Source organism: Sphaerodactylus townsendi, linkage group LG15 (genome assembly GCF_021028975.2).
Source record: "Sphaerodactylus townsendi isolate TG3544 linkage group LG15, MPM_Stown_v2.3, whole genome shotgun sequence".
In the NCBI taxonomy this organism is placed as follows: domain Eukaryota; kingdom Metazoa; phylum Chordata; class Lepidosauria; order Squamata; family Sphaerodactylidae; genus Sphaerodactylus; species Sphaerodactylus townsendi.
In genome coordinates, this window is record NC_059439.1 from 1,010,640 (window position 1) to 1,079,933 (window position 69,294).

Below are 69,294 nucleotides of genomic sequence, written 5' to 3' on the forward strand. Positions count from 1 at the left end.
TTTGCTGCCTCAGTCGCCTCACCATTGTCCCTACCCCAGGCTCCACCGGGAGCCGGACGCCCGGACGCCGCCGCTCCGCTCTGCCTTCGACCCTCTCACCTGTCGGAGCGACGCTGGGTCGCCCTCTCCGAAGCGGAGTTCGTCTCCCTCGCAACTTCCTAGTGGGAGTCCCCGGTTCAGCTTCCTACAATGCTAAGACTATTGGCCGGCTGGCCTGTGCCCTTCTTGAAGTCCATCAACTCTACCTCCACCGCTCTGGATGCCCTGGCCTCCGAGCAGCAGGAACTTCGTCAGCGACCCTGAACAATCGTGCGCTATTGATTATTTGTTGTTGTTACATCACCAAGGTTGTGAGAATGTACATAATATGTGTTGTTTTAATCTTTCTGATAATTCCCAGTTGATCCACATGAAAGTCGTGAGCTGCAAGAAGTTGTATCTAGTCTGAAGTATGATGTTTTGCCCCATTGGTGGTCAGCCCTTTGGAGCTGGCTGCGGGAGGATGGTTGAGTGCTATTGTACAGCTCTGCATTGGTTTAATTGTGTGCCTTGTTATCGGATCTTGTTTGCGTTCAATGCGTGTCTAATATTGCCTGTAACGTGTGTAAGAAGCCCTCGCATTTCCCTTACCCGCAACCAAGTTCTAATGTTGCACAAGCAGCTTAGTCAACTTGACCAAGCGGCGGAGGAGACAAAGCGTCCCTTTAAATGCCCCTTAGCGTTTCGGCCCCGCTTTCTAAAATGTAAAAAAGGAGGAGATGTAGTAGTGCACTGCCGACCCAGCAGTGCCGTAGTAGAACGTTGGGACGCCAACGGACCTCGCGGCCTTGCGATGCGCTCGCACCCCCACTCCTCATCCCCATGAGTCACGGGTCATGAACTGTCTGGCTCAATCACCGGGCGCAGGGACAATGGTCTTGCCCCAGGTGAGGATTAGGCTCAGGCAGCGTCACGGCTCCTCTCCGCCGCGTAGCCAGATGAGATCATGCATCACATGATGATCTCCGACCTCCAGCTCTCCCGGAACTCCCCCCCGGTCCTCCCTCCTACACGCCCCCAATAGGATAACAATAAAAGGTGCCAGGAACCGGCAGACGGGAGACTCGCTAGGAACACGGACCTCCGGTCTCCCGCTGCTGGCGATCTCCACCAGATGTTATCTCCGCGTCTCGTCTCGTTTTTACGCTGACCGCGTGGGTCGACTACACACTCCCTCAATATGACTTGAAAATACTGGTGTGGGTGTGCGGATTTGATTGGTTTTATCCTCAAATTCATTGGTACTAAGGCATGTATTACAATCAACGGATCATACAGTTGGAAGAGACCACGGCAAGTCCAATGCCCTGCCTTGCAGGAATTCACACTCAAAGCACCCTTGGCAGACGGCCATTCAACCTCTGCTTAAAAACCTCCAAAGAAGGACACTATTATGAATTTTTAATGAAAATTTATGGTTTTATCATATGATGCCGATCTAGTCCAACTCCCTGATCAGCACAAGCCTTGTGGAAATGAACAGCAGATGGACAAGAGGCTTGCAAGCAACGGCACGTCTCCCGTTCATTTTCATGAGGACGTCTGTGGCAGGTATTCCCCACACTGCAAACAACTTCCCTGTGTGGGTGATTGATGCCACAAGCTCAGACTCATTCAGGGGACCTGGTAAAGGTGCCTCAGCTCCATCCATTTTCTTTCAGCTGATCCATCACTCCGGCCGCTGGTTTGGGTAACTTTGGTGCTTTCTTCATGTACAAATTTGGGAGAACCCATCAGGCCTGTTTCCATCACGCGTAGTTTCTCAAACAGATGCCTGCAACTTTCCTTCTCTTGCGTGCTCAGGAGTTCTATGTTCAATCCAAAGCGTTTGGTGCCTGAAAGACTCTCCAAGATCTGCAAAACAGAGTCCTGGTCATCGACGCTGGCATTTTCACTGAGCACCGTTAGAAATTCCCCCAGGAGACCAAAAGCGAGGTCTGCTTGGAAGATCTTGCCCAGCCTCTGAGGCCCAAGTTGAAGCAGAAACTGGTACCGTTCTTGGCTGCTTTTCACGTATCTGCGCCAATCTCTATAGAACTCTGACGACGTCTCTGGAAACTGCTGCGACTCCTGGAGGGGAAGAACAGCGTCAGAAGTTTCAAGAGATGTGGGTGCTATTCCACTCCCCAAGTCATTGAAGACATAAACTTCTTTTAGCAGACTAGGGATATTGTTTGTAGCAATTGCGTGCCCATAAAAACTGCTGCCGAGACCAAGATGAAAGCATCGTATGCTGAACTCTTTAGATTCTGGCACAAAATTATTTCTCCAAAATATATGCCACATTGTTTGAATGAAGAATCAATTATATGCCATTTTCACTGTTGTGTGTCCTATAAGAAATTCTTATAAACACTTGACGTACAAAAAAATTGTACTCCAAGGAATTCTATACCATGGAGTTGCCATTCAAATTCTGCACTCACAAATAATTGTAAAAATTCATCTGGTAGGCACTGATAATGTCAGTCAGAAGGCAGAGGAGAAAAATGTTTTTGAGGCTAAAAAAAGTAAATAGAATCTAAATTTTTGTAATGATTTTGAATTTAGTGATTTTAATTTTAGTTAGATATTATTATTATTATTATTATTATTATTATTATTATTATTATTATTATTATTATTATTATTATTATTATTATTATTAATTCGATTTGATAAATCGCCCTGCCCCCAGAGGGCTCAGGGCGGTGTACAACAAATAGCAATACAATAAAACAAATCGAATAGCCCCAATTAAAATATACAAAACCTTAAAACTATAAAACTATAGCAGCAGCAGTAGCCTTCAATAAATAATTAATTAATAATAGAAGACATCTGGCACCCAGCCCCAGTGATCAAACCCTAGGAAGGGAGGGGGTTGGCAGATGGTCCAATAGATAGCCAGTGCGCAGGACAGCACGAGGGGCGGGCTCAGGGGGCTCAGCGGCCGCCCCCCCCCAAAAAAAGCCTGGTGGAACAACACAGTTTTGCTGGCCCTGCGGAACTCTCCAAGGTTCCGCAGGGCCCTAACTGCTGGGGGAAGAGCGTTCCACCAGGCAGGGGCCAGGGCAGTAAACACCCTGGCCCGTGTGTAGGCCAGATTCTACTTGCCTCTTTTAAAGTCACAAAAACACTGCTGCTCTTTGTTTTTCATTTTCTCAGCCAACTGATTTGCTTGAAGGGCTAGAAACAGACTTTTAAAATAAGACAAGAGTCTCACAATTATACACTACCATCATTATTATAAAATTGTTTGGGAGATTTCATATCTTAAGGAAATGACAATCCCTTGGCTTGGGGGGGTGGGGGTAGAGGGAATTGGCTACATGCAAACTTTCCCACCAATTTATCCCACAATTCAGTACAAGAAAATTTAAAGACTGGCTTGGAGAAACAAAAGGAACCACGGCCACCAGTGCTCTCACCTGAGGCAGCTCCACTTTGCTCTCTTGCTTGTGGCTTCCTTTTCTTGCACACAAGTTCCACAATACCTTTGTTTTATTTCCAATCCTGTCCGTTTTCTCCAGAGGCTTTAAGTGCGAAGCTAAAACAATATCCCTGCAGGCAACAGAGAAAGGCTTAGAGTGGAATGTCCAGAGAGAAATTTAGCAGATACACATTTCCACTTGAATTCCCACTTCTAAATCAAAGGAGCCCTTATGTAGCTAATACAAGAAAATAACACTTATTTTCAGTATTAAGAAATGTGACACTCAGGGTTTTTTTAAGCCAACAGTTACATTTTTGATACAACTAATTTAATTCTCTGATAAATATCACAATTTGAATCTTTAATTGATGGGTTTATACATATGACGTTTTGATGATCTTTCCATCTGCTGCCACAAAAAGCAATGTCCACTCTTTTATTTGTATAAATAAATATATAATCAACACCAACTAAGGGTGCTGTATGGCCGTGTTCTAGCAGCATTCTCTCCTGATGTTTCGCCTGCATCTGTGGCTGGCATCTTCAGAGGATCTGAAATTTAAAGACTGGCCATACAGCCCGGAAACCACACAGCACCCAAGTGATTCCGGCCGTGAAAGCCTTCGACAATACATTCAACACCAACTAATATTGGTTCCCTTAATTCTTTCCCATATTGTACCTGCCACCAGGAATATAAATTCTTCCAAAAACCCCTTTATCTCCTTTTGATAGAGCATACAAGCTTATAAGGCAAAATGAATGGCTTACATGGCCCTAAGGAAAATAGGGTGGGATTCCAATGTTTCTTCAAGCAAAGTATGATTTTATTCATAACTGACAGGTAGCTTCAAGGTTTCAAGCCAAATATTTACTAACATAAAACTGAGACCACAAATACCTTGAGGACTTTACTCAACATACATTCACTCGGACACATTCGGATAGCTTCTCTCTCATAGTTCTCTCAGACTTTATTTGGTTTAGCAGTTTGTTGAGGCTCTGACTTTCTCTGTATGCTGACTAATTCTCTCCATACTGGGCCTTTTCACTCAAAAGCCCCAACACATTCTGCTATGCTTGCTCACATAGAGCTTTAACTCTCTCTGACTAGACTATGGCCCCTTCCGCATGGGCCACAAAGACCAGCGTGGGGCCACTAAAAGTGCCGTTATGGGGGAGGACTTTGCACAGCAGCTGCACCAGAAGCTGGAGCGAAGCTACAATGGCACACCTGCCCCCAAATGGTGTTTTTCTTGCTCAATGAGCAAGTCTTTTGAAAAACGGCAACGTCCACTGGGGGGTGCACCGGCATCAAGTACGCTCCTGCAGCCCATGCGGAACAGGCCTTTGACACTCCCAGTTTTTTCATTCTGAAATCATGACATCTTCTGCCCTCTCTGACTCCCTGATACCTTCTGCCAGTCCAGCACAGCCCTCCCACAGGCACACTCTAGAAGCAACAACGATCATGTTGCTTTCTCATTCCCCTCTCGCCCCCCTTTCTCTCTCCAACTCAGGTCGAAACTAAAGTCGCAAACACAAAAACCATTTCAATCCTGTTTTTAAAATTGTATTATCTTCTAAAAAACTGTTAGGGCTAGGGATCTCAGTAGCTGCCCCACCCCACCCCACCCACTGTACAGCTTTAAAAATGACAAGAAACTATAATAATTTTATGATTACATTTTGTGGTAGCAATAACGATAATGTATGGTCATGAAAATATAAATCCTTGAAGTCGGAAAAATATCTGGTTCCTACATTTTGGGGGTGGCTCTTAGAACCAAAGGAAAGTTGTCTGAATTATTAAAAGAAATTTGGGACCTCCTAAATTCTGTCATTGTTCTGTCTAAGGGGCAAATCAGCTGCCTGTAACTGAAATTTGTGGTGTCTATAGTCAACAGCATCCTTTTCCCCAAAAACCCTCCTATGGTAAGAACATAAGAACATAAGAACGAGCCTGCTGGATCAGACCAGAGTCCATCTAGTCCAGCATTCTGCTACTCGCAGTGGCCCACCAGGTGCCTTTGGGAGCTCACGTGCAGGAGGTGAAAGCAAGGGCCTTCTGCTGCTGCTGCTGCTCCTGAGCACCTGGTCTGCTAAGGCATTTGCAATCTGAGATCAAGGAGGATCAAGATTGGTAGCCATAGATTGACTTCTCCTCCATAAATCTGTCCAAGCCCTTTTTAAAGCTATCCAGGTTAGTGGCCATCACCACCTCCTGTGGCAGCATATTCCAAACACCAATCACACGTTGCGTGAAGAAGTGTTTCCTTTTATTAGTCCTAATTCTTCCCCCCAGCATTTTCAATGAATGCCCCCTGGTTCTAGTATGGTGAGAAAGAGAGAAAAATTTCTCTCTGTCAACATTTTCTACCCCATGCATAATTTTATAGACTTCAATCATATCCCCCCTCAGACGTCTCCTCTCCAAACTAAAGAGTCCCAAACGCTGCAGCCTCTCCTCATAAGGAAGGTGCTCCAATCCTTCAATCAATGGTGCACATGCAACTTCTGGGAACCAGGAACGTAATGCAGGAACGTGGCCAAATTCTCTCTGCCGAGTAGGTCAGACAGTTCACCAGCTTCCAAAGTGGCTGTGGATATGATGTGGGAAATTCAGAGCTGCTGAGCACACGGTCTGCATTCATCTCCTGTGTCACATCAACCAAGGCGCCAGGAGACGTCAGGCAAACCTGAATTCTTCGTAAGAAGCCACTTTCTGGCGCACTGCTCGGAACTTGGCCTCGTTTTCTCTCTGGTACTTCTCATCGGCAGCCATGGCTTCTTGCACCTCTTTTTCCAAAGCACGAAAATCTATCTCGCCCGGCATTCTGGAACCACGGGACAACGGCCGCAACGTCTCATCAGAAACCACGGTACTTCTTTCACAGCAGGCTGGTCTCCCAAGTAACCTTTTGAGAGCAAAAACATTATTTTGAGGTTAGATAACAGCGCAAAAAATTATTCAAACTATCAAATCAAGCCTATTGTTATACTTCCCCAAGTAATAAGAGGTTTCAGTGGCAGTTCGCAAAGTATAGTCTTCTTTGAAAGTGGGAGCACTAAAGACTTCAAGAATCTCTTCACATTCCAATTCCAACGGATCAAGTTGGTTGTTGAGAAGATAAAGTCCATTGGCATTGATATTGGATTTCTGTACAGGTTGGAGGAAAACCAAGCCTATGGCATGATTGCTGGAGACAGAATTACAGAAGCAAATTCTGGTGCTAAATCTTAGATAACTTCTATTAACATTAGGCAAAGGTTTCAGGAGGTCTGAAGGAAAAACCCAAATCGAAAGTCACATAATTGGTTTTATGAGCACCAATCAAACTATCACAACATGAGGTGCAGGTTTTCGAGTTCTTCACATCTCTTCACCAGCTGGATGTCAAATTAAAGGGGAAGGACTGTCTTTTTCTTCACATAATTTCTTTTTCTTCACATAATTTCTTCACATAATGCGACGGTCACCTCGAGGCTGGATTACTGTAACTCGCTCTACGCGGGCCTTCCCTTGCGACTGATCCGGAAACTGAAGCTGGTCCAGAATGCGGCGGCCCGGCTTCTGACAGGGGGTGGTTATTCAGATCATATCACCCCTGTGCTGCGCCGCCTGCACTGGCTCCCAGTGGAGTTCCGGATCGTTTTCAAGGTGTTGGTGTTGACCTTTAAGGCCTTACGCAGCATGGGGCCCACATACCTACGGGACCGCATCACCCCTTATGTCCCACATAGGCCGCTACGATCAATGGCGGCAGAACTGCTGGTGATCCCAGGCCCTGCGAGGATGCGGCTGGCCTCGACCCGGGCCAGGGCCTTTACGGCTCTGGGCCCTGCCTGGTGGAATGCTCTACCTCCAGCTGTCCGGGCCCTGCAGGACCTTGGTGAGTTCCGCAGGGCCTGTAAGACAGAGCTATTCCACCAGGCTTTTGGAGGGGCTGGCTGCGGTTCCACTGCCCCCCATTAAATCAAAACTGCCAGCCTGGACCATCTGGTTGGGTCCTAATTCCACCCTGGGCCCTGCCTATCTCCTCCCCTTCCTTCCTTCTTCCTTTCTTTCTTTGGTCTTAGATCGGGCACCTGTGTATATATGTGTTTACATAATCTGGTTGTTTTAATTTATTTATTAATTGCTGCTGAGTTTTAATGGCTTAATTTTATGTTGTATTATTTGCTGTTGGGAACAGCCATGTTGGGAGCCGCCTCGAGCCCTTCGGGGATGAGGCGGCCTACAAATTTAATGAATGAATGAGTGAATGAATGAGTGAATGAATGAATGAATGAATGAATGAATGAATGAATGAATGAATGAATGAATAGACAGAAAACTTCCACATGGCCTGGCGTCTTTTCTGACTGGTTCTCCTAGCAGCTGCTTCAAAGCATTTGCTTTTCTGTTAAGAATGAAATTGTTTTTGTGAAACCGCAAACAAAACTACTGAGAGTCGATCGGGCCCATTCCCTCTAATCCTAAGTCGGTCAAGCCAGCCCTCCTCTTCCCTGCGCTGCCTTCGACGGTCTCTGTCACCGTTGCCAATCTCCAGGTGGGACCTGGAGATCTCCGGGGAGGACAACTGGTATCTGGAGCAGAGATCAGCTCCTTGGAGAAAATGGCTGCTCTGGAGGGTGGAGTCGATGATACCACATCCCTCCTGAGGGCCCTCCCCAGGCCCCACCCCCAAATCTCCAGGAATTTCCCGACCTGGAGTTGGCAGCCGTAGCTTTGACCTCGCCCATTCGGGCTGCCAACTCTGGCTTGGGGGGATCCCTGGAGGTTTAGAGGCGGTGCCTGAGTGAGGGCGGCAGAGTTTGGGGCAGAGTCCACGCCAGATGTTATGGACTACAGTTCCCATCATACCCTGCCAGCATGATGCTGGCAGGGGGTGATGGGAACTGTAGTCCATAACATCTGGAGGGCCGCGAGTTTGACACCTGTGCTCCAAAGCTGCCCCACGGACGCGAGAGGAGCCCAGCAAGCTCACCGGAGAGGTTCTTCGCCGAGATTAGGCCTCCGGTTTCCATAGCAACGGTGCCCAGGCTGGGTTCCCATAACAACCAGGCGCCGCTGACGAAGGACCCCGGCTGGGTAGGGCACCTGCGCTAAACGCCTGATCAAACTCGACGCCTCATCTCCGTGTTTTTTTTCTTCTGACGTCTGCATTTCGTTTTAGTTTTGCCCGCCCGCTTTGATTAAAATCTGAGCGAGCTGCTGACGCGTTTGTAAAAACAAAAGAGAGGCAAAATTTTAAAAAATAAGGCAAGGGGAAAGAGGGCCTGGGGGGGACCTTTTGTGACACGGGCGCGGTGAGGTCACCAGCGTGCGACGGCGCGGAGAACGTTGGAGGATCGCGCGGTTCTCTCGTGGGGCCCTTTCCGACGTGGATAGAAGAAGAGAAGCAAAGGGGTATTTTTTTAGAGCTAATTTTTTCCCAGGCGGTACGTAAATTCTCCTCTCCTTTTGCCAGAGAGCGACCAGAGGGGCGCATCTTTCCCCATTTTGTGAGGTTGTCTGTGGTCAGCTGATGCGTTTACAGCTGAATGGGGATTTGAACCCAGACCTTCAGAGCATTGTGACCACGACACCCCATGAGGAACCGCCTTCATTTAGGGCACTTGAGCCCATTCAGAATAATGCCCTTCCAGCCCACTTCCAGTGCCCTTTGCAGCTGGACTTCACTGTGCGAAATAGCAAGATCCACTTGCAGGCAGTTGTTAAAGCGTGCTGAAAGTGGATTGAAGTTGCATTATTCTGCATGTGTGAAAGTACCCCAAGAGAATCAGTCCGGTTTAGCCATATTTGGATTTGGGAGACCCTGATTCAAATCCCCGCTCCACTATGGAAGCTTGCTGCTGGCCAGTCTCAACCTAGCCTGCCTCACAAGGCTGTTCTGAAGATAAAACGAAGAGGAGGAAAATGACATAAGTTGCTTTTGGTCCCCACTGGTGGGGGGAGTGGGATATAAATGAAGTAACAAAATTATTTCAGAAACTGGCTACCCTGATCCATCACAACCATTGTTTCTGCCTCTTTACTAGGCATGGTCCCTGCAGTCAGTTTTACATTGTAAGCTTTTTGAAGGTTGCAATTTTCTAATTGGGGGGGGGGGGGGGGTGAAAATTGTGTTCTTTTTAAATTTGGAAGATTTGGGGGGACTAAGGCAAGAAGGCTGGGGAAGAGAGTGATGACCGCTGGTAAAGCTATGGGGAAGTAAAACTGGTAAAAGGATAGGAGGAGAATACTGAAACAGAGGCCCTTTCTGCACGGGCCAATTACAGCCCCCAAGGGATGGCAAAAACGCCATCCCTAGTGAGCTGTTTGCATGGGGGGGCGTAGCTGCTTCGCAGCCGCGCCGCCCTTGCTCCTCCCCAGCAGCGCGAAGAGGTGCCTGCGAATGAAAAACTCAGAAAGAAGTTACAGTCGGGGTTGCTAAGGTAAATCGGTAGAGAAGGAGAATTTAACGTTTTGGGATGGGAGTGGCTAAATTTTGAAGGAGAGAGATTAGATGGGCATAGAAAAATGGTTTGGAAGCAGGAGTGTGCATTGGTTAGGAGCTGATAAGAACAACAGCTAGATGAATGGTAGACAGGCACAGTAGTACGTTAGTAGGGATCTGAGGTGATTGCCAGGGGAAGGGTTATATGCAGTGGTGGGATTCAAATAATTTAACAACTGGTTGTTTACAAGCCCCATTTTAACAACCGGTTCTGCCAAAGTGGTGCGAACCTGCTGAATCCCACCACTGCCTGTATGTGTGAAATTTACAGTAGAAGCAAACAAATAATTGTCAGTTTCTTGCAACAAATGTCTATTGCCTGTTTCATCAAAGAACTGGCAAAATGCAACAACAAAACATAGGAACTTAGCTTGATGACAACTGACTTGAGTAATACAACTGCTATATTTAATTCTGTGGCTTTCTTTTTTCCCAAAGGTCAGCCAAATGGATACAGATCTCTATGACGAGTTTGGGAATTACATAGGTCCAGAACTTGATTCTGATGATGACGATGATGAGATGGGCCGGGATTCGAAGGATCTTGATGAGGTACTAGAGACCATTTAAATAGTTTTACTCAAGTCTGCCAACCAGTTCATTTCTGGTTAGGTAACTAATCTTACCTTGATGATGATGATGTTATCCATTCAGTCGTTCTCGACCCTTGGCGACCCGATATGCAAGCTCTTTCCACATTTTTCTATGAAGTCTTGCTTCCTTCAGCTGGTTGATGCTCATGCCTGTATCAGCTTTTATGGTATCTAGCCATCGTGTTCTTTGGCGTCCAGGTCTTCTCCCGCCTTCCAATGATGAATCTGTGCACCCCACCAATTGGCATGCAGAACTCAGTCCTGCATGCTCATTGGTGGGACATCCATCCCTCGCCTGCCCTCCCCAACCCATCAGCAAACCCAGCCAGGGCACCAAGATGCAGCCCTTCCCTCCGGGCCCGCCACCACTCTCCCCACTTGCAACCCCCCACTGCTCTCCCACCATCCCCACAAGCTGACAGCTTCAAGAAGCAGCAGAACACGCAGCCACTGGCATCTGTGGGAGAACGCCACCGGCTCAGGCAACCCCACACCCCTTTCCCCAACCACCAAAAATGTTAGTGTTTATTTCTGGGGGCAGCCAGGCAGTGGTGGCAGACAGCAAGCAAGAGGGTCAGTGAACAAGCTTGGGGGGGTGGGGGGGAAGACTCCCTCCCCCATTTCCTAGAGCCCATTTTATTTCCACATGAAATGGCCTTTGCCACTAGTGAAATATATTTCTGTATGGCATTGTTTTGTGTACACAGTGTGTAACAGACTTCCCTCTGTGAATCACCTCTGAAGATGCCAGCCACAGATGCAGGCGAAACGTTAGGAACAAGATCCACCAGACCACGGCCACACAGCCCGGAAAACCCACCACAACCAGTTGAATCCGGCCGTGAAAGCCTTCGACAATGCATTCTCCCCTTCAGTTGTGTCAGTAGGGCATTACTAACTGAAAACTTCTATTTTCAGCTTGATGATGACGACGACGACGATGAGATGGGGGACCATGATGAAGACCACCCTGGGATGGATGTGGTGTTGCACGAGGACAAGAAATACTACCCAACTGCTGAGGAGGTCTATGGGCCTGAAGTGGAGACCATAGTCCAGGAAGAAGACACCCAGCCCTTGACTGGTGAGAAATGCTGGACGCAGATCTCCAGTTTTGATGTGTTTTTATTTATTTATTTATTTATTTATTTATTTATTTATTTATTTATTTATGGGATTTCTATACCGCCCAATCCCCAAAGGGCTCTGGGCGGTGTACAGCATGAGTTCCACATACAATATATAAACAAAACCCCCTTAAATTAAAAGTAAGTTTAAAAGTTTAAATATTTAAAATGCAGCTGGTGTGGTGCTGAGGCAGCCAGTATATGGCAAGAGGGGAAGTATTTTAGATTCTTCACAGCCAGTAGGATCTTCCATTTAGTCCCCTCTTTGTAGAGGTAAGAGAGAAATACTGTATTAGCATTCTTGGAGAAAGGGGGCTGCCATTTAATCAAACATGGTGCTTACGCAAGTTTATTGCTCTGCCCTGCCCCTTACCCAGAGAAATCCACAGCAACCAAACTCCACCCCTTCAGGAACACTATGGTGACAGTCCCCATGCCTAATGGTCACCCCCCTCCCCGAAGAAAAGTCATGGAGCTGGCCTACACAGCAGGCAGCCAAGCTTCTCAGGAGGCCTCCAGCACAGCTTGATGTTACCCGGTAGTTCCAACTATACGAAGCCTCGTGACAGCTGGAGGCATTGAGCTGGCTGGAGAGGTGGGAGTGAGGTACACACGCAAGAGTGTAGTGGTGAAGGAGGAGGAGCTTGCCCTCTGGGCAGTGGCGTAGTGGTTAAGAGCAGGTGCATTCTAATCTGGAGGAACCGGGTTTGATTCCCCGCTCTGCCGCCTGAGCTGTGGAGACTTATCTGGGGAATTCAGACTAGCCTGTGCACTCCAACACACACCGACTGAGTGACCTTGGGCTAGTCACAGCTCTATCGAGCTCTCTCAGCCCCCACCTACCTCACAGGGTGTTTGTTGCGAGGGGGGGAAGGGCAAGGAGATTGTCAGCCCATTTGAGTCTCCTACAGTAGAGAAAGGGGGGGGATATAAATCCAAACTCTTCTTCCTCTTCTTCAACGGAGAATTCTAGATATTCAGACTTTAACTGGACTCCTATAAGCCTCTGGCTGTTTTTCAGATTTTGGTTTGGTTTGGTTTATTAGATTTGTATACCGCCCTCCCCCGAAGGGCTCAGGGCGACGAACAACAGCTGCAACAGTAATACAATATCATGTAATAGGCAACAAATGTCAAAAAACATACCATCAACAACATGAAATAAATATCAATACCTTACAATGAAACATTCTAGCTACAATAAGTATAACCTTTTGAAAACTCAAATACTTACTTCGTGATAAAAATTCTCAGATTACTATAGATGTAGCCACATTCCTAATAAACGCAATGAAGATCCGAAATCTCCAAGTCACTCCAGTTTAATCATATGAACAATCAATTACAATAGATAGTACATTTTCTACTTCCCCTACCAGCTATCCCTAGTGGATAGTTTTATGCTATTTTATGTATTTTCGTTTTAAGGGCTTCTTGGTGTCTTGTCTACGTACAGTGCCTGATAACACTGGCATGCAAGCGGAGGGGAGGGAGGGGTGGCATGCAAGGGAGGGAGGGGAAAGGGGCCCATCTTTTGGACATGACCCACCCACCCTAGTGGAGGGAGGGGAGGGGTGGCATGCAAGGGCAGGAGAGAGAGTGAGAGGTGGCATGCAGGGGAGAGGAGGGGTGCCATGCAAGGGAGGGGAGGAAGTGAGGGTGGCATGCAAGGGAGGGAAGGAAAGGGCTTCCTCCAGTTATTCAGGGGTTTCAGCCAGATAGGTAGGAATGAGTCTGCAGCTTGCTTCGTGCACAGCCTGTGCCCTACCACTGGGCTCTCTCTTCTCTAGTCCCTTTTTGACCATGGGGGGTAGAATGGAGGTTTCCCTGTTCTCCCCATTTAGGGGCTATTATTCTTGGCGTTTCCTTTCAGAGCCTATTATTAAACCAGTGAAGACCAAGAAATTCTCTCTTATGGAACAGACGCTGCCTTTGACTGTATATGAGATGGAGTGAGTACAGCTCACCATTCTTTCTGAAATAATTTATTATGGCGGGGAACAGGACGGGGCTGGGTGTTAACAAAATTTATCTCTTGCCCTATTTTGTTGTTTTGATGTAATATTTTTATTTTCTGTAGGTGTTTCCACACCACTTTTCCTTTACAGCGTCATGACATTATCCCATTCCTTAGTAATTATTCTTCTGTCCAAGAGATCCTTCTAAAGCAATTTAACATCTCACTCTCTAAACCAGGATCCCCAACCTTTTTGAGCTTGTGGGCACCTTTGGAATTCTGTCACATCATGGCGGACACAGACACAAAATGGCTGCCACAGGGTAGCTGCTGCAAGAGGCAGAGCCAGTGATACACCACTGGCTGCAACAAATGTGTTGTGCGGGCTGGGCGGGGCTGGTGTGCTGCCACAGCAACACACAGTACTGAGCGAAAGAAAGCGAAAGTCCTTCTCCAAGGTTGGTGCAGAGATAGGCAGCCATCTGCCCACGCGCCCCCTTCCCAGGAAGGCGCCAGAGAGGCTGTTAATTAGCTGCAGTTGCCAGCATGAGAAAAGGAGAGGGGGAAAGAGAGACCCATAAACGAAAAGGGGGCTGCATAGAGAGAGAGAGCGCCATCATAAAACAAGCACAGACACCCTGATACGCAGTTTGTTCTGTGGTAGAAGATGGTGCCAACGCAACCTTTTTAAAAATATGCACAGCCAATCAGAAGCCTTCTGGGCAAAGGCTCCCTGGGCAAAGGCTCCCTGGCCCTACCCATCAGGAAAAGCGCTGTGGCCCCACAGGTACCATGTTGGGAATACCTGGTTTAACTAAAGGTTGCTGCCTGGGACATGAGAGGTGGGAGTAGGGGACCCCTTGCCCCTGCCACAAATGGGGTACTACCGCTGGCCAACTAATGCAGAATGTGTCTGTGTCCTTTTGTTTCGACTAAGAATTCTGGTAGTGTTTATTCCTAAAGGGCAGTTTTTCTTGGGTCTTGCAGCTTCCTAGCTGACTTGATGGACAACTCAGAACTGATCCGGAACGTCACCCTTTGTGGCCACTTGCACCACGGCAAGGTATGGTCCGTGAACATCTTGAGTGGAAGGCAACTGAGAGGCGGTTAGGCCGTCAGAGGGATCTATGACCTGTCAGATTTTCAAGGCTTTTCCAAAGATTCCTGGAAAATCAGGAATGACTGAAAAAAATTTCCTAAAAGAAGGCTTGTCCCTTTTTACTGATCTTTACAGCCCGTATTATAGTTTTGTTTCTATTTTACATTATTAGTTTTCAAAGGGCCTCAGATAGGACTCAAATTGTCCAGCATCCGACACAGGATTACGGCCTCGTTCCAGCAAACAGTGGACGTGGTGGTAAATCTGGACTGTGTCATTTTAGACTGCCAGTGATGGCTCGTGACTGAATCCTCCATTCGAAAACCTTCCTGCTTGGAGGAAGTGGCCATGCCTGGGGGAAGGCTACGCTAGAATCCTTTTAAGGTGAAAAACCTTGCTTTAAGATGAGGATTTTTCATTCTTAAATAGAAAGTAACTCAAAGGAGTTTCCCCCAAATTTTCCAGTTTCCCATTGAGAAAATTGGAGGAAAGAAGGCAAAAAAAGTTTCCCCCCAATTTTGTGCGCTTGTTTCTCCCGTGCCGTCACATCTATAACGTGATTATGTAGTTTTGAATGTGATCTTTAAAGAAGCAACGCATGAAGTTGGGTAGCATAATAGAAGAAATTGTTGCCTTTAGTGGTTTGACTGGCATGGTCTGTATGTATCTCTCTCTCTCTCTGATCATGCGTATTCTGAGTAGTGTAAAAACTGCTTGTTGTGGGCAGTTAAATTGGCTGCGTGCAAGAACTGTGGTCTTTTCACTCATAATGTTTTGTGCAAATCAGGACTGAATTCTTTGGCTGGTTGGTGCCTCAGTCTTGTTACTCCTTGCTTTTCTGTTGCCTTTTCAGACTTGCTTTGTGGACTGCCTGATTGAGCAGACTCATCCCGAGATCAGGAAGCGGTACGACCAGGATGTAAGTGAACTCTGTGTTTTGATGGGATGTGACTCTTAGAACAGGCAATGGGTCACAAAGTCCTTCTCAGCTGATTAGCATGCTGTGTCCTGTCTGAGTCTCCTCCTGTCCCAGATGCCTGGGCTGCCTCTTGGAACATCTGCCTAGTGCCATTTTTCCTTTCCCTCCAAGCCCAGCCTTTTTGGAAAGCCTTTGATCTCGGTCTTCATCTCAGCCTCTCTACCCATGACTGCATTTTGCCCCGTGTCTCTCTTCGCTATGCTTTTCCCTCCCTTCTTTTGTCTCACCTGCTGTCGTGATTTAAATTGTAAGCTCCTTGAGTCAGAGATCCCGCTTCTGTCTGTCTTGCGTTTTCCGAGCTGTGGGACCTGGTAGTTTTTGGCTCTGACTGTGGCCTGGTGGAGAACTCTTTCAAATGAGACCCGGGCCCTGCGGGCTCTGCTTCAGTTCCATGGGACCTGTAAGACAGAGCAGTTCTTCTGCCAGGCCTGTGGTGGAGGGCAGCATCGGGTTCCAATTTGACTGGTTTCCCTTTCTTCCCCCTGTCCCTTCTTTCCTTCCTTTCCTTGTCTTCAGCTGTTCGATTTTGTTCTTTCTGTTTACTTATTCCTTTCCGATTGACTCCTGCCTGCTAGATAAATCGCAGGAATGCGGTCAGGGTAATCTAGTTTATGCTGGTGACTAATTTTATTGTTATATGTTGGAATTGTTTTAAGCTGCCCTAAAGCCATTGGTGATGTCCTCTCCTTTGTCTCTTCACTGTCTTTCTGTGTTTCTCTAACAAGCTTAAAAGAGAGGAGACTGAAATGCATTGGAACATTAGCGATACACTCTGAGTTTGGTTTTTCTTGGTTTTTTTCCAGCTTTGCTATACGGATATCCTGTTTACTGAACAAGAGGTAAGCAAACCTGCCTTGTAAAACTGTTATGCCTTTTTCTAGGCTTTTCCTCAGTATATGATATCCTTTTGGAAACTGGAAAAGAGGGCGCTCCAGAGGAAAATTTTATGAGAAAACCAGGCAGGCACATCTGGGGGGGGGGGTTACTCCAGAGCAAGTGTGCCACTAAGGAAGGTGCCCAAGATTAAACTGCTGTTGCGACTTTTGGAAATGGGGAGCACACAGCTGAGTTTCCTCCAGAGATTTTCCCAGCATGCCCAGAGGAGCCTGTGAGCTAACGTACGACCTCTAGGGTAAAGGCAGTGTTGTGTTTTGCACAATACTTTTCTCCTAAAGAGAACTTGTGGCAGATGCTAAAGGGACACCAGAAAATAGTTATAATCAACTATAGAAAAATTATCCCAGCAAATAACAGAATGACACTGGAAAATGTTAATTTGAACTCTGCACATGTTTTGTACGCCCTTGACTAAGCACCAAAGATGGTTTTCCTGAGCATTTTTGCTACCCCTTCCCCCCTCTTCTTTCAAATCTGCTGTTATGAGGAAATATTGAAGTGCCAGTAATTTGTGACCCATTTGACCTGTCTTTCCCTTTCTCTGACATTGCTCAGCCAAGTGGTGACTCCCCCCAACCCCCCCCAACCCCCCCGCCAAACACTGCTAATATTGATCTGACTTTTTCCAGAGGGGAGTTGGGATCAAGAGCACGCCAGTGACCATTGTCCTTCCAGACACCAAAGGCAAATCCTTTCTCTTCAACGTGATGGATACACCAGGTGGGTAAACGGGAGCCCCCGGCCATGGGAGAACTTTCTAACAGCCTTGTGAACTTTCTGACGGTCATATGAAGACTCTTACTCTTGTAAGTCGCTGGCAGCAGCCGCAGTCAATTCTTTGTTGGTGCAGTCAGCCACTGCTGTCTTTGTGCCGAAGTCCAGGGGCAGGAATGAAGTGCCTCCGCAGTAGAGGAGGTTTCTGAACTGTCCTGGTAGAGTCAGAGTGGATTGGAGCAGAACTCCCTGTGGGGTGCATTTTAATCAAAGCATAATCAACCTAACAGCTCCTCTTGGGACCAGCTCAGCAATATGTAACAGTGTGCAAGCTTCAGGCTCATCAGAACTCTTCATCAGGCCAAATGTAAACCCACCCATTCACCCCCCTACCCCTCCCCAAAAAAGGAAGAAAGAACACTTTACTTTCAGGCCACGTTCCTGAGCCCGTGCCAAGGTTTTCTGACTTGTCGTTTTGAAACATCTCTTGGTGTTAGAGGAGTGCATGAAGTTTTGCATTGTGCATTAGATGCAGAACCAAATCCAATGGGCCTGGTTTAAAGAGACTCCAGGTAAGGGGCAATAAATTGATTACCATCCGTAGCAAAAACATGTCCCACATTTTATGAGGTGTTCTTTCAGTGCGATTAGTCATTTTCCTCTCAAAATTTGTGATGCAGAGCAGAACTGTTTCACCTACAGTTTCTTCAGATGCTTGTTTGGAGGTGCTCTTTATCTGACATTGTGCCATTTCTTATATTTATAAATTGTGCGTTGCTTTTCTCATGTTCATGGAGGCAGTTTTGAAAGGTGGTGGAGATCATAATTCAAGCCGTCTTCCAATTCTTTTTTCCTGATCTTTTTATCATAACTTTGCAATGAGTGGATTTGTGGGCCTTGACTTTTCACCAAATACCTGATAGTCTTGAGATCTGCAAGGCTTCTCTGCTTTACTGGCGTTACTGTCCTTTTGCTGGACGGTGTAATTGTTTTGCAGTCATGTTTGAATTATTGTTTACCTCCTCCCATGCAAGATTTTAGCCTATGAAATCTCACTGTGCATTCAGAATTGTGAATTCTTTCCCTCTTCTGCTGTGCCTTCCTTGAAGGGGCGCATCAAGCTCTCTCTCCTCCTGAGCCCCCCCCCCCCCCCGACCAGTGCTCTCCCCTTATCCCTGAGAAGCTGCCAGACTGGGAGGTTGAGACCTTGCCAAGAAACCTCTGTTGATGTTCCTGGCCCGCCTCAGCTCTGCAAGGGCTTTCCTGCCTGCTGCAGTCTTGTCGTCCCTGTCTGTCCACACATGGGTTTGCTGAGCTGTGCATCCATGCAGCTGCCCCTCTTTAGGCTCCTGCAACCATTCGCTAGTTCCCTGATCAACATCCCTCAAGAGGAGGGCCTTCCACCTTCCCGTTGCTGTTGGCTGGGGCTCGGGGCTTCTGCTCAATCCCAGAATGCACATTTGAAATTAAAAAAACAACAACCCAGAGGCTTGGATGCCAGAGAGAATTTGGGAGTCCAGGTGTTCAGTTTTTTGCCAATTTTGCCAGTTGTTTCCTGGGAGTCCTTGGTCCCCTGACATTGGGAGTAAGGACAGTTTGGACTGCGGGGGGCGGGGTCAGAAAGTCATGCTCCACAGGCAAAGATCCTTTCTGTCTTGAAATGTCTTTTGGGTCCAAGCCACAGCTCATTTGAGCACGTGCAGAGTGCAGCCACCAGTATCATCTGCCAGTCACTATGAAAAACTGTGGACAACCCGCAGGATTCTGGTCAGGGTTGGGCCCTGGTCCCCAACACGGGAAGCTCGTTCTCTTGAATTCTCTGTGTATCTTACAACGTTCACATTTGGAATCGTGTTTTTGTTGGGGGGGGAGGAATGATTTGAAAACACAGCTAACTCCTGCTTCAAATACACGCCCCCTCTGGTTTGAAAAACTGTGCAGAACTGTTGTGGCGAAGTTGTCGTGTGTTTGAAAGTCAGCCGGGTGCTTCGGCGCTGCCAGCCGTGCCGTTGCCGGGTGCAAAAAAGGGCCTTTGGCTTCCCACATCCGGAGCTTGTGAACCGCAACCGATCGAAGCAGGGCTGGTTTGTCACGCTCTGGTTCCCCCGCTTCCCTGCTTGCCTTGATGTTCCACTCTGGGTGGTTGTGTTTCGCTCTCTGAAGGTCACGTCAACTTCTCTGATGAAGTCACGGCCGGTCTGCGCATTTCTGACGGCGTGGTGCTTTTCATCGATGCTGCCGAGGGGGTGAGTGCCTCCCTCTTTTGCCTTCTTCACACAAGAGGAAGTGAACGTTTGGAGCAGTCCAGAGGGTTGAAGAAAGTTGTCCTGTTCAAAGCAAGAACTGGGAATGGAAGCCAGGGACTAGACTCTGAAACCAGAATGCTCTGCTAATTTGGAGTGGGATCACTTTGGGTTTCCGTAGCCGCAAATGACCTGGCGTGGATAGTTCAGGCCAGCTTGATCTCTTCAGATCTCAATGGCTAAGCAGATCGATCCCGGTTAGAATTTGGATGGGAGACCTCCCAAGGAAAACCAGGGTCTGATTCACTGGCTGGCAGCAGCAAACCCCCTCCGAAGGTCTCTTGCTTTGAAACCCCCATGTCATACATACATAGTTTATTTACGGTCATTGACCAGCAAGATCCAAAAGAATTAAAATCATAAAATTTACAGATATTACAAATATACAGATTAAAACAGTTAACAAAATACAGATAAAAACCCCCATGTCATGTGTGACTTATGGGCTAAAAAGTAAAAAGACCCAAAGGCTGGGAGGAAGGGAAGATTGCGCCTGGTTGAGGGGAGCAGACCTCAGTGGGGAAATAAGAGTTCCCTGCCCCGTGCTTATCACACCTCTTCCTGTCAGAATATCCCATCTAGTAACTCCCTCTTTGTGCCTCGGTTTCTCTGTGCGACAACGAGCTTTTATGTCTGTTCAGCTATTGGGTGGGGCAGGTGTTGCGTTGAGCACACTTTCAGAAGAAGGTTTGTTTGTTGCTTGTCAAGTGCTGCTCGTCTTAAGAAGCCGATGGGCTTTTTCTAGGGCTCGCTTTGATGCCTTCCTGTCAGCTAATCTGATGGGACCATTCCTAAATATTCCAAGGCACAGGAGAGCCTGTGTGTGCGGCTCACGGGAAGTAGACTCAGTGTCACATATCTTACTGCATTGCAAGTTACATGAAGGTGAAAGGGAGCTGTTAACCCAGCCATTGTTAACCCGTCATGTACATCCATTCATAGATAACTCAGATACAAATTCTGTAAGAATACTATTAGAAGATCGTGTTTCCGCCATTTCACAGAAGGTAGCTAAATTTTGTATACTGGTACACAACAAGAGTAGTCCCTTATTAAGACAAAGAGCTGTACTGTGTGACGAGGACTGTAATAATGCCTGAAGTTAATGTTATTTATCAATAGATTTTAGAATGGATTTTACAATTTATATTATATTTTTGTATAAATGGAATGCTATGTATTCACATGTATTCTGATCGTAAACTCGGTGCTCGGGAGCAGCAGCAGCAGAAGGCCATTGCTTTCACCTGCATGTGAGCTCCCAAAGGCACCTGATGGGCCACTGCGAGTAGCAGAGTGCTGGACTAGATGGACTCTGGTCTGATCCAGCAGGCTAGTTCTTAAACTATTGGCTGGCCTAAAGGCCGTAATAAATATATCTGTCTGTTCAGCTATTGGGTGGGGCAGGTGTTGCATTGAGCCCACTTTCAGAAGAAGGTTTGTTTGTTGCTTGTCATGTGCTGCTCGCCTTGCAGGCCGTTCCCTCCGATGGGGAAACGACCCCTGTTTGATCCTCAACTCTTGTCCCGCCTGGGCTTCTGCTGGGCCTTCCCTGCAGGTCATGCTCAACACGGAGAGGCTGATCAAGCACGCCGTGCAGGAGAAGCTGGCGGTGACCGTCTGCATCAACAAGGTCGACCGGCTGATCCTGGAGCTGAAGCTGCCCCCCACTGATGCCTACTACAAGTTGCGGCACATCGTGGATGAAGTCAACGGCTTGATCAGGTACTCTTCTTAAAGCATTTTTCAAGGCTTGTGAACTGTGTTGAAAAGTGGTTCTGGTGGGTTTTCCGGGCTGTGTGGCCGTGGTCTGGTGGATCTTGTTCCTAACATTTCGCCTGCAGCTGTGGCTGGCATCTTCAGAGGTGTATCACAGAGGGAAGTCTGTTTCACACTGTGTCCAGTAAGAAGGGAAAGTTTCCTGAAAGGGAAACAGACTTCCCTCTGTGATACACCTCTGAAGATTAAGATTGTGTGTGTCGGTAAAGACCGGGAGGACAATGCAACATGGCACACACTAGGCTCTGGCAACTCAATATTTATGAACATGTAAATCAGTGATTCCCAAAGTGGGCGCCACTGCCTCCTGGTGGGTGCTGCAGCAATCCAGGGGGGCGGTGATGGCCACAGGTAGAAACATTAATACATATATCTTTCTGTTTAATTACTATTAAAATTTTAAAAAATTAATTTCCAGGGGGCGCTAAGTAATATTTTTTCTGGAAAGGGGGCGGTAGGCCAAATAAGTTTGGGAACCACTGATGTAAATGAAATTATCACTATAAAGTATAGTGCAAAAGCACTTATAAGGCATTAATATGCAATAATAACAAGAAATACACAATCAAATAATACCAATAACAGATTGAATTGCTAGTATAACATAAAGTGACTCCATCCCTGGAATATAGTGGCCAGAAGAAATCAATTGATTCACATAAGTTCATTCATAAATGAGTTCATTCATAAGTTCAATAACGATAAATGGTATGCATTCCAGAGCAAAAAGGCTCTTGCTCAGACGATCTTCCAAACGTTATCAGTTTCTATCAAATAGAAGGAAATAATAATAATAAATGATGAACCCTATCTGGGGGCCTCAGATGCAGGCAAAATGTTAGGAACAAGATCCACCAGACCACGGCCACACAGCCCAGAAAACCCACTACAACCAGTTGAGTCCGGCCGTGAAAGCCTTCGACAATGGGTTGAAAAGATTCCTCCAAACTGGGGAGGGGGAATCTATCCTTCGTTGGGCGAGATCCACAATTTGCTCCTAAGAGCTGCCTCAAAGTCTGCACAGTTTGCTCCTAAGATCTGCACAATTTACTCCTCTAAGATCTGTCCAGCCCCTGGATTGTTCAGTGACGAGACTCTGCGTTCAGATGATTTCTCCTTTCTGAATGTGCATCAGGAATAAGCATTTAGACTTCCAGTTCCACAACTAGAATCATGAGCAATAAAGTGCCCTCCATTATACTCCACATCACGCCCCGTGTCACACAACACCACCCTGGCTACCCGTTCCCAAGGAAGGACGGCACCCCTCCAGTCCCGCGGTGCAGAGATTGTGCTGCCTCCCCTGGGGTCCAAACAACCTACATTCCACACAACCGGTAGAACTACAACAGGTCTCTGAGCTGATAAGGCATTGCTAGCAAAGCAAAAGTGCAAAGAGCGAGAAAGTACAACCACAGTAAGTAAGAGGCAGGGGAAATGAGGAGAGAAAGAATCCCAAGTCCCAGCTGGAAGACAGGACAGGATGAAACCAGAAAAGGGCTGAGCACAGAGGCGTAGCTCCAAGGGGGGGCCGACACACTGGGCGCGTGCCCCTTTGGGGACGTTCCGGGGCGGGGGGAGGACGCTCCAGTGCACAGGGTGCTTTTCTCCCTTGCTGCGCCTCTGGCTGATCAAGATAATTTTTGGGTTGAAACCCCTTGTGGAAGGTAGGTAAGTCTGTTGACTAAGTAGATGTGGAACTAACGTTATGAACGTATCAGTCCAATCTAAGACCCTCGTTACCAGATTTGTTTCAGAAAAAAACATAAAAATGCTTCCCATGAAGGTTGAGTTCTTGCTCTCATGTTAGCTGCAAGATTGGAGAGCATAAAGGAAAATCCATGGGTAACCTTTCCCTGAACGTTCAGTGTCCACGTGTTTGCTCCCTCACATTTGCAGAGGAATTTGCACATTTGATTCACGCCTTTGCAGAGCCAGACTCCTTCCTCTTCAAGTGAAGCCAAATCTGTGGTCAAATAGCCATGCTAGATTCCTCATTATAGTCCTTAAAAGGCCAAGAAATGCATAATAACCTCTGATGTCGGCAACAGTGTGTTGTTGTGCTGCTGTGGCAGAATTTTGTTCTTTATGTTAATGTGTTTGATGCACATTGTTGTTGTTAATCTGGAAAGTAATTATTAAAAAGCTACACATCCTCTTCAGGCTTTTTAAAAGAAGCTATTTCTCCATCTCTTATTGTAAATGTTTAACTGTCTTTTCTTTGCATCTGTGCTTCAGTAAAAGATGGGTTAGCATTAGATCAATTGACTTGTGTCGACTCTGGCTAGCATGGCGTCGTGGTTAAGAGTAGGTGGATTCTAATCTGGAGAACCAGGTTTGATTTCCCACTCTTCCACCTGAGTGGCAGAGACTCATCTGGTGAACCAGATGTGTTTCCACACTCCTAAATTCCTGATGAGTGACCTTGGGCTAGTCACAGTTCTTTGGAACTCTCTCAGCCCCCCCTACCGCACAGGGTGTCTGTTGTGGGGAGAGGAAGGGGAAGGAGCTTGTAAGCCATTTTGAATCACAGGAGAGAAAGGTGGGATATAAATCCAATCTCTGCTTCTTCTTCTTCTTAATTACATGTAAGTAAACTAGCATCTGATCAAAATCTAAATATCCAGTTCTTTGAGACAATCAAGGAAGGAGAGAACTTACGATTCAGGAAGAAAAAATAAACACAGAATGTGGTCCTAGCCCTGCAAAAGTAAATCTATCTTGATCTGTTAACAATTCAGAGCAATCAATCTGCCAACTGAATCTCACAGACTTAATTATTATTATTATTTATTTATTAGTTTTCTTATACCGCTCAATCCCCGAAGGGCTCTGAGCGTTGTAGGTCTGTATGTAATTTGTGGAGAAAAACCCAACCACCCTCTATTCCGTTAAACAAAAACCAAGTGTGCCGATCGGATGTGAAGAATTTCCTCCTTGTTTGCAGCGTGCATTCCACGGATGAGAACCTGATCCTTTCTCCGCTGCTGGGCAACGTCTGTTTTGCCAGCTCTCAGTACAGCATCTGCTTCACGCTGGGCTCCTTTGCCAAGATCTACGCTGACATGTATGGTAAGGATCGGCCAGACTCTGTGCGCACGTCGGGGTGCCCTTGGCTGCCTTTTTGCAAAGCTGTCCTAGATTGTGGGATCAAGCTTTGCGTGTTTTCCCAGTGCCGAGCTTCATCCGTGCCTACGTGTAGAGATGTCAGGCTGACTTCCAAGGGTCCACCCCAGTCCAGGGGGATAAAAGTGAGAAGCCCAGGGCCAGGCTGCCCTGCCGAAAGGATGGGCTATGCCAGGGGTAGGGAACCTGCGGCTCTCCGGATGTTCAGGAACTACAATTCCCATCAGCCCCTGCCAGCATGGCCAATTGGCCATGCTGACAGGGGCTGATGGGAATTGTAGTTCCTGAACATCTGGAGAGCCGCAGGTTCCCTACCCCTGGGCTATGCGAACGGAGAGCAACTTTAATTCGTAGCAGCTGGGGCTGCCAGATTAACTCCCCCGCTCACAATGTCCCTTTTACCTTCCCACTAGAAGTGAACGGTTGCCATTCTCTTCTGTGCTGAAAAACGAAGGTGTGCCCTTGTGAGGTACCCATCCCTTCCTCGTGCCAGGCTGGTATTTGCAGAGGGAAGAGGAAGACATTACACGACTCAGGGCTCTTTCTCATTCATCGGTCTTCCCTCCTTACTGGCCCGACCACGATCCCTTATGGGCCTGTAGCTGCCCTGCGCTCCTCGGAGAAAGGGTGGGGTAATGTGTGATGGAAGGGGGCAGCACCTCACTTTCCCCTTGGCAACAGTCTTGCAGGGGTCATCTTGGAGTAGCTGTGCTCTTTCACATTCCTGCAGCAAATGTTTGAGATGCTGACAAGTCAGGACTGAATGTGTTCTGAGAATGGGCTGAATTAGATGAGGGTCCAGGACCTTCCGGATCCTTGCCAGAACCTGGCCCTGTGGCAAGGGGATTAAGTTCCTCTGACCATGCACAGAGGCCTGTACTGCTCTGCTGAGTAAATGGACTGGGGCTGGCACAAGGTCATGAGGCTCCTACAATCACACTTCCAAACCTGAACGATAAGGACTAGTGAATTAGAGAAATGAAAGAGGGAAAGGGATATGGCCTCTCTGCCGCTGTGTGTGCTGTGCTCCGCTTTGTACAAAGCTGTGCGGTTTGAAATATGTGAGCGCCTGCCTCTCGGTGCCAGGCCTGTGTTCATGGGGAAGAGGCTCAGCTGTTTCTGAGTGGAGGTTACGAGGAAGGTCTTGCTCTCTCTTTGCTGGGACATCTTTTTAAAGTAACGGAAGCTGGCTGTTTTTGGAAGGCAATCTGTTCCCTCTTGTGAAAAGCCCAGCGTGGGCTTTCAGAACTAGCTTCCAAAGTAGACTTCTTTAGCAGAGGGGGTTTTTTCCCTTTTTTATTTCCTTATGGGGAAAAAAACAAAAAAGCCTTCCTGCGACGGCTGTGGGCGCTGCCACCAGGCCTCTACTCCCAGGCGTGCCACGCCAGACATCCCCTCACCCGCCACCAGGCTGTTGCAACCCCTGTGGGGGCCCCTGCACCACTGACGAGGCGCAGAGACACGACACCAAGAGCTCCGCTTGCTCCCTGAGGCAGAGGAGGGAAGGAGGACTCCCTGGGGAAGAGGAGGCAAATGGAGGTGGGGGAGGACAGGCAAGACAGGACAGGGGCGATGGGACAGCGGGCATCATCAGCAGCCCTTGGGTGGGAAGGGCAGCAGTGCCGAGCTGGGGAACGAACAGGAGACGGGCAGGGCGGCCCAGATGTGACAGAATCTCCTCCTTGTTCTCAAACCAAAGGAACCTCTAACCTTCCTTTTGGCTTTCAGCGTTAGACAACATTCAGGACAGGTCCAGCTTTGGCTGGCTGAGATGAAAGGGAATTGAGAGCCACTGTGGTATACTGGCTAGATGAGTGTCAGGTTAGGATCAGGAAGTGACCCAGTTAAAAATCTGTACTGCAGTGGTGTAGGAGGTGGGTATAGGGAGGCGAGGGAGGTTAAGAGCCTCTGTGTGGGTATCTGAATCTGGAGGGTGAACCTGGGTTTGGATTCCCCTGCTCTGCTTCCTGAGCTGGGTGGAGGCTCTTTGTCTGTGGAATTCAGGATTAGCCTGTACACTCCCCACACACGCCAGCTGGGTGACCTTCCTGGCTAGTCACAGCTTCTCACAGAGTTTTCAGCCTCCCACCCACCTCTGCCAGGGTGTTTGGTTGTGAGCGGGCTGGCAAGGGCAAGATTGTCAGGAGATTGTCCTGCAGGAGAGAAAGGGGGGGATATAAATCCAAACTGTTCTTCTTCTACTACTGTGCTGCGGAAGCTTGCTGGGTGAGCTGGGGCTCAGTCTAAGCTAATGGGAATGAGGAAAAATATGTACTGTGTTTCCCTGAAAACAAGTCCTATCATGATTTTTCAGGCTTTTTGGAGGAGGCTTTAAAATATAAGGCCTTACTCCAAAAATAAGTCTCTACCCGGGTTGTTACAGATCAGGATGAGGTGTGATCCAGCAGGGGGGGCTCCCCTGCCAATGAGGGATGGCAGTTGGCATCACACCTGATTTGGGAAGCACTGGGCTGCCGAGAGCCCGCCTTTTAATGAATTGTATTTAATGAATTTCTAAAATACAAGCCCTAATTCAAAAATAAGTCCCCAATGCATCTTTTGGTGCAAAAAATTAATATAGGGCGTCTCTGTTCTCATTTTCGGGGAACCACAGCAAGCTTTGCTCTGACTTACATCAAGGTAAAGGTGGGGCATAATGACAGTCTGCGTGAGACATCAATTGCACTTCGTCAAAAGGCACCATGAGTAGCCGAAGCTGCAGAGCTGTCAGCCGGATCGTCCTCAAGATATGCTGCCACTAGTTGAAACATCTCTGTGAAACGATAGGCTTTGCACAAAGCCTACATCTCTTTCTTTTGGGGCATTGTGCAGGAGACATGAATAATTACTGAGTGAGCTTCATGGCGAGCCAGTAGTGCTTGGGGAGATATCTACTTCAACCCAAAAACGTAAGGAACAACTCTCTTTGGCTGTGTTTTTTTGCTCCTTGGTCCCCTCGGTAGTCTTTCTGTTGCAGCCAGAGTTCACAGGCCCCATGAAAAGTGAACAAGTTATCGATTCTGAGGGCTAAGAGATTGAGAAGAAGCTAAGATACTTCCTTCCTTCCTCTTGGACTGGTTCTGGCTATCCCTTAAAAGTCGCAAGTGGCAGACTATAAAATGAAGCGGTCATATTGAACAGTCTCCTACTCCATGGCAGACACGCTCTCCACTAACGCTCTCAGTTCTGGTCGCCACATCTCAAAAAGGATATCGAAGAGATAGAAAAAGTGCAGAGAAGGGCAACGATGATGATTGAGGGACTGGAGCACCTTCCTTATTAGGGGAGGGCTGCATGCTGGGGACTTTTTTTAGCCTTTGAGAGGAGATCGCCTTTGAGGGTGGATAAGGATTGAAGTCTATACAATTATGCATGGGTATAAAATGGGGACAGAGAGAAATTTTCTCTTCCTCGCTTCTCGCTACAATACTAGAACCAGGGGGCATCCATTGAAAATGCTGGGGAAGAATTAGGACTCAATAAAAGGAAAACACTCTTCAATGCAACGCGGTGATGGGTGTTTGAATATGCTGCTACATGGTGGAGGGTGGTGGATGGCCACTAACCTGGATTAGCTTTAAAAGGGGCTTGGACAGATTTCATGAGAAGCTCGATGGCGGCTACCAATCTTGATCCTCCTGATCTGAGATTGCAAATGCCTTAGCAGACCAGGTGCTCGGGAGCAGCAGCAGCAGCAGCAGCAGCAGCAGGCCATTGCTTCACCTACCCGCCTGTCAGAGCTCTCAAAGGCACCTGGTGGGCATCACTGCGAAACAGCAGGAGCTAGACTAGATGGACTCTGGTCTGATCCAGCTGGCTTGTTCTTATGTTCACTACCTCAGCCTATCCCCATCTACCACAGGCACATCCATGTGCCATCTGTGCCACACACACAGGACAGATGCACTACAGAACGGGGCTTATTTGGCAGGACAGGATAGAAGTCTAAATAAATAAATAAATGGCCTGGGTGTCTCGAGTGGGCCAAGCCAGAAAGGCTTCTCAACCCCAAGCTGCTGAACATAAACAATCAAGAAAGCCATTCCAAGAAAAGAGATGGATAGATGCGACTACATGGCTGAACCACCCTCAGCCCTTCTGGCATCTGGAGCTCTGCCGAGGGCCCCTGTGTCTTCTTCTCGCATTTCCTCAATTCTGTAGTCCTCATGTTTTGGGGAGGAGGCACTGGCGCAGTGCAGTGGAACTTGTAATACTTTGGATAAGAACATAAGAACAAGCCTGCTGGATCAGACCAGAGTCCATCTAGTCCAGCTCGCTGCTACTTGCAATGGCTCACCAGGTGCCTTTGGGAGCTCACATGCAGGAGGTGAAACCAATGGCCTTCTGCTGCTGCTGCTGCTCCTGAGCACCTGGTCTGCTAAGGCATTTGCAATCTGAGATCAAGGAGGATCAAGATTGGTAGCCATAGATTGACTTCTCCTCCATAAATCTGTCCAAGCCCTTTTTAAAGCTATCCAGGTGAGTGGCCATCATCACCACCTCCTGTGGCAGCATATTCCAAACACCAATCACACGTCGTGTGAAGAAGTGTTTCCTTTTATTAGTCCTCGAATTCTTCCCCCCCAGCATTTTCAACGTGTGCCCCCTGGTTCTAGTATTGTGAGAAAGAGAGAAAAATTTAGGATAGGAACTCTTGAGTGTCCTGATCTAGCCACCCTGAAAGGCCTGATCACAAGGCCTGATTTTTTCATACCCACCCACACACAACTTTATGCTTGCTCTTCTTTCCCCCCCCCCCCCAGGAGGAAGTTCACTAAGAAGGCTCCAACCAGCAGTTCCTGTGCAGCAGCTTTGTGGAAAGTTCATTCCTCGAGTCAGCTTCTACACAAGATCTTGGCTCAGTGGTAATGCTCTGTCCCACCCACCCCCCCTTGAGGATTTCTGGGCCCCTTTACATTGTGGCTGCTGATCAGATAGCCTGGTGGGGTCTGGTTTCTTTTTACGTTAAAGAGACTCTTTATCAGTCTGTTTCAGAAAGCAGCCGGTCTTCCTGGATCTCCTCTGTGTGCGAACAGTGTTTGTTTTATTGTGTTACTGATAGATTTCATTGCTTCTCGTAAAACTTCAACACACACAAGTGTATTCTCAAAAAATGCTGGCTACAACAATGCAGCATGCTATGGGTTGGCAACAGCAGATCAGGCCTAATGACATATTCTTCAAAAATAGGTTTTGGTTCCCTCTGGCTATAACAGAGCAGAGACCGAGCTTAGTGAATAGCTGGAATATGTTTCGACGTGCAGAGACTTTGTGATGTGTCAGGTTCTTACAGGCTTCCCTGCAAAAGGGACGCAATAGGATCCGGGCTACAGATTCTGCAGCAGAAAGAGAGAATAATTGTGGCCGGTGGGAATGTCTGTGCTGGGAACTTTCCACACGGGAGAGAATATTGGAGGAGGGTGTTCCTTGTGGGTTGTGAGTCAAATTCAGATGTTCCAGTGGGATGCCCCTGCCTGATATCTAGATATGTTTTTGTGGCATCGAGAGCTTTTATGGAGTCCTCCTCTCTCTCTTCCTCAAGCAGGTGGTGGGTTGGTCGACACTTCCTCCTCCCAGGACTCTCTGGACTAAACTGGGGATCCTACCTGACCCTCAAAGAGGAGCTTCAAGCTTCAACATCCGGCTCTCTCTCCTGAGTGCTCGCCTGCAAGCAGTTTTTTGGGAGTCTCCACAGGGTGGGAGTCTCCTGTTGCTCTCTCCCTTGGGCCTCGCCAGTGGCTGCTGGGCCTCGAAATGCCATGTGGCTCAACCCAGCAGCCAGCCTGAGTCTGGAACAGGTTTGAGGAAAGTGCCTGAGCAGTCACTGCTCTCGCCTGGGTTGCATGGAACCCTAGACCACAGCTTCACCATAACTTCAACTCAAGGCTAGGTGTAGTTAACAGGTACTGTCATAATATTACACCTGTGTACCTAAGATTCAACCCACTCAGGGTGAGTATCATTTGAGTCACAGATTGTGGGTCAATAGGACAAATAGGGTCATTGTAAGGATTGTAGGTCCCAGATAGTTCTGTTGCAGTTAATTAGGGGTTCAGATCAATAGTATAGCATATATAAAGTCTATCTAACTGCTCTTTGCCTTTTGTTTAATTCATTATATGAAATGAAAGGGATTAGGATAGACTCTTTATATGCATTGACACTTGTATTTGCAGTACATTTCAGATTGGTTTTTTGACAAAGGATTCTGTCGTAAATAAAAACCTAATCTAGAGGTTTTCATAGCCATACCGGACGGTGTACTACTAAAACATTTTTGGCATATTTCCAGATAGTAAGATAACGTTAAAATGATACTCACCTAGTGAGTTGGAGTACGCATGGGTGTAATAGTTGTGACAGTAGAATTAAGAAGCAGCATCTATGGTAGGCAGATTTGCCAGGGAGGAAGAGTGTGATCTCATGGGGGCGGGTGGGGGGGGGTCCAGATTATTCCAGGGGAGATCTGAGTTCAAGCGTTTGCTCAGCTAGGATGCTAATTGGTCACTCGCAGACATTCCTCACCTGTGTAAGTGGGGGAGTGAGGAGCTTCCTGAAGAAGACTGTAGCACTGCATTGTCACTGTTGCCTTCCTGTTCCTTGCACCGCTTCTCCAGGAGTCTGGGCCCGTGGATTCCTGTAGGGCTCCAGAGTTTGGTTTGCAACAGGTGAGCCTGGAGCAGGCCTGCAGCCAGCACTTTGGTGGTGGAGCAGGTAGAGCCCCCCCCTGCATGCAGGGATTCAGGCAGGGCTGTGTGGAAGCCGTCTCTTGATTATCGGAGGTTTGGCTCCATCCGCTGTTGTATTAATATGTTGTGTTACAAACTCATAGTTTTATACTGGTTTTATTGTGATATTATTTATTTATTTATTCGAAAGCTGATAAACCCACTTCTACTCCCCTATAGAGTGGGCTCAGTGCGTGTACAACAAATAGGGAATACAATAAAACAACTCCATTGGAATAGTCTCCCACTTTAAAATATACAAAACCTTAAAACTATAGCAGCAGCAGTAGCCTTCTAATAAATACCACTGGTCAAAAGTAGAAGCACATTCGCACTCCAGCCCCAGTGATCAAACCTCTGGGAGGGAGTGGGTTGGGCAGATTGGTCCAATAGGATAGCCAGTGCAAAGAGGGGATGCACGGATTTTAGGATCTCAGGAGCTCATGTCGCCTCCTAAAAGCTCCCAAAGTGGAACAACGCGAGGTTTTGGGTGAGACCCTGCAGAACTCTCCTGTTGTCCCAAGAGAGGGCCTCTCAACTGCTGTAGGAAGAGCATCTCCACTGTAAGCAGGGGCCAGGGCAGTAAATGTATTATATATGTGATGTACTAAATCGCCCTGAGCCTCTTCTCGGGGAGGGCGGTTCAAAAATGTAATTCAATAACTACCTCTCAATCGCCTTCCCCTCTCTTGACGTCAGTCTCCCCCAGGTTTCTTTTGTGGACATGTGCTGCAGCAGCACATCCTCTCCCCAAAAGCAGGTTTCAAGACCAAAAAATTGACCACACCTACACCTACAGGAGGAGCTCTTCACCTGACCTGGGAGAGAGGCCATGAGATGCAGAAAGCTAATTCCCCGGACGTGAAGGGAATGCAGTTCCTGCTGGGACTTTATGGCTTAGGGATGTGGGTTCAGCCTCCCAATCTTCATGGTGGTCCTTTTCTGACTGGGACTCTGCTCATGTGTGCCCCTGATGTATTCCTCCCTCAATGGGCTAAGTGATTTGTGTGTACAACCCATCTGGGATCTCTCTGCTGGGTTGTTTCACCTTCAGTTATCCTCTCAGATCATGCATACGCATTACACTATCACACCTGCTGTTCTCAGCCTCTTATAAAAAAGTATTGTCCTGAAGAAGTCAGAGACATCGAGCAACCGGCCTCGGGCACATGAGTTTCCTTTTGGGGGGGTCGGCCAAATGCCCACTTAGCTCAGTCCTGGGAGCCTCAATGGGCCTGTCTTTCTAAGCCCCGCTGCTTGGGATTTCCGGCCAGACTCGGGCTGGGATAGAGTGCAGAGTTCCCCCTCCTGGGTTGCAGGCCCCTGCAGAGCCACAATTTTGGCTGCTTTCTTTAGGAGAATTTGCAGGTAACAAGAGCTCTGTGCCTCCTTCCTTGCTTTGCCCACACACACAGGCAAAGTGTAGTTAGAAGGTGATGGAGAGGATTCCAAAGGTCTTCCTTGTATCTCTCCCCCCACCACGCCTGCCCCGTTCAGTCCGCCTGGCCTTACATCCCTGCCTGCCAATCTTCCAGGGCCCCGGGCATCCTTTTGGTGTGGAGTTCATGCACCCAGGTGAAGTTATAACTCTAGCTGCATGTTGGGATCTCACAATCTTCCTGTCAGCAGCAGTGCGTAGGAGGTTAAGAGCTCATGTATCTAATCTGGAGGAACCAGGTTTGATTTCCTGTCCCCAGCTCTTGCCGCCTGGAGCTGTGGAGGGGCTTCATCTGGGGAAATTCAGGATCAGCTCTTGTGCACTTCCCCACACACGCCAGCTGGGTGACCTTGGGCTAGTCACAGCTTCTCGGAGCTCTCTCAGCCCCACCCACCTCACAGGGTGTTTGTTGTGAGGGGGGAAGGGCAAGGAGATTGTCAGCCCCTTTGAGTCTCCTGCAGGAGAGAAAGGGGGGATATCAATCCAAACTCCTCCTCCTCCTCCTCCTCCTCCTCTTCTTCTTCTTCTTCTTCTTCTTCTTCATGAGCATGCAGGCCAGTAGCTCTCATCTGGGGACTGATAGCAGCTCCCAGATCTGGAAGCCACTTGCCATCAGCCAGAGTCCCACAAATACGTTTTGCAAGATTGCCGTTTTCCTCGAAACTAGGGCTGTTGTTGCCAAAAGTGTTTGACAGGCTGGTTCCAACCCAGCCGCGTGTTCTAGCTGCTGTTGACATGCCGAGTGTTTGCTCCCCATCCTTTTGTCGGGACAGGGCCCGCTCATGTGCCACACCACAAAGATGTACAGCACAGACGACGGGGTCCAGTTCCATGCGTTCGGCAGGGTGCTGAGCGGGACCATCCACGCAGGGCAGCCGGTCAAAGTCCTTGGAGAAAACTACACCCTGGAAGATGAAGAGGATTCACAGATCTGCAGCGTAGGACGCCTTTGGATCTCAGTGGCCAGGTGGGTGTTGCTAGGAGGGGCTTCTCTAAGGTAACTGTCATGCCCCCACAGAAGCCTTTGTTATTTTCATTGTTAAGTTTCAGTTTCCCATAGTTTAGTCCTCTGTGTAGTCTCCAAAGGGAGGAGATTTTAGTTAGCCCCTGTCCCTTTAAGAAGTTTCCCAAGAGGCAGTCTTTCTGTTACCTCCCAGCAATGCCCCTGTTTAACTCGGTTCAGTTCAGAACAGGACGCCTTTGGATCTCAGTGGCCAGGTGGGTGTTGCTAGGAGGGGCTTCTCTAAGGTAACTGTCATGCCCCCACAGAAGCCTTTGTTATTTTCATTGTTAAGTTTCAGTTTCCCATAGTTTAGTCCTCTGTGTAGTCTCCAAAGGGAGGGGATTTTAGTTAGCCCCTGTCCCTTTAAGAAGTTTCCCAAGAGGCAGTCTTTCTGTTACCTCCCAGCAATGCCCCTGTTTAACTCGGTTCAGTTCAGAACAGGTACCCAAGGAGTCAGGAGGCAGCAGTATTTTGCCACGTCAGAGGTTACAGAGAGCACAAAGTTGAGGTTTACAGAGAATAGCAGCCAGATAAAGACTCAGAGAACTTAAAGATGTGAACTTTCCTGGAAGCAGTCAAGAAAAGAACAAAAGTCTACAACTTGTACTGTCCAGTCAAGCAAGTACTTTATTTTAAGTAGACCCCGGGAGGAGTTAGGGGCTCCATTCTTCTAAACATTAAACCTTTTATTTGAACTGTTAAACCTTGCTTGTGACTCTCCCACTCTGTTCTGGCCAGGCACAGGGTACCAGAAACAGTTTTGCTTGGGGAACAGAACAGTAACAGCATTCGCCTTCTGCACGTATGGTGTTATAACTGCAACATGCGGTTGGGCACACCCTGTGGACTCTGTTGCATTTGAGAGTGACACTTGCAAGCAGATAGGAGTGTGAGGCGAATTCGGAGAGGGGCCGCCTGTGGTCAAGGACCGTGGGGCTTTTCCTCTGGCCCCTGGAACCTTTTCTCTGGACTTCTGTCCCTTCACAGCTTGCCTGTGCCCACGGTCTGTCTCTGAGCAGCCTCCGAGTACCCGACAAACAGTCCGGAAGACACTAGCTTGTGCCAAAAACAGTCCTACACGGATATTCCTGTGTCTTGATGGGTTGGATCCAAAGGTTCCATTTTGCCAACGGTAAAGCCTGTGGAAGAGGCAGCGTCCATTAGAGGAAGAGCCCACTGTTAGTGGAGTCAAACCTCTGGGTCTAACCCCAACCAGTGTTACTTGGGAAGTTTGGGAGACCAAAATGGTCGGACCCTTGTCATTCCTTGGGGAGTTTCGGAGGGCAGTGTGCAGGTGTCAGGGGGGGTGGAGGTCTGAAGTTTTGGAGGGAGGAGCAAAGCTCTGCAGGAGTTTGGGGGGGGGGGTTGCAGTATGCACACTGATGGAGAGACCTTGCAGCTCTTGTAATGAGCAGAGCTTGTGTAACCTCAGCTTGTGGGTTCTGTGGGGCAGAACTTGGAATGAGTTTGCAACAACAATTTTTAAAAACAAAATGGTTTACTTTCTTAACATATAACATCAACATTTAACATCACACTTCAAGGTCCTGTTCAGGTTGCATTTTAAGTCCTTCTAGTTACAGTCTTCTGATATTGCCAAGTCCAATTCTTCTTTGCAAGTGGGTTGGCTGCTGAAGACTCCAAGGGCTGGGTGAACAGGATTCAACATGATGAAGGTTTCCAGGAGAACTCTCACCCATTACAAACACAAAAAACCCTGAAACAATAAACTCCAACATTTATAACATCGCAAAAATAAACAACTACCTTCCCAGTTGTTCCCAACAACATTGCAGTTACCTTAACAAGGTGTTAAGGGCTTATACCAATCAAGGTCCGAATCTGGTAGCCTTGTCTCCTCCAAACTACATGAGCTCTGCAGCCTCTTGCTGCTTTGAGTCTCCACCCCTTTCTGGGTCAACCCATTCTGAGCATGGGGGTTGCACTTGCAGAGGGCAGTGGACTTCCTCTGCAGCCTCTTGAATTTGAAGGGTTTCCAGTAAGAGCAAAGGTATAGTTGTGTCTGAAATGCTCAGCAGTTGCTTCTGGGTTGGCTCGCCCACCCGGGGGCTGTGGCATGTATCCTGCCTCTCCACTCAGCAAGATCTGAATCCTTTCTCAGCCCCCAGAGCCCTCCTCAAACTTAAATGGTGCTTCCTTGGGTCAAAAAATGGCTTCCATGGGAGAAAAGTTCCCTTGACCAGGGAGTGGCTTCAGCCTGTGCTGTGTGATAGCCGTGAAAGGGCAGTCTATGGTAATTTCCTAGGCTCCATTAAAAGTGTTCACCACCACCCCAAAAAAGATTGGGGGGGGGGGATTGGGGTATATTAGACCTCAACATGTTTGGGATTTCTGAAAAAAAGAAGAGAGAGAAGAGTTTGGATTTATATCCCCCCTTTCTCTCCTGCAGGAGACTCAAAGGGGCTTACAATCTCCTTGCCCTTCCCCCCTCACAACAAACACCCTGTGAGGTAGGTGGGGCTGAGAGAGCTCAGAAGAACTGTGACTAGCCCAAGGTCACCCAGCTGGCATGTGTGGGAGTGTACAGGCTAATCTGAATTCCCCAGATAAGCCTCCACAGTTCAAGTGGCAGAGCAGGGAATCAAACCCAGTTCCTCCAGATTAGATACATGAGCTCTTAACCTCCTACGCCACAACTCATCATACCAGTATAGGGCTTTTCCCCAGCTTTTTAAAAGGAATTCTGAATTTTTAGCTCCGTTATACCCTGTGGAGAATCTTTCCCGCTGGTGACTCTCCTTACAAGAAACCCCAAGTTTGGTAAAGATGGGTCAGGGGGCCAAGTGCATTTGTTCCCAAATGGAGGGGAAAATGAGGGCTAATAAAATTGGACCCCCTGACCCAATCTTCACCAAACTCGGGGGTTCTTGTAAGGAGAGTCACCAATAGCTACTCTGCGGGTTTGGTACCTTGTACCTTTCAAAACAGCCTCCCCAAAACCCCACAGAGAGGCTCACAAATGGGCAGAATGTTTTGGTTTTTTAATTTCAGTTTTACTTTATTTATTGCTTCTGTAGGCAATAAATTTAACAGTAGCTGCAGCAGTCCAGAAAAGGCCAATTTGGGGGGGGGGGGGGGGGGGGCTTTTTTTAGCTCTGTTTAAAGGGCCCCTTTTCAGCTGGTAAAAAGCTGAAAAGGCATTTGTGGCCTTTTCCAGTTTGGCAGAAGCCAGATACACACCTCTGAGCTCCATTTGACAGAAACGTGACTTCTTTGCAAAGTTCATTGAATATATCAATCAACCAATCAATCCATCAATGAATCCATCTGCTGCCCTTGGGGAGAATTGCAGAGTCAGGCAGGATGCCGGAAATCGTCCTTGGGGCTCCTGGTCCTTCTCTCCTGAGTGTTGAAACATTGCTTGTGAAATTATTTATGTCCTACTTTTCTTCCTGGTTGGACCTGCCCTGCAACTCTTCCCTCCTCCAGTGTATCCCTGCGCTAACAACTTTGTGGCTGGGAGATTGCAGCAGGCCCAGGGTCACTTGGCAGTCTTGTGTGGCTGGGCAGGAGTGTAATCCTGGCTGTCCCAGGTCTTAGTCTGATAGGACAACTGCTGCTCACTTGCTGCCAGATCTGACTCTGCAGACTTCAGGACTAGGGGCCTGTTTATTCTCACTGAAATGTTCAGAGGTGGAATTTTGTGCACGACGCCAGTAGCTTCTTTGCCAAAACAGCTTTGTGTATGCATAGGAAACTTCTCCAGTCCGCTGACTGCTCTTTTATAACCCGGTGTCTGTTTAGTCTCTTTCCCAGCAGCCAATAGGGGCACGCCAGCTCTACCCTGAGACCTTTGGTAGTCTTCTCTTGGCAGAGGCCGTGGGTGATAGAGTTGAATTAGTGAGTGTAGACGGGGGATTTATTGACTGCAGCAGGGACCCATGACCTTTATGAGCCTGTGGGTACCTCTGCAATTCTGACACAGTGGGGGTCACAAAATGGCTGCCACAAAATGGCTGCCGCAGCTTCCTTTCAGTCAGAAGGCAAAGATCCTTGCAGTGGTAGCTGCTGCCAAAGCAGCCCTTTTAAAAATCTGCACAGCCAATCAAATCTCCAATAGCCCCTCGTAGCTCCACTCACTTTCTTAAGAACGTTTGGCAAGCACCAGGACAGGTGTTGATATGTACCACAGTGCCTGTGGGTACCACACTGAAGCCTCCTACAGTCTCGGACAGGGGTCTGCAACCTGCGTCTCTCCAGATGTTCATGGACTACAAATCCCATCAGCCCCTGCCAGCATGGCCAATCCCAGCAGGGGCTGATGGGATTTGTGGTCCATGAACATCTGCCATGGACCACATCTGCCACAGACTGCCACACAAGGGCAGAACACTTTTTTCGGTTGCTGGCCTATGGGATAGTGGATGAGAGTATCAGACAGTCCAGGTTCAAACCCTCACATGTCCCCCTGGATGGCCCTGAGCCGTTCACACCCTCTCAGCCTAACCTGCCTCACAGTGTTGATGTAGAGATAACATGGAGGAGAGGAGAATGCCTCAAGCTGCTTTTGGCCCCCGTAAGGGGAGGAAGGTGGGAAATAAATAATGGAACCCCCTGTGAAGTCCTTTGTTTCTCTGCTTTCACATGCCAGCAAATGTTCAGTTGCCTCAGCAGAGGGGCTGTAGCTTCTGCTGCCTTAAAACCAAGAGTTTCCTTTCTGTCTTGTCTCCCATAATGCCCTAATCCCCCTCGCCCCCGCGTCAGCAGAGGCCAACTTACTGGTGATCCCTGGTCCCTCGATGACGCGGCTGGCCTCCACCCGGGCCAGAGCTTTTACAGCTCTGGCCCCTGCCTGGTGGAACGCTCTGTCCCTTAAGCACGCTGGTTCCATGCGGGATCTAAATGATTTCCGCAGGGCCTGCAAGACAGAGCTGTTCCACCGGGCCTTTGAGGGGTCCGGCCGCTGATGGTTCCCCCCCCCCTCCCCGCTTTCTCCATAACATCTGTGGACCTACCGCCCTTTCCTTCCCTTTTCCTTTTCAGGGGACTGATTAGAGAGACGCCATCGATATGTTTGATGTTAGAACGCTGCTTTTAATGGGGTTGGGTTTTAATATATAGAGCTGTTCCTAATTGATTTTATAGTTGATATCGCTGATTTTACTGTTATGCTCTATTAGTTCAGTTGCTCACCGCCTCCTGAAATTCGGGAGTGGCTGCTTATAAATATAATAAATATAATAAATAATAATAATAATAATAATAGGGAAAACTCTAGCAGACCAGGTGCTCTGGAGCAGCAGCAGCAGAAGGCCCTTGCTTTCACACCCTGCCTGTGAGCACCCAAAGGCACCTGGTGGGCCACTGCGAGTAGCAGAGTGCTGGACTAGGTGGACTCTGGTCTGATCCAGCAGGCTCTTTCTTGTGTTCTTATGTTCTTAAAGCACCGTCATAGCAGTCATCAGTTTCTTGCCTCGGGTGTCTTATTCAGGTACCACATAGAGGTCAACAGAGTCCCTGCTGGCAACTGGGTGCTCATCGAGGGGGTGGACCAACCTATCGTGAAGACGGCCACCGTCACCGAACCCAGGGGCAACGAAGAGGTAGAGTAGCCAGCAGACTTTCTGCCTTGCGTCTCGAGGGAGCAGGTGTTGGAGTGGCCGTGTGTGTTCGTGTCCTGGGAGGGCAACCAGAAGCGGCACCCGATGGATTGATGCTCTTACACAGTCGACTTCCCATCTCCCTCCCTCCCCGCCTCCCAGTCCCATCAGAATGTTTGACGATCTACCCAAAGCTCACAATCGCCCAGCCAACGGACGGGGTCACTTTTGTTTAATTATGTTAAATTTTCCCCTCTGGGCTATCCCAGGAGTGTGTTTTGATGGTGAAGCAGTGAGGCTGCAGACATTCTTCTGTCCCTCCCCCTTTTGTCCTCCCAACAAATCCTGGCTGCATCAGGGAGGGGCCCGTGCCGGAGGGCATTCAGTCTACTCGGGTGTAGACTGGCAGGGGAGGAAGGCACAGAGTCTGGACTAAGGAAGTCTGTTACACTGAGGCAGAAAACCTTTCTCAGTTCCTGACCGCAGTAGCGATAGGCTTCCTGCCCCATGGGGGAAGGGCTGCCCTAGAGTCTGAGAAAAGTTGTCTTAACAAATAAGGTGATTGGGGGAGTCCCTGCTGAGGACCCACTGGCTGCACCTCAGATCCCCCTCAGGGGTCTGCAACCTGCAATTCTCCAGATGTTCAGATGTTCATGGACTACAATTCCCATCAGCCAGCATGGCCAATTGGGATTTGTAGTCCATGAACACCTGGAGAGCCGCAGGTTGCAGACCCCTGCCCTGGACAAAGGTTAGGCTGTTGACGCGGCTGTGGGGCGTTCCTTTTCAGGCTCAGATCTTCCGTCCCCTGAAGTTCAACACCACGTCTGTTATCAAGATAGCGGTGGAGCCCGTGAATCCTTCCGAGCTCCCCAAGATGCTGGACGGCCTGCGGAAAGTCAACAAGAGCTACCCTTCGCTCACCACCAAGGTGCGGGATTGCTTCAGAGGCGGGCGGGGTCAGATGGAAAGGCTGCAGAACGTGGGAATGGACAGAGAGCAGAGTCCAGGGTCGCAGTGTTCTTTGGCCGCTCTGCGTGGTTTCAGATGCTGCCCCTAAAACTTTCTGGTATCAATCAAAGAGCCAGAAGACGTTCTCCACACAAGTGAATTCTTTGGGATGGGGCGGGGGTTATGGCCTTTTCTTCTCTTTGTTGCACATATACCTTATGCTCACGGCATTGAACAGGCAGACTTGTGCAAAGGTGTATTCCCCCACACCTGCTTATGGAACAGGGAGAAAGATGCCCCTTGGTGCTCCTCCCTGCCTTCTGCATGAGAAGGAGATGCAGCCATAAGGCATTCCAGCATTGCCAGAAAAGCAGCCAGATCTCATGGAGTTGGCTCAGGTGTGGAAGTTGCAGATCTGTTCCTAATGTCTTTGGTTAAGGAGAAGAAGGGAAGAAGAGTTTGGATTTATATCCCCCCTTTCTCTCCTGTATGGAGACTCCAAGGGGCTGACAATCTCCTTGCCCTTCCCCCCTCACAACAAACACCTTTGAGGTGGGTGGGGCTGAGAGAGCTCCGAAGAACCGTGACTAGCCCAAGGTCACCCAGCTGGCATGTGTGGTAGTGCACAGGCTAATTTAGTTTCCCAGATAAGCCTCCACAGCTCAGGCAGCAGAGCAGGGAATCAAACCCAGTTCCTCCAGATGAGAATGCACCTTCTCTTAACCACTACGCCACTTCTGCTCCTGTCTTGACTGACTAATTGTTTCCCTGCTTCAGCCATATCACCATTGGAGTTCACAACATACAGAAGAGAAAGGGGGGGGGTATAAATCCAAACTCTTCCTCTTCTTCTTCAGCTTCTTGCTCCACTTTGCAGCCATCCCGGGTGTGTGTGTGTGTGTGTGTGTGAGAAGTTTATGTTGATCTTGCCCCTCCAGGTGGAAGAATCCGGGGAACACGTGATCCTGGGCACGGGCGAGCTCTACCTTGACTGTGTGATGCACGACCTGCGCAAAATGTACTCGGAGATCGACATCAAGGTACGAGATAGGCTGCGCTCTTCCTCGGCTTGGTGAGGGCGCCTTCTGGTCAGGAGGGCGCTGGGCTTCCTTTTGGTTTGTGAGGGGAGGCTGGGCCGCTGCCCCGTGAAGCGCTGCCGGGCTCCTGGGGACTCTTGGAAACAGAGGCTTGTTTGATGCTCTTTTTTCTCTGCCCACGTTGCAAAGGTTGCCGATCCGGTGGTCACTTTCTGTGAGACGGTGGTTGAAACCTCTTCCTTGAAGTGTTTTGCTGAGACGCCCAATAAGAAGTAAGCTCACCAATCAGAAACGTAAATGCCAGCCCAGAGTGTTGTGCTGCTGGTTACACAAGGGAAGTCAGCCTTGCTAGCCCTGTGGCCCTTCATCCAGTGTTGGGCACAACATCATGAATGGGTTGCACACTTGGAGGGGGAGGATAGCTCAGGGCCGCCTGGAAGCTGCTCGAAGGTCCCCTCTCCCTGGGGCAGTTCTGCCTGCACTGCCTGATTCCCTTTAGCCAAGGACTGGGGTTTCTTCTCTGTCCTGAGCAGAGAGGGGCAACACAGTGTTGCCTGGAAGGGTGGGCAGCCAGCCCCGTGGGCGTTGTGTGATGTACACAACAGGGTTGTCTTTCTCACAGCTGCTGTTCTGAAATATGGGCTCATTCCAAACTGAGCGTCATCAGCTGAAGACGTCCACAGGACAAGATGGGAGCAGGAGGAGGAACTGTTGGGGTAGACCCTGCCCAGAGGATAAACTCTGACTAAAAGAAGGGGGGGGGGGTTAAGGAAGTGATGGTGACAGTCTTGAGATATTTACGAGGCTCTTACGGCAGTGACCAAAAGATGGAACAGAGAGCAGGGGTTTCAGACTCTCAGTGATGCTGCCTTCCTCATTTCCCCCCACTTAGACTGAACGGCCACTCCCCTCTTGAGTGAGCCGCAAAATGAGGTTTGCGACGTCTCCTTTGGCTGAGGTGCTTTTCTCCCTCCGCTGGGCTTTCCCTTTCGCAAAATGTCTTCAGAAAGAGCAGGCGGTTGGGTCTCTTCCTGGCTGCCGCTTCTTCCTCCTCCTCCTTCTCTCCCTTATCCTCGTGCCCGGCACGATTCCACTTCTCTTTCTGCCTAGGAACAAGATCACCATGATTGCTGAGCCTCTAGAGAAGGGTCTGGCGGAGGACATTGAGAATGAAGTGGTGCAGATCACCTGGAACAGGTACGGGGATCGTGGGCGAGCTGGTTGGGCGGGGAGCAAACTTGAGGCACGGGCGTGCGTGTGTGTGTGTGTGTGTGTGTGTGTGTGTACACAAACGTGTGTGCGTGCGTGCATAAGGTTACATGCCGTCATCCTTTGCTCTTATTGCTCCTGGTTTGTGAAGCCACGCCTGGATGCGTCAGCGTACTTCTAAAAACTTGAATACTGCATTTAAGCCGAGGTGGTCAAGCCCTCAAGAGCACCCTTGTCGATGGTGTAGCGCCAAGGGGGGGTGCGTAACACACCAGGTGCGCTCCGGTGCGGGGGCGTGGCAGAGGTGCACGGCTCTGATCCTTGTGCTTGCATAGGTACGGCCGCTTGCCCACAAAACGGCGAGGCAGCTGGGCCCGCAGAGTTGGTTGCTGCTGGAAAAGTGGGAACGAGAGACTTCTCGGATCTCGCCCCCAGGATCAAGAGAAAAGAGGGCTGGAAGCATCATGTAGAAGCCTTCCATATCAAAATGCAGATGCCAGGCAGAGCAGCTGTTTCCCAAAGTCGGGGGGGGGGGGCGGAAGGGGAGATCTTCAAGTGTTGTGACCAAATTGTAGGTGTCTGTTAGAGCTACGCCCTGACCTGGATATGCCAGGCTAGCCTGCTCTTGTCAGATCTCAGAAGCTAAGCCAGGTTGACCCTGGTAAAAATTCAGATGGCAGATGACCCAGGACTATTAGGGTCATGACTCAGAGGCAGCCAATGACAAACCACCTCTCCGTGACTCTCGCCTTGAAAACTCCACCCGGGGATGCACCTTTCACTACCATTGGAGCTAATGCCCAATTAAACGTTATAGAACACGATAAGAAGGTTGATCAGTCCATCTGTTCAAGCTTTATACATTTGCAGGTTTCTGGAACGGGTCCCCAACATTGTGGACACCTCTGGGATTCTGAGGCGTGGTTGTGGGTGCAACCACAAAATGGCTGCTGTAGCTCCCCTTCAGCCTCACAGCGAAGATCCTTGTGCTGAGGTGGCAGCTGCTCCACAGCTTTTAAAAACCTGCGCCACCTGTCATATCTCCCGTGGGCCATCAGAAACCCTGCTGGGCAAAAGCCCCGTCTGGCAGTTGGCAGGCAGCAGGGAAGGTGTGTGTGGGGGGGGGGGGGGCACTATGGTGGGGACCTCTGGGCTAGAACAGCCCTTCTGAACAAAAAGCATCTTTTGGTTTTAGGCACCCTCCTTGGGAGAGGCATTCCTGGGTGTGAAAGAGCTTCAAAAAGGCCTCTTCTAAGCAAGTGCCTGCCTCCTGCAGTTGTAATAATGACCTGCGAAAAAGCTGTTAATGGTCTGCCGCCTGTCCGTCAAACTACCTTTTTAATTGATCTAAAAGTTGGGATGCTGTGTGGTTTCCGGGCTGTATGGCCGTGTTCTAGCAGCATTCTCTCCTGACGTTTCACCTGCATCTGTGGCTGAGGCATCTTTAGGGGATCTGAGGCCAGCCACAGATGCAGGCGAAACGTCAGGAGAGAATGCTGCTAGAACACGGCCGTACAGCCCGGAAACCACACAGCATCCCAGTGATTCCGGCCGTGAAAGCCTTCGACAATAGATCTAAAAGTTTTTACCCAAACTGGTCAGTTAATGAGATTTCACCGCAGTCACAGAAGAGCGCTTCTGCGTTTAAGTGTTAAAACGCTCAAGAATTGTGAGGTGACATTTCCCAAGGAACGTTGCAGTCTTTTCCAATGAAATGCTGAAGGGTTGACGAGGCAGGCTCTAGTCAGGACCTCGGGGATTTATTGGGTTGGGAGTTGTCTGAGACTCTCCCACTTTCTCCTTTTCTCCTCCTGTGATATTTTCATGTCTCCTACTAGGAAAAAGTTGGGCGAGTTTTTCCAGACCAAGTACGACTGGGATTTGCTGGCTGCCCGTTCCATCTGGGCTTTTGGGCCGGACGCTACTGGGCCAAACATCTTGGTGGATGACACGCTGCCCTCAGAGGTGAGGACTGAGCAGAGCCAGAGAGGAAGAGGAGGGGCTGGAGTGAGGAGGGTGGGGGAGAGGGGTTTAGCCTGCACAGCGCAAAGGCCTCCTCCCCTTTCGGGCAGCTTCAGTTTTCGGCCCACGTGCCGCAGCTTGCACATCCAGAGATGTCTGATCCTATGACCCAGAAATAAATCGTGCAAACGATGCTCATGGGGATTGAAACAACAATGGAAAAATTCACATGACTCAAGTAAAAGCTATATTTAACTTACAGTTTCCGAATTTGTTTTGTTTGCAATACCAGAATATTAGGGGAAGGCGATATTATGCGGAGGTTTAATGCTTGATGTCCAGAGAGGACTGAAACTCTGCGTGTGGAACAATAAATGTTATCTTGGAGGCATCTGCAGAAATGCTGTGGATGTCTCCCCTTCCTGTTGACTGCCTTATCAGAATAATTTCCCAGTTGGCGCTGTGCTGAAACAGCGCAGTTGCTGTGGCATCCATCCGCGGCTGTTTCTCACGCGGAGCCAGTGGTTTTGGCGTGGGCCCACTGAACCCGTGCCCCCATCTGATGGGAGGTTTCCAACATTCCCCCCCACCCCGTAATTTTAGACAGAACTATGTCAGAGAAATGCATAGGGGGAGCGCCGTGGTATTCCAGTTAGCATGCATGCACAGGCTAATTTCTGCTGTCATACTGATGTGCTGCTTCCTTTCAGGTTGACAAAACCCTGCTCGGCTCCGTGAAAGACAGCATCGTGCAGGGATTCCAGTGGGGGACCAGGGAAGGGCCTCTCTGTGACGAACGTAAGCAGAAAATCAAGCAACGTGACACACACACCACACACACACAGACACACACATGTTCAAATCTCCCCCACTCCAGATGTGTGTTCTAGACAGCATGAAACTGTCGCCTCCGAGACAACGGCTGCTTCAGCCACTCTCCCGTGTTAATTAAGTGAGGTCACTCCCAGGTCAGGGTGCTTCTCCAGCAAATGGTACCCAGAGGAGGGGATGACGCCACTGTGGTGTGTCTGATTGTCTGTCCCAAGGGCTGAGGGCTGGATCGTCTTGCTTCGCTATTAGGTCTCAGTTCTCACCCCGAGTCTCTAAAACACATCAGAGGTCGAAGGGCATTCATGTGTTCCTGTGGGGTGACTCATGAGACTGATGGCATAAAACAGGCATTTCCGTGATCAGTTTACCCTGAGATTATCAGCCCCTTAGCTTTCTGTTTTCAAGCAGAGACCCAAACAAAGCAAGCCTCCAGGAAGGGGGGGGCCCTTGAATAATTGGGAGCTTCTTTTTTTTTAACAAAAAGTTTTATTATTACATTATTGCATTAAACATTACATATTAGACATTCGAATAATAAACATTCAAACACAAACAAATCACATATCACATTGCACATTATACATTACACCCTACTAATTCGACAATAAATCACCGTGGACATTCGAAATTACCCCACAAATATACCCCCTCTTAAAATATACCCTGTCCCGAATAATCGGGAGCTTTTGACTTGGGTATGAACGACCACTGTGTTTGCCTGCCTGCCTGCCTGCCTGCCTCCCTCCCTCCCTCCCTCCCTCCCTCTTTCCCTCCCTCCCTCCGTTCGTTCGTTCGTTCGTTCATTCATTCATTTATTCATTCATTCATTCTATTTGTATGTTGCCCTTCCCATTATGGGCTCAGGGCGACTTCCAACATATTAACATACAATCATGAAATCATAAATATGAAATCAGTTAAAATATCCGACGGTGAATAAAATAAAACTAAAGGGAGGTTGCGGGCGTCCTGCTCCCACCCCTCCTGCCACGCCTTCTGTTCCTTTTACCGTAGTGATCCGCAACGTCAAGTTCAAGATCCTGGACGCGGTCATTGCCCAGGAGCCGTTGCATCGGGGAGGCGGCCAGATCATCCCGACGGCCAGGAGGGTGGTTTACTCCGCCTTCCTCATGGTAAGGACTCCTGCTGGTCCTGGCTTGGCGTCCACGCCCATCAGCCCTGGGGGATTCAGTTCTTCAGTATTGGAGGTGGAGGTTTGGAGGATGGCGGAGGTGGCGCCCGCTTAGAGAGAGGAGTGCAGCCATGGCAGTTCTGAAAGGCAGAGGTGGCACCCTGCACAAACACCGGGTCATTGTTGACATCACATCACAATGTTGACTAGGCAGACTGTGTGTGCAGGGTGGTTTGCCGTCGCCTTCCCCGGTCGTCGACACTTTTCGCCCAGCAAGCTGGGTACTCATTTCACTGACCTCAGAAGGATGGACATCTGGGCCAGTCTTGAGCCGCCTACCTAGGCTGCCTTCTGTCAAGGTCAGAGCTTTTGACTGTGGTGCTGCAGCTCCCCACCCCCACAGAGCAGTTCTTAAGCACCCAGAAAGGCCTGCCTGGAGGTTACGCTTCTCTTCTGTGGGAGAACTTTGCCCTGGCAACACGTCGCCCTTTTCTGTCCTTTGTTGCGTAATGCCCGTCTGAGTCAGCCCCTGCAAGACATGCAGCGCCAGCAGAAGAGACTTTCTCTCAGGGCTCCTTTCCTTGTGCAGCACAGACGAGCCGGGGATGGGACTTGGAGGCGAGAACTGGGCTTCCGGACACCGAGCTCATTTCAGAAGAGAAGAGTTTGGATGTATATCCCCCCTTTCTCTCCTGCAGGAGACTCAAAGGGGCTGACAATCTCCTTGCCCTTCCCCCCTCACAACAAACACCCCGTGAGGTGGGTGGGGCTGAGAGAGCTCCGAGAAGCTGTGACTAGCCCAAGGTCACCCAGCTGGCGTGTGTGGGAGTGCACAGGCTAATCTGAATTCCCCAGAGAAGCCTCCACAGCTCAGGCAGCAGAGCGGGGAATCAAACCCGGTTCCTCCAGATCAGAGTGCACCTACTCTTAGCCACTACGCCACTGCTGCTACGCCACATTTCAGTGTCTTGTTCAAATCATGATTTCCCTGCAGGGCACGAATGGGAAAGGGGCGCTCTTGGCTGGGATACTTTAGTGTGGCAATCGGGGCAGTGCGGGGGGTGGGGGGAGTGGAAGGGGGGTGTTCATTTGGAGCCAGAGAAGTGATGTGGAACCTGTGATCTCTTGGTGAAGTATTTGCCAGGGTGACCATGACAAGGGCTTTCTGTGTTTCCTAGGCGACGCCACGGTTGATGGAGCCCTACTACTTTGTGGAGGTCCAGGCCCCTGCCGACTGTGTGTCTGCCGTGTACACGGTCCTCGCCCGGCGAAGGTGAGTGGCCAGGCTGCTAGACATGTGACACTGGAAGGCTGTTCTGAATGTTCTTGGAGGCTCTTCAGAAGCCTGTTGGCCTTTGATGGAAATTCAGCTGTCGAAATGTGGCCCTGCGAAGGGCTGTCGAGTCACAGCTGACTTCTGGTGACTTTGCGGGGCCTTCAAGGCACAAGACGTCCCGAGGTGGTTTGCGACTACCTGGCTCTGGGCGGGCTGAGAGAGTTCAGAGAGAACTGTGACTGGCCCAAGGTCACCCAGCAGGTTCATGGGGAAGAGTGGGGAATCGAACACGGTTCTTCTGAATAGAGCCTGTTGCTCATGTGGAGGAGTGGGGAATTGTACCAGTTTTACAGATTAGAGCAGGGGTCTGCAACCTGCAGCTCACCAGATGTTCATGGACTACAAATCACATCAGCCCCTGCCAGCATGGCCAATTGGGATTTGTAGTCCATGAACATCTGGCGAGCCGCAGGATGCAGACCCCTGGATTAGAGTCTGTCAGTCTTCAATCACTGCATCAGACCGTCTTGGTGCCCCCCACCCCACCCCAGAACAAAGAGGGGGGAAATGAGTGCCTGTACCCATGTGCAATAAACAGAGAAAGTACCTTCTTCTCCCTTAGTATTTTGTTTCATGGTTGGTCAGTCTGACTGTCAAAGGAATGGGGCGGGCTCACCCCTCGGCTGCCTCAGCCCTCTGGCCAACTGCATTTAGCCTGACAGATTCTGTCACTGGAATTTGCCAGTAGAAGAAGAAGAGTTTGGATGTATATCCCCCCTTTCTCTCCTGTAGGAGACTCAAAGGGGCTGACAATCTCCTTGCCCTTCCCCCCTCATAACAAACACCCTGTGAGGTAGGTGGGGCTGAGAGAGCTCCGAAGAACTGTGACCAGCCCAAGGTCACCCAGCTGGCGTGTGTGGGAGTGCCCAGGCTAATCTAGTTCCCCAGATAAGCCTCCACAGCTCAGGCGGCAGAGCGGGGAATCAAACCTGGTTCCTCCAGATTAGAATGCACCTTCTCTTAACCACTGCGCCACTGCTGCTCCTCAGTTTGGTCTGTCAGTGCACACAGATTTTATTGAATATAGTTTTATCATCTCAGAGTAAGTGGGAGCGAGCAAGTGAAAGGTGACCTCGGGTACCTTCAGGCAGACAGTGTGATTTATAAGCATTTATAATTACAGCAACTGTGTTCAGGGTTTTTGTATCAATTCAACTGGGCCTAAATGTAGGTCCGGGGACAACGCCGCCCCCACTTCACCTTTTCTCCTTTGTATCATATAGTAATAGGATGCTTCACATTTTCCCGTCCCCTCATGTAGCAGGTAGTGAAACAGGCCAGAGTAACTCATAAAGTCGAAGAGTCCCATGTTTTATGCCACAGCTGTCCCCGTTTACCTGCCCAGTTGACTCTTGCCCATCTACCGTAAATACTCGAGTACAAGTCGACTTTTTCAGTACATTTTTAAATGCTGACTTATACTTGAGTATATACGGTATCTTTGGTTACCCTGAAATAAGCCCAGAGGGCCTCCTGACCTGGCTCTGGAAAAGCTGCTGTTGTCATTGAAGGAAATGGGCAGCCCAGCCCAGGAGTGGGGGCACACCTTCTTCTGGAGCCGGCACAGATGCTCCCCCATGCTGATGCACGGGGCCAAGGGGGGGTTGCTTGTCCTGGTGGGCAAGCACCACACATCGACCTGGAAGCTGCCTCCATTACCCAGGCCTGCCAGCACAGGGTGGGGTGAGGCGGCAGTGGGGCCAACCTTAGTCAGCCCCCATTTGACAGCAGAGATGCGCCACTATTCTCCCCCGTAGGGGACTCCTCAGAATCTGGACTTCCTGTGCCGCCGCAAGAAAGCTCTGTGGAGCTGATGGAGAGGTGCTGAAGCAGCATTGTCCCCACCCACCAGCCCTGTCCGGATTGGGCTGATAGATTCCTTTGTTCTCTTGCAGAGGGCATGTGACCCAGGATGCACCAATCCCCGGCTCCCCTCTGTACACCATCAAAGCCTTCATCCCAGCCATCGATTCCTTCGGGTTTGAGACCGACCTCCGGACACACACGCAGGGCCAGGCGTTCTCTCTCTCGGTCTTCCACCACTGGCAGGTAAGGCTGCAGAGGAGCAGGCGGAGCCGCACTCCAAGCCCCAAACCCACTGTGGTCCATTATGCAGTGAATGTCCCAGCAAGACGCCAGAGGAGAGGCTGCAGCATTTGGGACTCTTTAGTTTGGAGAGGAGGCGTCTGATGGGGGAGATGATTGAAGTCTATAAAATTATGCAGGGGGTAGAAAATGTGGACAGAGAGAAATTTTTCTCTCTTTCTCACAATACTAGAACCAGGGGGCATCCATTGAAAATGCTGGGGGGAAGAATTAGGACTAATAAAAGGAAACACTTCTTCACACAACGTGTGATTGGTGTTTGGAATATGCTGCCACAGGAGGTGGTGATGGCCACTAACCTGGACAGCTTTAAAGGGGGGCTTGGACAGATTTATGGAGGAGAAGTCGATCTGTGGCTGCCAATCTTGATCCTCTTTGATCTGAGATTGCAAATGCCTTAAGAGACCAGGTGCTCGGGAGCAACAGCTGCAGAAGGACATTGCTTTCACATCCTGCCTGTGAGCTCCCAAAGGCACCTGGTGGGCCACTGCGAGTAGCAGAGTGCTGGACTAGATGGACTCTGGTCTGATCCAGCAGGCTCTTCCTTATGCGTCCATTTTGTGCCCAACAAAATGGAAGCCTCAAAGCAACCCATATTCTGGGCCAAGAAGAGCTCAATTCTGCATCCTGAATTATACCCATCAGTGCTTTGCGTTGCACACGTTCACAGAATTTATTCACTTGTATCCTGCCTTTCTACCTAATGGGGAACTCAAGGCCACCCACAGCCCAAAGCCTGCTCCTGCCCTCTGTGTTCTCCTCACAACCACTGCGTGAGGGAGGCTCCTCTTCGTGCTTGTGACTGGCCCACGATTGCCCGTCTGCCTTCCGTGACCGTGTTGGGAACTGAGCCTGCGCCTCCTAGATCCTAAGCCCGTGGTGGCGAACCTTTGGCACTCCAGATGTTATGGACTACAATTCCCATCAGCCCCTGTCAGTATGACCAATTGTAGGGGCTGATGGGAATTGTAGTTCATAACATCTGGAGTGCCAAAGGTTCGCCACCACTGTCTTAAGCTGACTTTCTTAACACCACACGGGCTTTTTTTCTCCTTTTGCTGGACATCTTGCCTGGCCTCTCCTTCCACTTCCCGTTCCCTCTTTTTCTCCCTTTCTTGAGAGAAGGTGAGATGCCTTCTGCACACCTATCGGGAGGTATCAGCCCCCAGATTTCAGCAGAGCTCCCCATCCTGTAATTGCATCATTCACGTGAGCCATTCCTAGAAGTGCACCTGTGCTGGCTAACACAGGTGTGGCTGTTAGGAAATGATGGGCAGAGAAAGGAGGACGCTTTATGGGCCTGAAAGAAGAAGTCCCAGCACAGGTGTCAAACTTGCGGGGCCTCCAGATGTTATGGACTACAGTTCCCATCATCCCCTGCTGGCAGGGGGTGATGGGAACTGTAGTCCATAACATCTGGAGGGCCGCAAGTTTGACACCTACCTAGTGGGTGACTTGATCCTCCCCTCTAGCTCTGTCATTCTGCAAATCCAGCTTGGCAGCGTGCTGGGAAATCCCTGAGCTATTCCACTTCACAAGTATAGTTTTAAAAGGACTCCATGTACCTGGGTTGCATTCCGCTATGGCCAGCCCTGCTTGGGGTATCCCTGTCCTGGGGGACCGACGTCAGCTTCTCTGTGTGCCCAGACTGGCCCACAGGTGCCAGGGAATAAAGGCTCTGTCACTCCCTGCTTGGTATTCCCTGCATTGCAGATTGTGCCAGGCGACCCCTTGGACAAGAGCATTGTGATCCGGCCTCTGGAGCCCCAGCCCGCCCCTCACCTGGCCCGGGAGTTTATGATCAAGACCAGGCGCAGGAAGGTAAGGCACAGACAGTGGGAGGCCCTTCCTGCCATGAGGTCATATATACCCCCACCTGTACCCCCCCGGGTCTAATGCTTTCGCCGTCCCCCGATTTCTCCCTCAGGGGCTGAGCGAAGACGTGAGCATCAGCAAGTTCTTCGATGACCCCATGTTGCTGGAGCTGGCCAAGCAGGACGTGGTTCTGAACTACCCCATGTGATGCTGCAGGTTCCGGCCCCCTGGACAGCAGCGCCCCCCTGGAAGGGCTTGGCCGGAAGTCCTTCTCCTGATTTGCTCACTTCCCGCGAAGCAGGGCTCTGCATCCTGGAGGCGGCTTTTCGGGAGATGCTGCTCTTGTTGTGAACCAACACCGGAGTAATCCTCCCCCTCCTGGCCAGGTTCCCAGTGGACAAGCGTGACACAGGTTTCCTTGTGTCTCTAGCTGGCCCTTCTGAGCAGAACTCTGCAAGAGTTTGTGTCTTTTTGCTGACATGCCCCACCTCAGAGGCAGCAGCCTCGTGTCTGTGTTAAAAGGAAGCGCCAGAAATGTTTTTGTTTGTCCGTCCTCAAGTATGAGGATTTAGTGCTTGCCGCTTTCCCCTTCTGACTGAATTGTGGCATTGTCAGCAGTAGGGGGCTTCCTTGTCCGGAAGGGAACTGGGGGGCCATTCCTTGCTGCGGAGTCCAGGCATTGCCCGCTGAGACGAGCAGGCAAGCAGGAAGAAGACCCCACCCACAGCGCTGCTCCTTTCTTCCCCTTCGCCGTTGTCTTCTGGACATATTCAGGGAGCCCCCAGCTACCAAGTTGTGGGTGGGGAGGAGAGGTGTTGTCAAGACATTAAATATTTTTGTAAGTTGTAATAAAATAAAACCAGTCCAGTTCTTTATGTCGTCTCACTCATTTTTCCTGCAGTAAGTAGGAAGGGCAAGTCAAGAGGTCTGTGAAGCTCTTTGCATCAATGTGGAAATGTGTCTTGTTGCGCTTGGAAAGGATTCGGCAAAGACTAGAAGAAGCAAGCCTTTATTGGCATAGACAACAGTACAACAGTAATAAAAAAACGGATTAAAAAGCATATACAATACAGGTCGAAGGAACTCTACTGGCGTTTAGTAGTTTCCAGGAGAAAGTCTGCCACTATCATACAGAGAGAAGGATCAGGGTTGTCCGACAAGTAGTGTGATCTAATTAAATCGGGGAGATGGGGTAAATGTAAAGGAGTAAGATTCACATACTTGGATCTGATTTCCTTGAATCTGAGACAGTGTAGTAATTGGTGGGCCAGAGATTCAACTGAGCCATCGTTACATGGGCACAATCTTTTAGCCTTTTCTTGCTTCTTAAATCTGCCATGTAACAAGGCAGAAGGCATAACATTAAACCTGGTGAGCATTATGGCTCTCCTTTGAGCAGGGTTTATTAAGCAATACAGGTAGTGTGCCAAGTGGTCCCGTTCAAATGGGAGAGAAAAATACAGGGGGGAGCACGTTTTATTGGCTGCGGTGATTAGGGTAGAGAACTCTCTATCCCAGGGGTGGGCAATTATTTTTTCCATGCGCCGCATAAGAAACAGAAAATATTGTGGAGGGCCGGGCCAAAAGGCAGGGGGGTGAGGCGCTTTTGAAAGCCCTGCATAAGCCGGCAGCCAAGGCAACCGGCTTCTGCGGGGCTTTCAAAGACGCCTCGCTCCCCAGCACGACAGGGGGGCCAGTCGGGGTCATCCGGCGGGCCGGATGTGGCCTGCGGGCCGTATAATGTCCAGGTCTGCTCTATCCAATAGTTGACCTTTTAATTTCCTATAAGCTTCTGAATAGGACAAAGGGCAAAGTGAATCCACTGACAGTCCAATAGAGGCCATTTTTTCTTCAATTATGGAAAACCAGGGGTTGGAATGGGTGTCAGAGAGCAGACGGTGGACCCGGGAATTACAGTCCGAGAGAAAATGAATTCGCAGCCAGAATCTAAAAGCCCTCAGCCAAGCGGCTGATTCCAAGGAGTTTTGACCTAACTCCAGACAAAGGGCTGCATAGGGCACGCAATTTGGGAGTCCAGTTATCTTATGAAAAAATTTGGATTGAAGAGAATTCAAGGAGTGGTTAATAGCTTGAATCCAGGCAAAGACTGAAGTTGACACTGTGACGCTGAATGAGGTCCTTAACCTATGTCTAATCGGAATCCCCCTTGTGCTACCTGAGAGTTTCCGAGGACTGAAGTGGGGCCCTTCTGGCCCTTCCAGAGCAGGAATGCCGCCTCCCACTCGGCCAGTCTTTTTTACTTCTCGTGTCCTCTGCAGCTACACGTAATGCCAGGCCGAGCAGTCTGCTCTGGCTCTTTGATTCTGCACCATCTCTCTGCGAGGACGTCCGGAGGCATTGCCTGACTTGGCCCTCCGATCGTAGCTGTTCCCTGAAGTCATCATTTCTGAACAGGCCGCTCTAGATAGAGCACGGTATCTGGTGAACATGAGTGCACATAGCCTCAGGGTGATGTTTACATTCATTAGGTTCCAAACAGGGCCATCGGCTGACCACAGTAAGAGATACTTTCAGTTTTCGCTACCTCAGCATCTTTGTTCATGCAGGAGCCCAGTGGCCGGAAAATCTCCCTCATTCTGTTCCAGATGGTCTACTTTATGCAGAACTCGGGAACAAATTTATTGTTAAAGATAATCCCAAGCAGTCCCCAGTCAGATGACGATAAATTGATACTCTTGCTGTCTGATATTGACCCTTTTTGTGTCCTACAGAGTAGATGTCTTTGCACTGGCAGAGAGGAAGATTACAGCCGAAAAGTCTATAAAGAAAGAGTCTACTCTGCATGGTTGAAAATGTTTTATTAATGAAAGACTGTATTTTAACATATATGTTTCTTTTAAAAAAAAGATTATTACAAGAAAGTAAGATATAGTCAGTACAGATACATGTCAATCTAAAAGATTACAATATTAATCATTTACATTTGTAAGTTTATTTCTACACAGTAATAATATCCCTAGAAAAAATAAATGGACGCAAACGAAATAGAGAAAGAAAAGAAAAGTTAGAGAAAGAAAAAGGTGGAAGTTATATTTTATAGAAACAGAAAAAAAAGAAAGAATAAAATCAGTAAGAAAGATTTGTTAAACCAGTTTAAAATTGACTTCCTGCTAGGAAGGGTATTTACGTCTTAAATGAAATATTTAAATTTAGCTTATTTCCGTATCCAGCGCAATATATACATACTAATCCGCAAAAGGTTCCATATCTATTGCCTAGTCTTATTATTTGAGGAAAAACTTTTAGGAATATATACATTTTAAAGCCGTGTGTTGTAATTATATTTATTATCAACTTTTCCTGATTACTTAGTATTCATATATTTTGAACCATCGCAGGTAATCATTTCAAAGTATCTATAAGGAACCTAGCTACAACAGTTAGAATCTCAGAGGCAGAATTGTTTAGTAGAAACGCAATCTTCCCCACAGTAGAGTATTCATTAAAGATTACAGGACAAAGAGCAAAAAGTCTGGTCCTAGATCCCTCGTATTTGGGGCAGTCGAGCAATATATGTTCCATGGTTTGAATCGCTGTGATACAATGAGGACATTTCCGCTCTTGCAGGTCGATTTTTCGGAACCTTCCTTGTAGCATAGAGCAAGGGAAGGAGTTACATCGAGCCCTAGTGATTCTCCATCTATGCTTGGGCTCCTGAAGTAAACTCAAATAATCTGCCATGTGATTGATTTTAAATTTGATGTTAAAAAAGAGGGGGGAGCAATTGCTTCTCGCCTTGTCCTGCAGAACTTGAAACTCTTGATCTAGCAGTCGCCTTTTTAACATATATGTTTCAATGTTAAATCATGGGCCTTTTTGTCTTTTTCTTTTCTTTTTTATATTACGAGGCTAAGGCAAATTATGATGGCTCTTGCAGACCCCCAACCTGTTCACAATATCCTGGCACAGCGAGTGTTAACTTTTGTTCAAGCCAAGAACAATAGGGCGGGATCCAGCCATCTGCCCATGATGCTGCTGGCGGATGTGGAATTTCCCTGCTTTCCCCACCCCAGGAAAGTTGATTCATTGGTCTCAGGACTGCTGGGGACTTACAGCTACCCCAGATCTGGGGGGCTGGGGGGTGAGCATGGGCCCTTGCCCATGGATCTGACCCAGTTTCTCTGGTTCCAATTAGGCAGCGCAGGATGGCAGGATAAACTTGCTGGTTTTATACATGTGTTCAATTTGTATACTCTTGTTATGAACTAGATCCTGGGTTGAGATGAATTGGCCGGCCTTTGGGGAGGCAAATGTTTGGGTGAACGGCTGTTTGTCACTGTCCGAGAGAAAGAAGATTATCGGCTGCCCTCTCCCCTCCTTGGAAGAACTCTACAATTCCCGAAGCCTAAAGAGAGCCCAAAATATTCCGAGAGACCCGTCTCATCCAGCACACGCTCTTTTCGAACTGTCGCCATCCGGCAGACGATACAGGTCTATCAAAACTAGGACCAAGAGGCTGAGAGACAGCTTCTACTCTAGAGCTGTGGCGATGCTGAACTCCGGGGCTTCGTGTTGATGTGTTTGGGGCTGTGGAGGGATGGGTGGAGGGAGGGGAAAGGGAGGGTGGGGCATGAGTCTGAAATTGTGGGCATCGAGGAATGCTGCTGTAAATTTCGTTGTGCGTGCACAATGACAATAAAATGCTTATGCTTAAACCGGCCAGGCAGCAGAAAGGAAGTGAGAGGACCCCCCCGACCCCGCCCCCTCCCCCGCCCAAGGATCCCTTCACAGCTCTATCCCTAAGTCTCCCTGTACAAAAGTACAAGACAACTTTTCACAGAAATAAATATTGTCAGGTGGGAGTGGTGTTTCCACAAATGCTCGGCTGTAACGAAGGCATGTACTTTGCAGGTGCTGTTTCTTCTGCAAGAACAGACTCGATTTCCCAGCCTTCCTGGGATGACCAAAAGTGTCTTCAGAGTCCTTCAAGGAAAGGGAGAAACCAGGACTGGCCCCGGCCTGTCTATTGCTGCCGTCCAGCGGGAGGCTGTTTTGTGAAGTGCTCTTTGTACATGCTGCAGACAGCACCTACAGGGAGGAGAAACCGGAGTTGGTGCAAAAGAGGCGGGAAGGGGAGAGTACAAAATAATGCCAGGGATTGCCCTCGTGTCGTCCTGCTTCCACTGACCAGGGGGATACTGAAGAAGAAGAAGAGTTTGGATTTATATCCCCCCTTTCTCTCCTGCAGGAGACTCAAAGGGGCTGACAATCTCCTTGCCCTTCCCCCCTCACAACAAACACCCTGTGAGGTGGGTGGGACTGAGAGAGCTAAGAAGAACTGTGACTAGCCCAAGGTCACCCAGCTGGCATGTGTGGGAGTGCACAGGCTAATCTGAATTCCCCAGATAAGCCTCCACAGCTCAGGCGGCAGAGCGGGGAATCAAACCCGGTTCCTCCAGATTAGATACACGAGCTCTTAACCTCTTATGCCACAAAACAGTCAGATTCAGCCCAAGCTTCAGACAAACGGTGCAGTCCTAAGAAGATCTACCTGGTAGCAGACCCGTGGCATTCAATGGCGCTTCTTCTCAGGAACATGTCCTTAGAATCACAGTTGATGGCAACCACCATCCAAGCCCTTTAGAGATAGTTAGCTATCAGTAGTGAAAGCCTGTGTAGATAAATTGGCTTTACACGGTTTCTGAAGAAATGGGGAGCCTTACCCATTTAGGTGTAAGCTGTTCTTAACCGCTACTGCGGGAAACAGGCCCTAGAGCAGAAAAGTGTTGATCTGGCCTCAGGAAACGGACTCAGTCAGAAAAGTGAAGTTTCCGCATGGGAATATACCAGTTGGCAGAACTATCTGTTAACCAAAAACTGATCTGTAGCACAGAGATTACGGGATCTTACTCCAGGTGATCGCTGGTCCCGTGCCCATCCCGTTTGTTTCCTGACTTGTTTTCATATAAACTATGCCAGTGGTGGCGAACCTATGGCACGGGTGTCAGAAGTGGCACTCAGAGCCCTTTCTGTGGGAACGCGCAAACAGAGTGCCCCCCCCCCCCATCTAGGCTGGCCTGGGCTGCTGGGCTCAATTATTAGCGTTAAACCTAAGACCAAGTTTTGGGGAAGCAGTGTAGGTAACCCTGCTAAGCGCTGTTAAACCCCACTGATTTTCATGCAAAGAACAAAAGCACAATCCTTTACCTGGGAGTAAGCTCGGTTGCTGGAAATGGGGCTTGCTTCTGAGTAAACCCTCTTAGGGTCGTGATTCACACGTTGGAATGCATGGTTGTTTCAAAGCAAAGCCACCAACTACCACCAAGCTTACTCCTGAGTAACACACGCCTCGGAGTTAACTGTTTTTTCTAAACGAAAACCTCAGTATTCAGGTTAAATTGGCTCGTTGGCACTTTGCAATAAACAAGTGGGTTTTGCAGTTTGGGCACTCGGTCTCGAAAAGGTTCGCCATCACTGAACTATGCAGTTCCATTTTGTTGTGCTGTTCACAAAAGCAAGGCTAAATGTATTTCACCTGAAGACCTTCGTGGTGGACTCACAGGTGTTCCTTATCCTCTCAGACTATGCCCTTGTAACTCTCGAGATATGAACCTTACCACATATTCTTCTTTTTGCAAATTATATCATCAGGAGCCTCAACAGAGGTTTTTCCTCTATTGTCAAAAGTTAGAAGCAGTACAGAACAATCGCCCATACATTTTTTGTTAGAAGACAAAAATTTTATGATCCCATCAGCGGTTGCAAAATTTCTGGCAGAGGTTTTCAGAATTAAAAACCAGAGATCCCAAACAGCTGTTCTCCTGTTGCAATACTTTGCTCCTAAATGTGTGTAACTTTACCCCTTTTGTTCCTTTAATCCACAGGTGTCAAACTCACGGCTCTCCAGATGTTATGGACTACAGTTCCCAACATCCCCTGCCAGCGTGATGCTGGCAGGGGATTATGGGAACTGTAGTCCATAACATCTGGAGGGCCGTGAGTTTGACACCTATGCTTTTAATCCATGAACCTATTTGTTATTGTTGACCAGATACTGTTTTCTGCTGTCTGTATGTTTTATGGGTCAATTGACCACAACAATAAATCTCTCTCTTCTCCAAGGCTGAGGGAGAAAATCACCCAGTGTGGCAATTTGAACTTGGGTCTCCCAGATTCTAGTCAGAGTCTCTACCCACTGCACAACACTGCTCTTCACCTTACCAAGAGTTATGGCTCCAACCACACAAGCCTGGGCAGCTACCCGAGTGTGAATTAAGTGGATGGACATCTTCATGTTCCCTCTTTCCTTCATTCGGTAAAGGCCATAGGCTGCTACAACCACAAACCCCACCAGGCCTAGAAGGGAAGAGAAGCCAAATGGTTACAGTCAGTTCTAAAAGGGCACAGTGCACCCACCCCACCCTAAGCAGGCTCTGCCTACCACAAAATGGTAGGGGGCCCAGTGAACCCACCTCACCCTAAGCACAGCTCTGGTCAATTTCACCTGGCCAAAAAGCTCTGCACTCCAACTCAGTCCTGCAATTGTTTTTCTGCCAGGTCTGGGTGGCTCATGGGTCCTCCTTGGGGGAGGGGGGCAGTAGGGGGAGTTCTGTTGGGGGCTGGGCGCGAGCGGGAGAGGGAGTGGGCGGGTGGCCATGTGACCCGGATGAATGGAGCCTGGGTCGTCTGCCCCCTCTTGCCCCCCTTAGATACACCTTTGGACAGCATCTGTTCATAAGTCCAAATTTCTGATCCTGTCCCGGCCCCACATCTAGAATTTGCCCGCTGATGTTCTCTAAATAGCTTCTACAGAACCTCCTTGCCGGGTTCATGCCTGGAGTGCAGCATCTCCTCCTTACTAACTTTCTGTTCAGGCCTTGGATCCCAGCCACTGATGGGTTTTCCTGTTCTTGGACAGATGGGCTTGGACAGATTTATGGAGGAGAAGTCAATCTATGGCTACCAATCTTGATCCTCCTTGATCTCAGATTGCAAATGCCTTAGCAGACCAGGTGCTCGGGAGCAGCAGCAGCAGCAGAAGGCCATTGCTTTCACCTCCTGCATGTGAGCTCCCAAAGGCACCTGGTGGGCCACTGCAAGTAGCAGAGTGCTGGACTAAATGGACTCTGGTCTGATCCAGCAGGCTAGTTCTTATGTTCTTATGTTCTTGCACTGCCCCTCCCTCTCGCGGGATCATTTCCCCTTCCTCGCCATCCCAAGATCTTGGTGTTTCACGCAGCCTTTTGACATGGCTCTCCCCCACTGTGCTGGAAATGGGTGAAGATCGCATATTAATTACAGGGAAGGGGAGTGATTTAATAATCCCCCCCCCCCCAACTCACCAACGGGCACCAAAGGACTCTTCCGTGCCTTTTGTAGCAGTTTGGTCCTGACTGTACTTTCATGTTCTGGAACCCAACCGCCATCGTCAGTTGACATCTGGAAGCGGCAGAGATGGATTTCCACATTACAGGCTGAAGGGAAAACCCTTTAACCTTAAGGCCCCTTCCGCACACGCAAAATAGTGCGTTTTCAAACTACTTTCACAACTGTTTGCAAGTGGATTTTGCCATTCCGCACAGCTTCAAAGAGCACTGAAAGCAGTTTGAAAGTGCATTATTCTGCAAGTGCGGAATGAGCCATAGTCTTAAATGCCTTATCGAATTAAAATGTTTGGATCTCTCTGAAAGGGCAGGGCAAATTCATGGACATGCTTTTGCAGCCAAGGGACAAAATGTCATTTACACAAAACCCCGGTGATTATAAATGCTAGAAAAAGCAGAAGGCAGCAGGAACAGACAAAGCCCCAGCACGAAGTGGACTGACTCCGTCCAGGAGCCACAGCTTTTGGTTTGCAAGATCTGAGCAAATAGGGTTGCCAGATCCCCCCTTCCCTGGCCACCAGTGGGGGATGGGGCAGCAGATTGGAAAAGTCTAGGAGCCTGGGGAGGGCAGCAACCTGGGGGGGGGGGGGGGGAAATGCCTCAGAATCCAGCCTCCAAAGCCTCCATCTGCCTTCTGCAGTCTGGAAATGGGCTGTAATTCTGTGCCACCCGGCGGCTGGCATCCCTACGAATAAAGTTGTATAACGATTGGATGTTTTGCAGGTCACGTCCTGATATTCACTGGCTCTCCGTCAGCCAGAAGTTACTGGACAGTGCATAACACACACAAAAAATGTCTGAAGAAGTAGATTGTTAAAACACGGGGCTGGAAAACCTGCAGCAGTGGCGCAGGAGGTTAAGAGCTCGTGTTATCTAATCTGGAGGAACTGAGTTTGATTCCCAGCTCTGCCGCCTGAGCAGTGGAGGCTTATCTGGGGAATTCAGATTAGCCTGGGCACTCCCACACACGCCAGCTGGGTGACCTTGGGCTAGTCACAGTTCTTCCGAGCTCTCTCAGCCCCACCTACCTCACAGGGTGTTTGTTGTGAGGGGGGGAGGGCAAGGAGATTGTAAGCCCCTTTGAGTCTCCTGCAGGAGAAAAAGGGGGGATATCAATCCAAACTCCTCCTCCTCCTCCTCCTCCTCCTCCTCCTCCTCCTCCTCTTCTTCTTCTTCTTCTTCTTCTTCTTCTTCTTCTTCTTCTTCTTCTTCTTCTTCTTCTTCTTCTTCTTCTTCTTCTTCGGGCGGTGCTGCATGAATGTGCCCGAACACAGCAGATGAGTCAGTGTTAGTGCTGGAATTCAAATAACTTAACAACTGGTTGTTTGCAAGGACCATTTTAACAACCGGTTCTGCCAAAGCGGTGCGAACCGGCTGAATCCCACCACTGGTTAGTGTGCCGACCCGGCCCCTGAAGCAGCCTGAGATTGGCGCAGAGATGCTTCCCGTGGCAGAGCCAGGGACGTATCAGTGCTTCAGTGATGTGGGCTGCATTTGCTAATGTGATGCCAACGATAGGGCAGAAAGAAACACCAATAAGCAAATAACACGCAACGTTATTAGAGCTCCTAAAGCCAGGCCTGCGATCAAAGACTCACCCCCTCTGCGGCAGCCGCTGGCTCCGTCGGCTACTTTGCTGCCCGATTTCCTTTCCACAAGTTGTTCGCTGGCTTTTGATAGCTGATACGTGGAGATCTCTGGGAAGTCTTCCTGTGCAGGGTTGTTTTTGCAAGAACTGATGAGGATGTTTCCCACCTTCTCGCTTTGGGGTTACAGTGCAGTCCCTACATTGGCCTGTCCCTTCATCTTTAAACAAGGAGGTGTTGGGCAGCTTGGTCTGGTCATGTTTGCTTCTTAACCCCGACTCTGCCCAGATTCCTCCCACTGCTAAGGCGGAAGCAGACCAGAAGTACGGCACAGAAGCCCACCCAACAAAAGGAGTCGGTTCAAAGAAGAAGAAGAAGAAGAAGAAGAAGAAGAAGAAGAAGAAGAAGAAGAAGAAGAAGAAGAAGAAGAAGAAGAAGAAGAAGAAGAAGAAGAAGAAGAAGAAGAAGAAGAAGAAGAAGAAGAAGAAGAGGAGGAGGAGGAGGAGGAGGAGGAGGAGGAGGAGGAGGAGGAGGAGGAGGAGGAGTTTGGATTTATATCCCCCCTTTCTCTCCTGTAGGAGACTCTAAGGGGCTTACAAACTCCTTACCTTTCCCCCCCCCCCCATGCACAACAAACACCCTGTGAGGTGGGTGGGGCTGAGAGAGCTCCGAAGAACTGTGACTAGCCCAAGGTCACCCAGATGGCGTGTGTGGGAGTGCACAGGCTAATCTGAATCCCCCAGATAAGCCTCCACAGCTCAGGCAGCAGAGCGGGGAATCAAACCCGGTTCCTCCAGATTAGAATGCACCTGCTCTTAACCACTACGCCACTGCTGCTCCTAAGGTTACTAAGCTGGGGTAGGCTGCAGACATTTTAGATTATAGAAGTCACTTTTGTTGTTGAAATTATATATGAGCAGCCCAGTCCCGTTGGCTTTTTATATGTGCTCTATTTGTTCGTTTGTTAAAAGTATTTCTAGAGTACATATTCAAGGCAACTTGCGAAATACAAAAAAACCCCAATATAAAACAATTCAGTAACAATAAAACCCAATACAACACAGTACAATCACACAGTATTGTATTTATTAAAAGTAGTCAATTGCTGTCCATTTTTTTGTTTTATGGGAGGATTTTTTTTTCACAGGTAGTGAATACACATTTGCAGTGAAATGCAGAAACTTCCCTCCACTCACAGACGGCTCCCCAGATTTTGCTGAATGTCTTCTGCAGCTATCAGTGTGAGATTAAAAATTCCTGTTTTGGTGGGGGGAAAATGACAATTAACCTTCTGGCCTAACTTTTATGCTGCCACAGGAGGTGGTGATGGCCACTAACCTGGATAGCTTTAAAAGGGGCTTGGACAGATTTATGGAGGAGAAGTCGATCTATGGCTCCCAATCTTGATCCTCCTTGATCTGAGATTGCAAATGCCTTAGCAGACCAGGTGCTCAGGAGCAGCAGCAGCAGCAGAAGGCCATTGCTTTCACCTCCTGCACGTGAGCTCCCAAAGGCACCTGGTGGGCCACTGTGAGTAGCAGAGACCTGGACTAGATGAACTCTGGTCTGATCCAGCTGGCTTGTTCTTATGTTCTTATGTTCATGAAGGTGAAGCCTGAAGGCCCCAGAAATGACTTGCTGGAATTTGATGTCCCTCAGAGTTAAATCTAACCAGTGCAGGTGAATGTGCTGGAAAGCCAGGAGGCTCCTACAGACACGGCGGTCTTGTCTCCATAGAAAGAGGTATTTTGGAACCAGCTCATCACAGTGTGGGGAGAGACAGAAGTTCCCAGGAACTCAGTAGTCTGTGAAGGACCTGGAGGTCATTGTGTATGTAATTTCCCTCCCTCTCATGGATACAAGTACAAGTCGCTCTAAATGCTTCTTGGAAGCTGTAAACAGGAAATAAGGGCAAACGGCGCTGGACAGAGAAGAAACGTCAGTAGTGGTATCTGCATTTGGAAAGCCAAACAGAAAAAAAGTTGGGGAGGGGAGGGGGACTTTACTGGCTTTTTTTCAGACAGGAAAAAATGTCGGTTCAAGCTATATCCAGAAATTCCAATAAAATTTGGCTTCTTTTGGGATCTTTTTGGGATTGCCAGCTACAAGCTGCAAGGAGGAGGGAAACCCCAGTAAAAGAGAGCAGGTGTTATCATGAATAGCCAGGATCAATGCCTGTGTTCTGGATGGTTTATTTTCTCCAAATACACCACACCGCTGAGTTCTCAAAGATTTTATTGTAAAATTGAAAACAAAGAAAAGAAACAAATTCCTATTGCAGAGATTTCTCAGCTACGCACATTCTCATCGCCTTTTATGTTTGGACCTCTGACTGAGATGGTTTCTCTTGCACAGGCCATTGCCGAATCTCTCTAGCCTTTGTTCTTTACCCTTCAGGAAAACTTTCTTCCTGCCATGAGGTAATCTAGCCTTTGATGTATGCCCATTTGGCTACTAGTTTGTTTTGGGTAAATTTCCATAGCCTTTCCGGTTCTCCACCCGGAGATCAAAGCTGTCCTCGTGCCAGTGTGAGTTTCTTTTGTTACAGTTGCAGAACAACTTCATCACAGGTGTTTCGGCACATTTGTGCCGGGTTGCATTACATTTTAAACCCCCACCCCACACTTTGACTCAATTATAGCTTCTGGGAAATTTTATGGGGATTTTTAAAGTAGAGGTTCCAAATTTTCAGCATGGTTTCTGATGACTCTTTTTAGGATAACTCACAAGTTTGGAAAGGATTGTGTTGGGGATCCAAGGGTCCCCATTTCTCTCAATTTTTCCTCCTTTTTTTCCTTTTGGGGGGCCCATAAAATTGCACCCCCGAGCAGTGGTGGGATCCAAAAATTTTAGTAACAGGTTCCCATGGTGGTGGGATTCAAACTGTGCCGTAGGGCCAATGGGGCTGGGCGGGGCACGACGAGGCATGGTCAGGCATTCCGGGGGCGGGGCATTCCTGGGTGGGGCTGTGGCAAGGACGCAGCCGCTGTGCCAGTACTTGGGCGGGAAACGAATGCACGCAGGCGCAGGCTGCCACGCACGCCGGTGCACCTTCTGCTAGACTGCTTCAAGTTCTGCGCGCTACTGCTGAGAGGAGGGGCAACTAAGGCAAAAATCATGTGGCAAAATCACCAATGAGTAACCCCCTCTCGGCACACACAAATAAGTAGTAACCTACTCTCGGGAACCTGTGAGAACCTGCTGGATCCCACCTCTGCCCCCGAGTCAATCTTTGTCTAAGGAAGGTCACCAGAAGCTATGGTGAAAATTTGATACTGCTTCCTTAAAAACCAGCCCTCCCCGCTAAGCCCCAGAAAGATTCCCACAGGCTGTAACGAAGCTGAAAGTTTTCAGATTCCAGGCCGAAAAAACCATACTGGTATGGGAATTTGAGAATATTCAGGAATACTTAAAATGTTCAAGTCCAATATAGAAGGTATAATGTTCAACAATGATGCAACATTAGTACAGGCAACCAAACAAAGAAGTTGCGTTGCATCAACCGCTTTTTATGTGCACCAAAGTGTACAACATAACCATGAAAAAAGTGCAATATTACAATACAAAACAACTCTTATTGAAGTCAATATCTTATTGAAGTCAATAGCAGCAGTGGCATAGGAGGTTAAGAGCTCATGTATCTAATCTGGAGGAACCGGGTTTGATTCCCAGCTCTGCCGCCTGAGCTGTGGAGGCTTATCTGGGGAATTCGGATTAGCCTGTGCACTCCCACACACGCCAGCTGGGTGACCTTGGGCGAGTCACAGCTTCTCGGAGCTCTCTCAGCCCCACCCACCTCATAGGGTGTTTGTTGTGGGGGGGGGGGAAGAGCAAGGAGATTGTAAGCCCCTTTGAGTCTCCTACAGGAGAGAAAGGGGGGATATAAATCCAAACACTTCTTCTTCTTCCAGTGAGGTACAATTACTGAGTATTTGAAACAGTCAGTTTAAGGCGAGAATCCAACAAACCCGTCTACAAGTCCAATGTAGCCCAATCCGAATTTTAATGAATTTTCTTTTTGCATTATGTACATGTGGTAAGAGCAGGGCTTCCCCCTGTTTCAGTCTGTGAAATGTTGATAGCTGATCCTCCAGCCAGGGGTCTGCAACCTGCAACTCTCCAGATGTTCATGGACTACAATTCACATCAGCCCCTGCCAGGGGCTGATGGGATTTGTAGTCCATGAACATCGGGAGAGCCGCAGGTTGCAGACCCCTCTTAGCCATGGACATGAAGAGAGCATGGTGGGTTTTCCCTTCGTGCTTCCTCACAAGGTCAATAGAATCAGCCCAGTAGGACCAGTGGTGGGATCCAAAAATTTTAGTAACAGGTTCCCATGGTGGTGGGATTCAAACTGTGGCGTAGCGCCAATGGGGCTGGGCGAAGCACAACAAGGCGTGGCCGGGCATTCTGGGGGCGGGGCATTCCTGGGCGGGGCTGGGGCAAGGACGCAGCCGCTGCACCGGTCCTTGGGCGGGAAACGAATGCACACAGGCGCAGGCTGCCACGCACGCCGGTGCACCTCCTGCTAGACTGCTTCAAGTTCTGCGCGCTACTGCTGAGAGGAGGGGCGTAACGAAGGCAAAAATCACGGGGCAAAATCACCAATTAGTCACCCCCTCTCGGCACACGCAAATCATTAGTAACCTACTCTCGGGAACCTATGAGAACCTGCTGGATCCCACCTCTGAGTAGGACTATAAAGCCAGGGTGAAATCCATTTGGATGGGGCTGGTCTGATGGCGTGGGCGGCACTAGGGCTGCTTATACTGTCTAGTCCGGCCTTCCTTTTTGAAGCTTAAGCAAACATCCAGGATTCCAGTAATGGATATATCCAAGTCATGCCATCACGTCTGCTGCTTGTTTAAATAATGTGAAGAAGAGCTTCTTAATTTTGATAAAGATGGCTAGGATTGGGAAATAATTCTTAAACAAATGCTGCTGGTTTGAAATACTTTACAACAATTCTCCTCGTGTTACATTTTCCCTTCCCTGATTTACTTCTGGCTCTTGAACAGTCAGATTTATGGGTTTTACAAAACGAGAATATGGAAGTTATGAATCTGTCCAAGACCACCAGGTCATTTGAAATCATGTAAACTAGAGCAAATGTGTGAAATGTGAGAGGGATAGCCGAGTCTTGGGACATCATAAGGCTAGCAGCAGCGGGGTGGTGGTTAAGAGCAGGTGCATTCTAATCTGGAGGGACCGGGTTTGATTCCCTGCTCTGCTGCTTGAGCTGTGGAGGCTTATCTGGGGAATTCAGATTAGTCTGTGCACTCCCACACACGCCAGCTGGGTGACCTTGGGCCAGTGGCGTTCCTGCCTAGGGACAGGGGGTACCCTTTGTCCCCGGGCGCCCCCCATTTGGTCACGTGGGGGGGCACCAACATTTCAGGGTCATTTGTGTGTTTTTAAAATTTTAAAGTGTTTTTTCACATTCCGGCCTGCAGGGGGCACATTTTTAAGGCTATCGGCACCAAAATTCCATGGTATCATCCAGTGACTGTCCAAATGATACCACCCAAGTTTGGTGAAGTTTGGTTCAGGGGAAGCAAAGTTATGGACCCCCAAATGGGGTGCCCCCATCCCCATTGTTTTCAATGGAAGCTAACCTGAGATAGGGGACTACCCATTTGAGGGACGATAACTTTGGTTCCCCTGAACATAACTTCACCAAACTTGGGTGGCACCATAAGAATAGTTAACAGATGATACCCTGAAAATTTGGCATCACTAGCTTTAAAAATACACCCCTTCCAGGCACCCCAAGAGAATTTGCCCAAGATTCTTTGTTTTGCAGTGACTTTACTCCATTGCCCAGCCAATGGGGAATTTCTAATAATGTGAGCAGGCTGCACATTTTTGAAGATAGAGGCACCAGACTTTCAGGGTGGCTCCTAGGAGGGCCTCCTGGTAATAGCATCCAGGTTTGGGAGACCTTTGCTTCTGGGGGTTCAATTTTGTGGAGCCTCCAAAAGGCTTATTTTGTTTCCCATCCTGCACTTGAAAACCTGTGGGCTGAGTTCTCTCCAAGAACTCTCCTCAACTCCCCCCTTCACCCAGAAGCAAAGCTCACCAAGATTGGATGCTGGCTCAAGGCCTCTTAGGAGCCACCTTGAAAGTCTGGCGCTTCTATCTTCAAAAATGTGCGACCTGCCTCAAGAGATTCCACAATGGAACAAAGTCACTGCAAAACAAAGAATCTTGGGCAAATTCCTTGGGGTGCCTGGAAGGGATGTATTTTAAAATGAAGTGACACCAAAATTTCAGGGTATCATGTGTTAACTATTCTTATGATGCCACCCAGGTTTGGTGAAGTTATGTTCAAAGGAACCAAAGTTATGGTCCCTCAAATGGGTAGCCCCCATCTCAGGTTAGCTCCCATTGAAAACAGTGGGGATAGGGGCATTCCATTTTAGGCGTCATAACTTTGCTGCCCTAGAACCAAACATCGTAAACTTGAATTGGTGGTATCATCAGGGCAGTCTCTGGATGATGCCCTGAAATCATGAAGTGCAGCTAGCTTTAAAAATGCGCTCCTAATAGGCTGAAAAAACACCAAAAATACTTTAAAATCCAAATACTTTGCATTAGCATTTGTTAATTTTTGGGCGGGACATGTCGGGACAATTTTTGTCTGAATGTGCCCAAAATTTGCCCAGATTCCAGCCAAATCTGCTATTTGTTTCATCTGAATCTCCAACCCTCAAAAGTGATGCTGTTTCAGGGTCAGAGAGAATCCACCCCCAAACAGCATCACTTTCCATTTTGTTTTAACCGGGGTTCTCCCTTTAAGGTAGATTTAAAAGAAGAATCTGAGCTCCCTAGTTTAAACACCAATGGAAGTGGATTCCACTGGAGGTGTTTTGTGAGAGATGATGCTGACATTTGTTTGGTAAATGTTTTGCTGGGGGTGATTTGTGAGAGATTTACATGCTTAATACCCACTTGCACTGGCTTGGAGTTGTTTCTCAGGCTAACAACCTACCTCATAGGGTTGTTGTGATTAGGAAATTAGGAAAAGAGTTGGTGGGTAGAGAGCCATGTATGTTCTGATGGGAGTGGGAGGTGATTTGTGAGCTGGTACAAAAATCATTGTTTGGTCATGGTGGGGGCGGGTGGCCGCCCATACACCGGGCCGGGGGGGGCGCCAAACTCAGGTTTTGTCCCCGGGCGCTAGTTTGCCTAGGTACGCCCCTGCCTTGGGCTAGTCACAGCTTTTCGGAGCTCTCTCAGCCCCACCCACCTCACAGGGTGTTTGTTGTGAGGGGGGAAGGGCAAGGAGATTGTCAGCCCCTTTGATTCTCCTACAGGAGAGAAAGGGGGGATATAAATCCAAATCCTTCTTCTAACAGATTTATTATCGTCAAAGGCTTTCACGGCCGGAATCACTGGAGTACTGTGTGGTTTCCGGGCTGTATGGCCGTGTTCTAGCAGCATTCTCTCCTGACGTTTCGCCTGCATCTGTGGCTGGCATCTTCAGAAGATCTGATGTAGGAAAGGAAAGCAAGTGGAAAGCAATATATACTGTGAGGTCAATCGGTGAGGCCATCTGAATAGAAGTAGCTTGGCATGTGAGTAACAATGAAGTCTGTAGCATGTGAGTCACAATGAAGATAGCAAGGTCAACAGGTGAATGCATCTGAATAGAAGAAACCTGGCCTTTGTTCCCTTTGATTGCTATTATCTATAGTTGTCGTGTGTTTGTGTGGAGCTGATT

General features: G+C 48.8%; 3 protein-coding genes across 4 annotated transcripts; 1 reads left to right on the top strand and 2 right to left on the bottom strand.

Annotated features, from left to right (window-relative positions):
• Window positions 1-1,423: 1,423 nt before the first annotated feature.
• On the bottom strand, window positions 1,424-8,506 carry CCDC103 (coiled-coil domain containing 103). 2 transcript variants are annotated; one of them, XM_048517329.1, is made up of 4 exons: window positions 8,446-8,506; window positions 6,154-6,372; window positions 3,450-3,582; window positions 1,424-2,109 (listed from the first exon to the last, which is right to left on the bottom strand). In XM_048517329.1, exons 2-4 carry the CDS (start codon window positions 6,288-6,290, stop codon window positions 1,654-1,656), a joined length of 726 nt encoding a protein of 241 aa, XP_048373286.1. In that variant the 5' UTR covers window positions 6,291-6,372; window positions 8,446-8,506; the 3' UTR covers window positions 1,424-1,653. The 2 variants fall into 2 exon arrangements, with proteins under 2 accessions (XP_048373286.1, XP_048373287.1); XM_048517330.1 differs by lacking the exons at window positions 6,154-6,372; window positions 8,446-8,506 and adding an exon at window positions 5,141-5,471.
• Window positions 8,507-8,771: 265 nt separating this feature from the next.
• On the top strand, window positions 8,772-52,515 carry EFTUD2 (elongation factor Tu GTP binding domain containing 2). The gene is made up of 30 exons (XM_048517569.1): window positions 8,772-8,899; window positions 10,396-10,509; window positions 11,469-11,634; window positions 13,551-13,629; window positions 14,622-14,697; window positions 15,587-15,652; window positions 16,516-16,551; window positions 17,239-17,329; window positions 19,487-19,569; window positions 21,185-21,351; window positions 24,353-24,477; window positions 27,364-27,373; window positions 27,405-27,440; window positions 29,295-29,391; window positions 30,074-30,205; window positions 31,149-31,245; window positions 31,969-32,234; window positions 33,441-33,664; window positions 39,153-39,264; window positions 40,052-40,192; window positions 41,151-41,252; window positions 41,439-41,521; window positions 42,360-42,446; window positions 44,297-44,423; window positions 45,131-45,218; window positions 46,266-46,384; window positions 47,562-47,656; window positions 49,615-49,768; window positions 51,539-51,646; window positions 51,753-52,515. The coding sequence occupies exons 2-30, from the start codon at window positions 10,405-10,407 to the stop codon at window positions 51,846-51,848; spliced, it is 3,168 nt and encodes a 1,055-aa protein (XP_048373526.1). The 5' UTR covers window positions 8,772-8,899; window positions 10,396-10,404; the 3' UTR covers window positions 51,849-52,515.
• Window positions 52,516-56,451: 3,936 nt separating this feature from the next.
• HIGD1B (HIG1 hypoxia inducible domain family member 1B) lies at window positions 56,452-60,040 on the bottom strand. The gene is made up of 3 exons (XM_048517333.1): window positions 59,944-60,040; window positions 58,823-58,957; window positions 56,452-56,689 (listed from the first exon to the last, which is right to left on the bottom strand). Exons 1-3 carry the CDS (start codon window positions 60,038-60,040, stop codon window positions 56,625-56,627), a joined length of 297 nt encoding a protein of 98 aa, XP_048373290.1. The 3' UTR covers window positions 56,452-56,624.
• Window positions 60,041-69,294: the final 9,254 nt, after the last annotated feature.

Excerpts from the sequence above, each read along its gene's own strand:
- CCDC103 (XM_048517329.1), bottom strand. The coding sequence starts at position 6,290 with ATGCCGGGCGAGATAGATTTTCGTGCTTTGGAAAAAGAGGTGCAAGAA. Across the intron at positions 3,583-6,153 it reads GCTTCTTACGAAGAATTCAG|GGATATTGTTTTAGCTTCGC; the intron begins GTTTGCCTGACG and ends TGTTGCCTGCAG. Across the intron at positions 2,110-3,449 it reads GCAAAGTGGAGCTGCCTCAG|GAGTCGCAGCAGTTTCCAGA; the intron begins GTGAGAGCACTG and ends CTTCCCCTCCAG.
- EFTUD2 (XM_048517569.1), top strand. The coding sequence starts at position 10,405 with ATGGATACAGATCTCTATGACGAGTTTGGGAATTACATAGGTCCAGAA. Across the intron at positions 13,630-14,621 it reads TTGACTGTATATGAGATGGA|CTTCCTAGCTGACTTGATGG; the intron begins GTGAGTACAGCT and ends TGGGTCTTGCAG. Across the intron at positions 16,552-17,238 it reads TCCTGTTTACTGAACAAGAG|AGGGGAGTTGGGATCAAGAG; the intron begins GTAAGCAAACCT and ends GACTTTTTCCAG.
- HIGD1B (XM_048517333.1), bottom strand. The coding sequence starts at position 60,040 with ATGTCAACTGACGATGGCGGTTGGGTTCCAGAACATGAAAGTACAGTC. Across the intron at positions 58,958-59,943 it reads GAGTCCTTTGGTGCCCGTTG|GCCTGGTGGGGTTTGTGGTT; the intron begins GTGAGTTGGGGG and ends CTTCCCTTCTAG. Across the intron at positions 56,690-58,822 it reads GGTTGGAGCCATAACTCTTG|GTGCTGTCTGCAGCATGTAC; the intron begins GTAAGGTGAAGA and ends TCCTCCCTGTAG.